Genomic DNA, 72,089 nt, shown 5'->3' on the forward strand with positions numbered 1-72,089 from the left:
TAAGAAACATACAAATATATATACAAAATGGGCAATTTCCCATTGAGATGCTATGTGCTAATTTTGTGGCGTCCGCCACGCCAGTGGGAGAAAGAAAAAAATAAGAGAAAGAAATGTGTTTTTATTATTACTATAAGTCAATTAAGACAAATTTTATGGATGTATGTATTACATGCTTGTGGACATGCGTGTGTTTATGTTAAATGTATTTGTGCGTGTGTTTTTGTGAGTGTGCGTCACGTGTTCATATGTCTGTGTGCACGTTTATGCGTGTGGGTTTAATACATACTGATTAGTTTGAAAATTGAAGAAAACCCATGTTCGTTTATTATAAAATGATCATATTTGATACAAAATCATTAAATGAATAATAAAATTAGGAATCAACTAAATAAGTCAAAATCTAAAAGAGAAAAAAAAAACTATTTCATCTCTTTTGATGTGCCTGATATTTGAAATAAGGTATTTCTTAAATGAATTTAGAGAGGAACATGACTTTAAATAATTGGGTAAAGCGTTCCATACATCTGGTCCGTGATGCCTGATTAATCTTTGAGCTAAAATAAGTTTGGGATTATTTAAATGTATAATCTGGAGAATGACGTGTCGGGTAGTTATGTATATTTGAATTAACATTACACATATATTGAAACAAAACCGGGAGTTGGTTGGACTTGTATTTAAACATAAATATACCTGTTTGTAAAAGATGAATGTCTTGTATTCTTAGAGTATTAAGATAATGGAATAATGGTTCTGTATAAGACAAATAATTTTTGTTAGTAATTAAACGAATCGCTCGTTTCTGAAGTAATAACAAGGAGTTTATGTTTGATGTACTGCAATTTCCCCAAACGATATTGCAATATGAAATATAAGACAAAACTAATGAATTATATAAAATCAAAAGAGATCGTTCAGTAAGAAGACCTTTCAACTTGTAAAGTATTCCAATATTTCTGGATACAGATCTATGTGTGTTAAATATATGCTCATTCCAGTTTAGATTACAATCAATGGTAAGACCAAGAAATTTTGTGCAATATTTTTCAGGCAGAGGATGTCCATCAATATACAATTTCCCGCGCGCTTGTTTACCGTTCTAAAATGAATATAACTTGCTTTATTAATATCAAGGGATAATTCATTTGATTAAAACCATTCGGAGCGTTTAACCAGTTCATAATTTAATTGGTTGGTCAAAGTTTCTAAGTTTTGGTGAGAATAAAAATTATTCGTGTCATCAGCAAAAACAAAAATTTCAAAAGTGTAGAAGACTTTATGCTATCATTGATATAAATGATGAATAATAATGGGCCTAAAATAGATCCTTGTGGTACACCAAATTGAATATCAAGTTTTTACGAGCTGTGGGACTGAAAGATTACATATTGCTGGCGGTTATGCAGATAATCTATAAACCATGATAATGCGTGTCCTCTAATACCATGTAATCTTAATTTGTATATTAATATACTATGATCAATTGTATCGAATGCTTTTGATAAATGCATGAATACCCCTATTATATGTTCTCTCTTTGAAAAAGCCTCAATTACATTATCATTCAGGCTTAAGATTGCATAATCTGTTGAGTGCTTTTTTCTAAAACCAAACTAATTAGGGATCAATAAATCATTGTTATTCAAAAATGCAATAAGACGTTTGTGAGTGATTCTTTCGAGGATTTTGGATATACTGGGTAAAATGGATATTGGTCTGTAGTTACTCAATAAGGAGGAATCATCCTTTTTTTATAAATGGAATAACTTTGGGTATTTTGAGGGAATTTGGGGATGTAAGTGATAAATTGAAAATATGAGTTAATTGAGTAGCAATATAATAGATGATTATGTTTCAATAAATATACACTAATATCGTCATATCCCTTTGATTTACTTAACTTAAATTGAGTTACTATATTATCAATTATTTCATAATCATTTGTTGGATTAAGAAACAACGAGTTTTCACATGGTGTGGGTAAAAATTCAGTAAAATGTGTACTACTGGGATCAATACTGGCTGCTAAATTTGAACCTACATTAGTGAAATAATCACTAAAAGCATTCGCTGTTCTATCTGGATCACTAATTTCTTTTTCATTCAGGTGAAACGCGTCAGTGATTTCTTTTCTTTCTTTCTTTCTTTTTTTGGCCAAAGCATACAATATGACAATTGCATTTAAACAAATTAAGTACAATGTAATTGTTGCATATTCAAATGAAATTCAAATGCACGTCATGTTTACATGAAACAATGAACATACTCTAGATGAAGAAATACATGGACAAAATACGACTGAATCATAACAAAGAAAGAGTCCGAAATGGAGAGGACTGTTAAAAAACCAAGCTTGTAGAATGCAGTCTCCTCGTGAGAAGTAAGATAAGATAAGTGTCATTACTCAGGTGACTAAGACAGAATTTGGTGTTTGAGGGAGGGGGGGGGGGAGAATAATAATGATAACCAAGCTACGGATTCCTCATCAGGAAATGACGCTGGTCAAGACGAACATAATAATTCATTCCAAAGTAAAAAGCAAGTAAAACAAATGTCAGTCACTCACTCGAGTTCACATTCTTCCATAAAGAACGTCATTATAATACATCACAATTAACATCCCTTCATCATTTCAAGGCTAAAATATTCATGGACAAATGGAGCCCTTTTTTACTGTACCAAATCCTTTGAAACTTTGTCAGTAGAATGCGATCAAATAGCAAATATTCTTGGTTAAATCAAACATTTTCTCACATTCAACATATATATGTATCAATGTGTAAGATACGAGTGATGTTACATAGACAAAACAAGGGAGAAGAACAATCGATCTACATTTCACTGTCTGTTGTCTAACTCAAGAATAGTATATGGAGGGGGCATTATGGATCTCGTGGAATTCCAATTCAGCCAATGAAATCATTGGTCTTTGCACAAATATACTATGATAAAGTTGTTTTATTTTACGGCACATGATAGTTTTATTGGAATACAGTTAAATCATCATAGCTTAAACTAATATAGCACAGAATGTACATAAACCGTCTTCGAGTAATTTAAAGCAACAATTGGAGCCGACGATCTTTTTCGCGGTGACATGAAATTTTAGCGAATTGTCGCTGGTGTTCAATGCATATGGGATAAGAACTGTCGCGTGCATTTAAATTTCACGATATTAAAATTGACTGATTTTTTTTTTTTTTTTTTGGGGGGGGGGATTGATTTTATTGGTTCCTGCATTATATCATTGCTCATGCAGATACATACACATATATTACATACATTGTAGCACTCGTACGTAATACATAACATATAGGAAAATAGGAGGGAGGGGTGACTTGCATAGAGATAGGATAGAAGAAAGGAGAGAGGAGAGATCTGTCTGCTTTCGCTAATACACAAAGTTAGATCACCTGGATCACTAAATAGTAAAGCATTGCAAAGTATTTTCTCACCAAGGTACAGGTGAACAGTTACAGGTCATGGTCGGTTACATAACATTACGCAATACATTCAGAACGGCGATATTTCCACGAGGGAATTTCATATACAATACAATTACAATGACATTATAAGCATATAAAATGTATGCGATCATTTTGGTTTTACAGTATATACACGATCAGTCCTCTGTGAAGGAAGTGATTAACGAGATAGCACATAAGTACATCCTTTAAAACAAACTTTAAATCCTTTTTATAAAACACAATGTCCATAATGTATTTCATAATCGTAACAGCTTTACACCCTTCGAGAGACGGGTAACCCTAATGGAAATAAAATTCACGGTATGCTGAACACATTATTTTAAAATCCCTTTACACATAGTATTGCGATGAATTATTAATAACTTTCCACAATTTTGAGTTGTCACCAATAAACTCATAACTTATATTAGGTAAAGTTTAAACCTTTAGATTTAATAAATGTATGGATATTTCCGAATCAGTGGATTTGATTTTTCAGATGCAATTATTTATGTGTGATTTATTTTTTATGTAGAATTGTATTTTGAAATTGAATAGTATTTGTTTTGATATAGTACTTCCTCTATGGATTCTCTTTATGCTTATTGTGAAGGATTATTGTACAATTTTGTATGTACATTTCCATCAATTGGACGCAATTCAGCATCTGGGCTGCTGTGTTCCATTCCTGCTTTGACGAAATAAACTGATATCTATGTTTGTTTGGGTTTTATTTTTCTTGAGAATTGTATTTCTGGTGACCTTTATGTTGCTATTGTCCGCCGTGTTGTAAATTTCGATTCCCTACGAGAAGCATCCGCTGCTCAGCGCTCCTGGAATATCACTTCGTAGGGCTTCGGGAGCAAACTTAAGGATCGGTGGCCGTAGCTAAAGTCAGCCTTGGCTCCCGGGGGAAGAGATACCTTGAACCGCTGCATGATGTTGGTGAAGAAGAGAAACATTTCCATCTTGGCCAGCTGCTCACCGAGACATTTGCGACGACCTGTCAATCAAAGACAAAAAAAATAGCAATCCATAACTATCATAATGATTATCACGATGAGAAACATTTCAATAATGATGATAATGAAGATGAAATGATATCAATAATGGTATGAAGTGATTAAAAATCGTATTTGTTGATGATAAAATCTAATGTACCTCCTTGTGACTCCCGATTTATAAATTTCTCTCAATAACAATCAACCGGGTAAAGGTCATGCTCACCTGCGCCGAAGGGCATGAACGCGTCGTGCTTCACAAAGCTCTTCCCATCTTTGGACAGAAAACGCTCAGGTCGGAACACTTCCGGGTCGCCCCACACTTTGGGGTCATGATGGATGTACAAGATGTTCATCCCGATGTTTGTTCCCTTTGGAATGTCGTAGTCCTTGATCTTCATATCAGCCGTGGCTCGATGCGGGACACCGATGGGAGCTATAGGCCGAAATCGCAGCGTTTCTGTCAGGACCCCTTGGGTGTACGGCATTGTCTTTTGATGCTCGTATGACGGCGCTGCGTCGAATCCGATCTCTCGTTGTATTTCAGCAACGACCTGTAAACGTTCCGTTAAGATGTCGATTACTATTATGAAAGTATTGATTCAAAGCTCAAAATACGTTCCGATTGGTTCGTCTATTGTCGTTTTCATGCAACTTGGAGGTTGAGCCAAAAATGGCGTTACTTTGCTCGAAAGTTCAGACAAACTTTAAAGTTAACCACCTATAGGGATAAATATGCTGGCCTCGGGTTTCTAGGTACCACTAGATCCTATCCAGTCAGCTAACCAACAACAAGAACAAAATTGAAGACAGCCGAGTCGAACGTTGCACTCATGTCTTTATTCAATCTTCCACCTTGTTGTGCATGCGCATGAGCCCAAGTGCGTGTGCGCATATGTGCAAATGAACGGTAAAACTGCAAATGAAACAATGAATGATACACTGTATGAATATATCAAACATACATTTCTTTGGATCACAATAAATTGAATGTATATGGATATAATGCTCCATTAACACACAAAAAGGTTTGCTTCTTCTGAACAAACAATAGTACACTGTCTTGTACTGCATCATTATACATACACATTTTGTATCCATGCATGAATTCACTACACATTATGAAATGGCAGCTTTATAATGTCATTATCCATCCACTGTCACACTGTATCAATGTTATTACACTTTGTAGGTGACACTGTAGCAATATTCATGTTCTATTGCAATGTCTACAACAAAAATAATACATGTATTTAGAGGCCGTGATATGCATGTAAAGACCCTATACCAGACTTACAGACTTGTGATCTTCCAAGCCTATAGAAGCTTAGCCCTTCTGGATGCATTCTGATTGCGATCCTGTCCCAAGCTGTGAAATAATACAGTAAGTTGCAAAGAATTGTATGGAAAATGCAAAATAACTTACATCACACATTATATGCCTACATATGTGGCACTACGCTTGCCTTCGTACATTTGAGCAAGGCAAATTATACTTTCCCTTAAGCCAGAGCTGCTTAAGATGCCTTAATAACGTACACTTCATATCACATGAAAATGTAAAAATATTTCAGCCTGTACGCTACCATACATCAAACCACATACGTGTACTTATGAGAATGTACTACGTAAAGCACGTATGTCAAAACACAAAAACACAAAAGACAGTCTTTTATTCATCCTGACGTCCAAATGCATTATTTAGACTGAAACTGTCCACACAGCAAAATTATCACTAATCTTCATCATTACTGATATCGAATCCAACCTCATGAAGTCATATCTACTTTTAAATCTTCACCTGGAAATGTTACTCAACAGAGTTGCTTAAATGTCAAATTCTGTCTTACAGAAGTTGTGAATTAATTCTGAATGTATTACTACCATATAAACCAAGTTCTGAATACTGCTCTACACAACATATCAGCTCACGGCCAAGTGATAACACAAAATCAATGCGAGTCTGCGGCGCTACAATTACTACAAAAACTCTTTACACGCAAAGTACAATACGCAGTGCGTAGCTGTCAATCCTACGCTATATCAATACGCACCGTACATAACCTACACTAGCGTTACTTACGCTAGACCGTCCATGAAATCCGGACACACAAAAGGCATTTAAATTCTCTTTTATCAAGAATTGTGAACAACGAAATAATCGTAAACTTACGCAGAACCATCAGATGCAAGACTTCCATCCGGGATTCTGTGATTATCGTAAGATAATCTTACAAAATTGTTGCATTTTTGCTAGAGTCACGAACGAGCAAACCGTCGGTTCGTGCGCCATCTTTCTAGCCCATTACGAAAGGCCGAAAATCACACTACTATATATTGCGCGCGCGCATACACTTTACACACAATCACTGCTACATTTGATGCGCTAACACTAGCCTACGTATGGGAAGCCGAAATTGCAAAAACAATTCAGCGCGAACAGCACACTCCCCCCCCCCCCAACGTCCGATGGACGTTAAAACTTTCAAAACTTAAAATGTTACCTAGGATGTCCACAACACATCTTCTAATGGTTGAATACAGACACACATAACTTATGGTACACATTACATGCGAAATGTAAACTCTAAAACTGAACAATTATCAACAAGTGGCCTTCAAACTGACCATGAACAGGCGTTTACTCCGCCTCAACCAACAAAATTAACTCCTGGATTGGCCTACAATAGGTTTTTCCAGTTGCAGGCAGACGTACTTCAACTTGACGGACTAAACCATCATCTCCAGAACCAACACTCTCAACGATCCCAAGAGGCCACTGGTTTCGTTTGACCTCCCTGTCTCTCAACAGGACTATGTCACCCTTCATGACATTCCTCTCCGTACTTGTCCATTTGCGCCTCTGCTGAAGGCTTTGCAAGTAGCGGAGTCTCCACTGTTTCCAAAACCTGTCGGCCAGGATTTGGACACGTTTCCACTGAGCAGTGTACATGTTACGCTTGCAATCCTCGACAAGCACTTCTTCTATGCTCCCATGTTTCTGAGTCAAGAGCACCGAAGGTGAGAGGAAAGATGTGTCCTCTGGATCAGAACTCAGAGGAACACGAGGTCTAGCATTCACGATGGCCATTGCTTCCATCATGAATGTGACCAAAGTCTCATGAGTGAAACTTTTCTCTTTAGCCTCGAGCAGATACCACTGAGAATTCTCTTGAATAGTCCTACCATTCTTTCCCAGGCTCCTCCCATGTGTGGGGCATGGGGTGGATTTAGCTTCCACTCTGTGTTGTTCCTCTCAAGAAAGGTGCGAAACACCTTGTCGTTCAAGTCTCCCACAAAATTTGATCCTCTATCGGACCAAAAGGTTTCCACTTTGCCTCGCACAGCCATGAATCGCCGCAGTGCATTGATACATGACGAAGTGCTCAGTTCCTCAAGAACTTTGATATGAAGAGCTCTGGAGGTCAAGCAGGAGAATATCATTCCCCACCTCTTGCTTTTGGCAGCACCTCCTCTGGTCTTCCTGGTGACCACTTCCCATGGTCCGAAGCAATCATCGCCAACCTGGGAAAAAGGAGGTCCGATCTTCAGACGCTCTTGAGGGAGGTCAGCCATGCGTTGGAGCACAGTCTTCCCTCTGAGTTTGCGGCAGATCACACAACGGTGGATAACGGCAGATATGACTCTCTTGCCCCCAATAATCCAAAACCCAGCATCACGCAGAGAACCTTCTGTCAACTGTCTGCCAGGGTGCCCATTATTGTGATAGTGCATCACAAGGAGCTTGGCAATGCAAATCAAACCATCTTGGTTCAGGATGGGTGCTAAGTCCCGTATTGAGGAGTTAGAAGGCAGAGGTACACCCTCTCTGAGACATTCATATTCCTCATGGAAGATCTGCTTCTGTACTTCCTTCACGATCATCATCTCTGCATGACGTACAGATTCAACATTTGTGTTGCTACATGTGTGCCAGCCATGGCAACCATTGCCACTCCTGGAGCTGAATGAGTGAGCAATGTGTATGAGCAGAAGGAACGCTCTGACTAAGCTTTTCCAGGTTGAGAACTTTTCAAACCTTGGAACAAGTCCTTGCAGTTCCACACTGGTTTTGGTGACCTGGATGTTCACTCCTTGCTTTATCTCTTCATCTAGGTCAGGATCTACAAGTGGAAATTCCGACACTGGATTCACTACTTCCCGAGTAGCTATCTTCTGAGGACCGGTAAGTCACGATGAGCCTTTCATCTCATGATGAACCTTACTCAAGGAGTATCCCATGAACTCCGTTGAGGAATCGAGGACTCCTCTGATTTTGCCTTTCTTTTTGGGATGATAAACCCCAACTAGCGGTAGGTAACAGCACTCTTCATGTGCATTAAGAGGTGGTGCCACCTCTGCCTGACCTTGGGAAATCATCCCTTCCATGAATGTCGACATGTGTTCTCTCTTGATTGGATCCCTCACCATATTAGTCTGGAGGATCTGAGCTCTTTTCAAAGCTTGTGAACGATTGTTGGGAAGGCGATCCCTTCGCTCTTTGAAGGGTAGTGGAGCTGTCCACTTGCCATTTTTCAGGCCTCCCTTCTCTACCATCAAACGGACAAACTGTTGTTCCTCGATTGACAGACTGATACTGTCATCTTCATTGTCAAAGAGGTGTTTCAACCTGAACTCGTTCGGACAGGGTTCAAGACATGTGGGCCGGCCCGTAGAAAGAATCTGAGTGCGCAAGGGGGAAATCCTTACTGTCTGTCCAGCACTTCGGTGGACCCCTTGAAGGCACACATCACCAATGATAACCCAGCCAAGGCATAACTTCTGTGCGAATGGAGAGTCAGGTGGTCCAATCTTTTGGTCTAGGACATGGTGCGCCTCAACTACATCCCTGCCTATCAACAGAGTTGCTGTGCAATTGTGATCAACTGGTGGGATCTCAACGCTCCTCAAATGATCATATACCTGGACTATCTCCGGAGTAGGAATCTCATCCTTGAAATCCGGAATGTATGAACACTCTGTGACTGTTGGCAACTCCAAACAGACAGTGCCATGGATATCCTCCACCACAAAATCATCAGCGCATCTACCGTGAGCAGACACTTCTCCACTGCATGTGCGTAGAGTGTAGCTAATCTCATCATAGGCAACATCGAACTTATCTAGGAGTGTAGATGTGGCTATGGTCTTATTACTTTGGTCATCTATGACTGCATACGTCTTGACCACATTGCTCTTATCCCTCTTTGATCTCACAAGTACTGGAACAATCTTTGCACAGGATTTGCCTCCTATGCATTTTGAACCCTTCATCTTGGAGCATGCACTTGTGATGTTGGTTCGAGGATTGTCTTTGGGAGGGTCTTCAGGTTTCTGCGTACTCTTCGCAGATTCGTTACTATTCTCCCAATGAAGAATCGTTAAGTGGCGTTGACTTCCACATGATTCGCATTTCACCCTTGCCTTGCACTCCCGGGCTGCATGTCCCGGGAGGCAGCACCTGAAACACAGCTGGTACTGCTTGAGAAGATTCTTCTTCTCAGGTACCGTTTTTGCAAGGAATACCTTGCACTCAACGATCGAATGTGGCTTCTTGTGGATAGGACAAAACTCCTTTGAAGCCGAAGGACGAACCTCCTTCACGTCAGTAGCCCTGACACTGACCGTTTTCTTTGCAACCTCCTGATGCTTCATGTCACGAGGCAACATGAAGCTGGGATCATTGCGAATCTTCGCGTGATAGCGAACAAACTCGCTGAACACCTTGAAAGGAGGGAAAGTCACCCGGTATCTTTCCTTGTACCGGGATCCCTCCATTACCCACTTCTCCTGGAGATTGTAGGGCAACTTCTGCACTAAGGCCTGCAACCCTCTGGCAGAATCCAGACGCAGCAATCCTGGGAAATCCCCATTCTCTTTAGCATACTCGATCTCCAGGAGCAAATGACCAAACTGCTCTAGTTTTTCGTTCTCCCTATGTGTTAATCTAGGGAAATCTTCAATCCTCTGTTGAAGATCGTGTTCTACTGCCTCTGGGGAGCCATACTTCCTGTCAAGGAGTTCCCACATTCTACTCACACCAACATTCGGTCGGTCAACATGAATGTCATGAATGGCAGAGACCAGTTGGGAAGATTCCTTACCCAACCACTTCATGATCAAACCCATCTCTTGGGATTGTGTCAGCTGGAGCTCTGTGATAACGCGTCCGAGCGTAGCTTTCCAGGATCTGTAACTGAATGCACGGTCATTGAATTTAACCAAGCCACTTGACACCAATTCCTTAAGCAATACATTACTTATGTCAGAAACTACGTTTACAGTGTCTAAGTTAGGTGGGATAGCAGCGCCTTCCCTACGATTAACATTCTTTGTCTCATTGTCACACTTGGACATCCCAACATACTGGGATGAATACACACCATCTTCAGGAGGTACACCAAGTTTTGTTTGTACTTGACCTTCCTGATTTTCTTTTACAAACTTAGGGGAGGGAATTGAACTCCCCTGGTTGATGTGATTTCCATCAACTGGAATCTTACCATCTACATCAAGTGAGGACAAATAATCCTCCACACGTTCATTGACATCTTTTTGCATAAGATTCAATTCAACACCTTTTACAGACTCTTCGCATTCGTTTAAGCCTGCTTCGAGGACAGAAACCTGCACTGCTGCTACAGCAGCATCTCTTTCTGCCTCTAACACTACACGTTCTGCATCCTGCTTCGCAAGATCTGCTTCCTGAGCAGCCCTTTGTTTTGCAAGATATGCTTCCTTTCTAGCAAATTCTAACCTAACTCTAGTTGCCTCTGCTTTTGCACGAGCTAATAAAGCCTCAGAGGCCACTGACGAATGTCTACTTGCATTAGACGGTCTCAAAGACACGCTCCCCGTCTCACGTCTGTCACCCTGCGTGGACAGCGACGGCATTTGCGGTGACTCCGTTCCTTGTTGTCGAGGTTCTGTTTTCGTTGACATGATGAAACCTTGCGTACGGTAAGCGATGTGAAATCTCTTCACTCTGCCTGACGATTCAGTCCTTTACTTCGCCTGAAGATAAGTCTCGTTACTCGGCCCGAAGAATAAGTCTTTTTACTCGGCCCGAAGAATAAGTCTTTTTACTATGCTGGCCTCGGGTTTCTAGGTACCACTAGATCCTATCCAGTCAGCTAACCAACAACAAGAACAAAATTGAAGACAGCCGAGTCGAACGTTGCACTCATGTCTTTATTCAATCTTCCACCTTGTTGTGCATGCGCATGAGCCCAAGTGCGTGTGCGCATACGTGCAAATGAACGGTAAAACTGCAAATGAAACAATGAATGATACACTGTATGAATATATCAAACATACATTTCTTTGGATCACAATAAATTGAATGTATATGGATATAATGCTCCATTAACACACAAAAAGGTTTGCTTCTTCTGAACAAACAATAGTACACTGTCTTGTACTGCATCATTATACATACACATTTTGCATCCATGCATGAATTCACTACACATTATGAAATGGCAGCTTTATAATGTCATTATCCATCCACTGTCACACTGTATCAATGTTATTACACTTTGTAGGTGACACTGTAGCAATATTCATGTTCTATTGCAATGTCTACAAAAAAAATAATACATGTATTTAGAGGCCGTGATATGCATGTAAAGACCCTATACCAGACTTACAGACTTGTGATCTTCCAAGCCTATAGAAGCTTAGCCCTTCTGGATGCATTCTGATTGCGATCCTGTCCCAAGCTGTGAAATAATACAGTAAGTTGCAAAGAATTGTATGGAAAATGCAAAATAACTTACATCACACATTATATGCCTACATATGTGGCACTACGCTTGCCTTCGTACATTTGAGCAAGGCAAATTATACTTTCCCTTAAGCCAGAGCTGCTTAAGATGCCTTAATAACGTACACTTCATATCACATGAAAATGTAAAAATATTTCAGCCTGTACGCTACCATACATCAAACCACATACGTGTACTTATGAGAATGTACTACGTAAAGCACGTATGTCAAAACACAAAAACACAAAAGACAGTCTTTTATTCATCCTGACGTCCAAATGCATTATTTAGACTGAAACTGTCCACACAGCAAAATTATCACTAATCTTCATCATTACTGATATCGAATCCAACCTCATGAAGTCATATCTACTTTTAAATCTTCACCTGGAAATGTTACTCAACAGAGTTGCTTAAATGTCAAATTCTGTCTTACAGAAGTTGTGAATTAATTCTGAATGTATTACTACCATATAAACCAAGTTCTGAATACTGCTCTACACAACATATCAGCTCACGGCCAAGTGATAACACAAAATCAATGCGAGTCTGCGGCGCTACAATTACTACAAAAACTCTTTACACGCAAAGTACAATACGCAGTGCGTAGCTGTCAATCCTACGCTATATCAATACGCACCGTACATAACCTACACTAGCGTTACTTACGCTAGACCGTCCATGAAATCCGGACACACAAAAGGCATTTAAATTCTCTTTTATCAAGAATTGTGAACAACGAAATAATCGTAAACTTACGCAGAACCATCAGATGCAAGACTTCCATCCGGGATTCTGTGATTATCGTAAGATAATCTTACAAAATTGTTGCATTTTTGCTAGAGTCACGAACGAGCAAACCGTCGGTTCGTGCGCCATCTTTCTAGCCCATTATGAAAGGCCGAAAATCACACTACTATATATTGCGCGCGCGCATACACTTTACACACAATCACTGCTACATTTGATGCGCTAACACTAGCCTACGTATGGGAAGCCGAAATTGCAAAAACAATTCAGCGCGAACAGCACAATAAATAATTAATTCTAATTAAGAAAGATAAGCAATTAGATATGTGCCAATGGTGCTCTCTTTATAGTTAGCGATGTTGACACAGCTTTCTTGCGTGTTATTTCATATTTGTGAGCAACAACTGATAGGACATAAGCAATTGCTGCTCCTACGTAGCATTATGCAATTCTTAGATTCAATTCAATTCAGTTCAATTTTATTTCATACTTCTCGTATATCATTGCATCAAAAGTAATAGCACAAGTTCTTATACCTTGTCAATAATGTACAAAACAAACAAAAAACAAAATACGATGTACATACATGGTATACACAGTAGTCATAATGATAACTGGTCGAAATCTCGGTACGGGTTGTACAGAGAGAAAAATGACGGGACCTACGGTACATTTAGCAAACTTAAAAACAATTCGTACATCATTATTCTGCCCACCAGGCACTGCAGATTTTCAGTAGTACATATCTTCAGTAACTATAGGGCTTTTTACACTTGTAATTTTTTGCTTAGTCCCGTACCAACGGTGGGGCTAAAGGGGGGGGGGGGGCTTAGCCCCACCGTTGGTACGGGACTATCCTTAGCCAACTTTCTGTTTACACTCGTTTTTGCCAAAGTGGGCTAGCCCCACCGATAGTCCGGTAATATCTGGCCCTGCCAAATAGCAGGGTTAGCACCGCAATTGCGGTGCCAAGCAAGACTTTAGTGAGTGTAAACAGAACGAAAAAATAATCCGGGGCTAAGCGACGGAGACGAAGTCCGACCCCCACTGACCAATCAGAAACGAGGTAATCAAGTGCTGCCGGTGCGTGCGTGTACGTGTACAGTGCACAGCGTAATCATGAATATTCATGTGCTTTGGAAAGTCCGGGGCTAAGAAATACGAGTGCAAAAAGGTCAGTTTTCTCCTTAGCTCCGGACAAGAGATAGTACGGGACTAATTGGCCAGTGTAAAAAGCTGAAAAAATTGGTACGGGACTAACGATAGTCCTGGGTCAGAGAAAGTCCGGGGTTAAGAAACACAAGTGTAAAAAGGGCTTGAAATGAAACACTGTATCATTATAACTGGCTGTCACCATTGGCAGGAGAATGGCTATTAGTTTAAAGGAGCACGTTTTTAGTAATTCGTGTGTCACCTTTTCCTGGATATCAGGATACGCAGCCATGAAAAGAATCACCCACGTCATTGTTGTTGATGTTGTTTCCGTCCCTGCGGCGAAGAAATCGAAAGCGATGGTCGTCGCCTTCTCCGAACTTAGTTCCGACTTTTGTCCAATCTTTTCCAACTCATGCACTTGGTTGATGTACATATCGATGACGTCTCTGATGTCATGTGGGTCAAAGGTGTTTTCGTGCTCCTTCACTGCCTTATTCAAAAATTCTCTGATGCGGACGAGTTTATTTCTCCTCCCGTTGCGAATAAAAGTAGGAAAATACCTGATAAGAGTTCCTTCCTCGGCAGCTATGTCATTCAGGTATTGCGTGATATTCTGGAATACTGGATCCGAATATTCAAACCTGTGTCCAAAGGTGATGGCGCATATGATATTTCCGACGGCCAACACGAAGTTGGCATGTGGGTCTAGGAGGGCACCACCCTTGCTTGCAAAGGCGTCTTTCAGCATGCGCGCTTCTTCGTTGATCCGACTTTCCAAGCTCCTCTTGCCCATGCCGAAATTGCGCAGAGCGTTTAGGCCGAATCGCCTATGTTCGACCCAATCTGCGCCCTCTGAGAAGACCACTCCACCTGAGAAAAGGTATACAGATGAGAGATGATCGAGCAATCCGTTGGAGAGATGAAGAGATGTATGCACTTGATAGATCGGAAACTAGCAGGCAGTGACTGGACAGATACACACCTGTACCTTGTTGAGAAAATATTTTACTATGCCTTGCTGCATTATGATCAGTGATCCAGGTATAACTTTTTGTTAACTTGTAGTGAAAGCAGACAGGCATTCTTTCCTTTTTCCTTCCTTCTATCCTATCTCTACAAAAGTCATCTCTATTTTTCGATATTCTTATGCAATTCAAGCCACGCTTAAGCTGTAGCCCTTCTGTGTTATTCTTTTTATTGCTGATACGTTTTGCTGTACATTGTAAAGGAAACGGAGAAATTATTCTTTGCTAACAACTTATGTTCATGCATACGTATGGCACAATAATTACATATACATGTATGTGCAGTCAGTGATAATACAGGAACCAATAAATCAAATCAAAATCAAATCAAACACACTACAAAGCCAGAAACGTTAACGCTGATGAATACACATGACAATGTTAACTGTAGTTTGAACAAAATACAATGTAGCAAGCTCAAATAAAGTTAAGTGCAAGCAGACTATGCCCTGTTAATATCATGTGATCTTCAGCACCTTGATGATGGAGAGACCTGATGTTAAAGAGACAGGTGGTGCTGATGAGGGAGAAACGATTGAAATGTAAAAGAGAGAAGGACACTCTGACCAGAAATATATTGGTCAAGTAAAGCTGAAGATGGATCCAGATAGGCTGACATAATATAAATGCATACTCAATGATGCCTCGCTCGGATGACTTCATTAGTTTGATCAACTTGCTACTTCTCTTAGCATTTATACCATAAGTTAATCATAAACATTATATACTATACTTTGTACATCCCGTAAACTTTGTAATATTCTCGATATCTTATATTTTGCATTTTACTTCACTTCTGACATTGCTATACTGTACTAAAACCCTATGTTTTATTTTTGGAGCCCACATTCTACAAGCCTTGCTTTTTAGTGGGTTCCTCATATTACACGTCAATTATAAATGTCCTTATATATTTGTGCATTATTGGTTCAAACTGACCATTGTGTGAAAAACATTTCTTCTTCAAATCAAATGGAATATAAAATTTGTATGAAATGTGGAATATGGAACATGAATGAAAAAGAAATATATATATATAGACATGAAAGGCACATAGATAATTGGGTAAGGAAAATAACTACTGTGATGCCAGACGATCTCTTACCATTGTATTTCACAAATGCCTTGAATTCTGGATCCGGTTCCCTTCCCGTTGTGACGTCAGCTTTCTTCACGAGAATTTCGTTCACCAGTTCGGGGTTGCCAAGAACACCATCTTTCTATCACCCAAGGTGAAGTACATAACGTCTCCATATCTATAAATGACAAGAAATGTCATAAAAAATGTGACGGTTTAGCATTAACAGTTGAATTTGAAATGGAAAAATAATATACTTTATTATAAAATGGGTTCAAGAATGTAGCCAATAGGAAGCGCTGAAATGAGTCACGTGTGCTTTGGTTATTCTAGTCCCATTGCACTGCGTGTTAAATCCTATTGCCGATCGTCTGTGCGCGCGGCGGCTCCTTTGAATTGCATGCATACGCGCTGTCAATCCTGTAAAAAACTTCTAGTTCGGGCTGCCGGCCGGCCGGCCTGTCTTCCCTTGTGCATGCATAACATGTGTGGCGTACGTATACGTACAGTACAGTAGACCAAGCGTTGTGGGACCGGACGCGTACATGGAGTCACTTTGAAGGGCAAATCCAACGATTTAGCAGGTTAATTCTCACGCCGTTTTCAAAGTATGTTGTCTAGTAGGCCTATATGAGGAGTCTATATCAAGTCTTTAAGGTAAAGGGTGCATATTCTATGTAAAATAAGTAAGTTTTCATGCGGGAACTTGAGTGTCCGGAAAGCCAACCCCCCATCATACTTGTGCGGGATATCCGAGTGCGACGTGCGTAAATGTTTGGGACGACCATCTTCGGACGTCTTGACTCACAAAGGTACGTGAAAAACGCTGAAAAATGCTTTTAGTTTTCGAATTTTCGACCCATTTTATAAAACAAATGATGCACAGGATTATTTCGTGGCGTTAGTGGAGGCGTATAGCTCACTCTCGGGTATTTACAATGTAGTGCATGTCTCGAGTACGCTATACGCCTCCACTAACGCACTCTATCCTGTGCATCATTTGTATATTATTACCCAGCAGTGCAGTATGTATTCATCTCAACATTTCCATTGCGTGCTCTCTGAGAGGGGTCCGAAATTTTTAACATCACTGCATGCTCTCACAACTGAAAATAAAACGAACCACCCCGACCCGCATCTCTTAGCTCGTATTAGATAAAGATTATGCATTAACTAATCCGGATATTAAAAGTCAGCAAAATCTTGTAATGAGCTTATTAGGCATGGTTGTCAAAGACTACCCCTTAAAATCACCTTATTCTTATGCTTTATTTTAAGTTTTTATTTCAACTTTACAGGGGGAATATTGCTTCAGTGATGATAATGAAAAAAAAATGAATATATTGATCTTCAGTTCAAAGCCATGTCTTTCCTTCAGAACCTCTCAGCGGAGTTTGAGAAGAAAAACAAAACAAAACCATGCATATTTCAGGAGTGCAGTGAAAGAAATTGATCAAGTTGAATGTGTGACGCGAATGATACAAAACAGTGCGTGTATTTCATATTACTTTTAATGTTCTTTATTTCAAACATTATGGGTCAATCCAGAGGAAGCATTTTTTCACCTTTTTTACGTAAAACCGGCAGTGTTTACTGAAAAGACCAGGTATTCGTTTTCTTTTCTGCTGCAAGTCAGGAAATGAAAGCTAGAAGATAACGTCGCATCGTCACATCTCCATTTCTCACTTTCTTGACGTGTCGAGAAGAGGAGATTTCATATCTCGAGCTCTCATCTTCTTGAACAGATCTCAAAACTTTCCTTGTCGCCTTCTCGCTGACCCGTAAAGATCGTCCTTCGTAAAGATCGTAAGGACGATCTTATCTCATATTATGCCGTTGGACTAACTCGGACCAGAGTATTCTCAAAGGCGAACAAAATTATCCAGTCTTCTCGGCGGTAGTTAGGCTTATACGCTTTCGTACAAAATCATTGATTAATTCCATTCACATGGCCCTTCGCCTAAAATTAGGGGACCTTGGAACGCAACTATCATCAAAGTTAGCTAACTACGTTAAGTCCGCATGACCGTAACTTAAATTTGAAAGTTAAGGAGGAAAGAAGAGAACGATGGTGGGCGCTATCTTCTCACCTTTTGGAGAGGTCGTAGATGACTAAAATTGGATTCTTGAAGGTACTAGAGAACGCAAAGAAGTAGTTCTGCGGCCAGGGGAGGCTGGTAGGCCCTGGTGGAAGATTGTAGCGTCTACGACCCTTGGTACTCCTCAGCACCCAACTCAAGCCGAGACAAAACACAACACCAAGTAGAACACCGGTCTGCCCGACTTCGGAGAACGCGTTGATCACGAGGTTGATCATGATGATGACGTCGACGAGAACTGCGTCTGGGAAAAAAAAAGAAAATGTTTTAAAAAATGTTACAGAACTTAGTTTGTGAAATCATATTATTGCTAGGTGCCTAGTTAATTTTCATATGTCGCCACGAAGAAGTTTGTATATGTACGAATATTCAAGCAGAAAGACATAAAACATATTTGGGAGGGAGCATATCGTCCTCCTACACCATACCTGCATAATCACAACTATAAGTCAAATACCTAAACTCTGGTAAGCAATGGATCCAGTAAACCAAGTCAGCAAGTTGGGCAATTTCCCTACCAAACGGGGCAAGCATGTTTATGAAAGATTAGTATTCCAATTACTGGGTTTACCTTTAAATCTAATATGACAAAACTTTAACATTATAGGAGGGGGTGTCTTCGGGCAATGTAACCGTTCTACGGCTTTACTTCTCTCACACAACCATCCGATAAGATAATAACAAATAGAACCTCTACAACATACCTTCTTAAAAAGAATATGTATATATATATATATATATATATATTTTTTTTTTTTTTTTTTTTTTTACATTTCCCTATCAAACACATTCGATTTTTCCACATCTGTTGGCTCTGTATAAAATGACCAAAACGCAAATACATGTAGCTTGAATAGGTTCTCTGCGTTTCGATTCGAATTGATTGTAAAAGAGAAAATAAATTTCAAACTGAGACTATGTTTTAAATTGGAAGGTGGAGATTAAAAAAAAAAAAAACAACCACAACGTATCAGAACTGGAATAAAGACAGATTATGTCTTGACAGAGCTTTGAAGAAATTGGCCATTCGAGAAGAAATGCTTGTAAAACAAAGAACACCAGTAAAAACATGCTTATTCGACTTTTCAAGTAAAGAAAAAATTTTACATAACGTCCTGTAAGCATTATTTTCTTCATCAGCACTTAAGCGCTCAGTAATTCCATGTTCCCGTTCACGTACCCTGGTTTACAATGCATCGACACCTGATAGCCAGTAGTCCATTCTCATGTATACATATCATTGCTATCAAACAGAAAAAGAATTAGATAAAGGTATACTTACTTTGATTCTACAATGAAAAAATCAATTCTTGCACCGGAGTCTTGAGACTGGTCTTATTGAGACCAGCTACCTAATAATGAATAACTTCACCAGCCTGCATACAGCCATTTATATCCCCAAAAGAAAAACATTGTTCGAGGAAGCATAAGAAACCACGTGATCAAAGCCCACCATTAGAAAGACAACCTGTCTACGAGTGATAGGACTATGCCCTATACATGCAAATAATCATAGCTGAGCGCCTGGATAGAATTTCTTTTATCAAATCAAACCATTTCCACAACTGTATTTGACCCTATCTTAATAAGAACTTCAAAGACAACGGATGTAAAGTGTTTAGACAGGTGTTTGGGCCAGGAAAATGACGATGAACAAAGCATTCGTGTGTCAGAGACAGGTTAGGTAAATGCCCTCGAAAATTGAGGCAAGTATGAAAAAAAAAAAGGTCTCGCGAACCATTTGATTCCCCCCCCCCCCCCGAAAAAAAAGGTCGCGCGACCTCCTAATCATCTATACTGCAAGTAGTTGGACTGAAAAGTCATTTTCATTTTTATTAGGTTTTACTGTCCAATGTCGTAAAATTGTCCTTGATTTTCATTTCATTCCATTCAAACTCGTATGTTTGAAGCGGTGAAGTGACTTTGGTCAAACGATTTCACTTCTGTGCTTTCAAATTCGTTTTTTTTTTTTTAAGCGCCAAATTAAATGAGGGGCGCAAGTTGATATTCTGATGTATGGCATTCAATTTCGAGCTTAATTGGGCATGGATTCCAAGTTTATATATTCAATTAGTTATAATATGGACTCGATAAGCACTTGAAAGCATTTTCAATTTCGTTTTTGAGCAAACGATTTTCAAAATTGAGCATTCAATTCCATAATCCATTTATGTCCACTTGATCATTGAATGTGACTCTCATATTTACCTTAAAATTCATCATCGCGATCAATATTTGTTTATTTGAACATCCAGATTTTTTAGCTTATGATTGTTTGTTGGTTTGTTTTGTTGGTTTGTTCATTTCCGACTAAGAAGATGGCTGGATAGTCCATATTCAGCTATGCCAAGCTGGTCTTTCATGGGGTCCAGTTGGATGTGAGGTGGGACCTTCACCGGGTTAAACACTCTGCTCTTTGCGATGAATGAATGAAGCGGGATCTTTCACGTGCATGAGTTGTGACTCTCTCATACACGGGACCTCCATTGTATGTCCTATCCGAGGGACATAGTGTTTTGCCTCTTGCTAGAAGAACCCGGGCCCTTTATAGGATCGTCAGGCAGACGCGCTCCCGACTGAGCCAACACACCGCCCAAATTACCATTATGTAAACTTCAATAGAAATTATAGAATCCTCATTTCGTCATGTATATATGGCTTTCTTTGATTATCTCAAATTTACATCTTTATTTAATAAGATCATCAAATCGTCGGTTGAGAATGATAAGGGCGTTAAGTTGCCGCTAAACCCATAGTGTTCTTGACAACTTAACGCCCTTCTCATTCTCAACAGACGAAATTATGTTTGTAGCTATCACTTGACATCTTAATTTCAGTTATGATCATCATAATGATTTGTGATCGTTATTATAGTTTGTATACTTATTTGCATCATGTGTGATCTGGATGTAGACGTTCTTAAAATTCAATTGTAAATGCAGTATATAAGTTATGCATTTTTAATGACAATAGACTTTCTGATTTGAATGCTCCTGTTATGAACGTGTTAGCCTATTAGCGAATTTGAATACCTGGAAAGAGCTGGCGACGGGGGGAATCGGAATTGAAAAAAAAAAACACACACACACAAACGAAGAGTTTACCATAACAGCAATGCCAGGGAGCTTGTAGCCACATGGTATTACTATATTGTATGGAGAAAAACGCAGGGGTCGCGCGACCTTTTGTTACCATAAAAAGGGGTCACGCAACCTTTTTCTGCGACAAACTCCTACTGACGACATTGAATGAAGGTTCGGTTTTTTCGTGACGTTGACTTTACGATAATTGTCCCTCGTGCAATCTGTGCAACGATAATATGATAATGCACTCTATATACTCGAAGACATTACCAGATAAACATCGTCATGATTGTGTACATGGCTTATTTCAGCATTACTTACGAAAGGCCTTTATTCATGGATCTTACACGTAACACGTCTTTTCGTGGGTTTATGCCTTAAAACCTACTTGAGTGAATGTGATCCTTTGGACTAAGTGATAAAAAGGAAAAAGGCTGTGAAGAATGTGTGAAAAAAAAAAGGAAAGCAGACAAAGACAGAACGAAAGAATAAATGCTACAAGTATCAAAAAGAACAGAAAGGAAAGAAACACAAAAACTAGAAAAGCACTCCGAGGGAACACACCTCCTGAGAGCAGCCATGATTTCATAGGCAGTATACATCACAGTATATACACAAACATAAAGGCAGATAGGGTAGATACAATACATTAGGTAAAAATCTGATCATTCGGTGTTGGGTTGCTACGAGACGAAGCTTATTCTATTTCCTGGTATGACACCCTAATGCAGTTTGATTTTTGCCCTCGCATCCTCATGACACCTAATTTAATTGACTCTTTATTACTTCAAATATGAACACATTCTGCATGTTCAGTGTAAATCAGTTCATTCTGTTCTCGTGTTATTTTGTACACCAACAGACAGACAGACAAATAGACAGATAGACTGACGGACAGACAAACAAACGGAACCGAAAAAATGCCCCCTCCCCCCCCCCCCCCCCCGCGGCTGCAGGTTTCACCTTCTAGCGGAGATATATAAAAAGGAAGACAGATGTTGTGGACACGTGGTACATGACGATAGCGATGACGGCACAAAGCTTTATCCAAAATTCTAAAAGTTCATAACATCTAAACGGATGGTCCGATTTTCTATTACACACCAATAACACAATTATAAACACACAAATAAAGATATAAATTACTTTGATTGATTTTTTATAGTTGTAATTACATTATTCCAGTCAATGTCGGACACCTGTGTGATTTTTAATTTGTCGAGACATGTGATGAATATAAGACCACACACACACACACACACACACACACACACATATATATATATATATATATATATATATATATATATATATATATAATATTACATATATATGATATAATAAATAAATATATATGTGTATATATATATATATATATATATCATAAAATATACAAAAGATCAGGGCCCCATTTCATAAAAGGTTGATACGATGTCAACTCTTGCTGGAATGGCAATTGTCATGGTAACGACAAGAATCCAGCTTCCTGATTGGCTGTTGCTATTGGAAGTTGCCATTCCAGCAAGAGTTGCCGTCCTTACATCTTTTATGAAATGGGGCCCTGGCGAGTGTGAGCAACGAGTGCGACATAAATGGGGGCTTATCTGGAAATGCGAGTCTTCATTTCCGCTTGTATTTCTATTTAGACATCACATTCACATTGCAAGAGCACTGGAATTCATCAACACCATATATATATATATATATATATATATATATATATATATATATATATATACAAAAGATCTGGCGAGTGTGAGCAACGAGTGCGACATAAATGGAGGTTTATCTGGAAATGCGAGTCTTCAATTCTACTTTTATTTCAATTTAGACATCACATTCACGTTGCGAGAGCGCTGGAATTCATCAACAAAAACTCTACAATTCGTTAACGACATAGATATGTGTGTTGCCCCTCACATCAGACTAAAAGAATTTGATGTTTTGCTAAAAAAAAAAAAGAATCAAGCTATGGAATTCAGATCAGCAAATGTCGCTATTCAACAGTAGTATATACATGTACCCGTTCGCACCCCGTGGAGCAGTGGAGCTGTGGAGCGGTGGAGCTCCACAGCTAATGAATATTAATGAGCTCATGAATAGTAATGATCATGAATATGTATGAATATGTATTTATGTAAATAGACATGCATTATGTATGAGTGTGAGATATAATAGTCTGTGAATGGGTGTGGCAAAAGCAATAATGAATTGTGGAGCAGTGGAGCTCTCTGACCTAGCATATCAAATTAGTGAGCTTAAGCCATGAATATGTATGATTATGCATTTATGTTAACATTGTATAAACTATGCGTACGCTGTAGAGCTATGGAGCTTTGGAGCTGTAGAGCTGTGGAGCGGGAGTGACTCTCTTGCAACATCATGGCTAGTGTGGAGTGTGAGATGTTGTGGAGTCTTTTATTTTTGCACGTAAAGTTGATGCGAATACAATATATTATGCAAATGCGTATGACAGTAAGGTGCGAAGAAATGTACATGATCAATAATGAATTGTGGAGCTGTGGAGCTTCAAGATGACCTAACATATGAATATTAATGAGCTTAAACCATGAATATGTATGATTATGTATTTATGTAAATATGATTTGTTTATGCGTGTGGAGGTGTGGAGGGTGACTCATTGCAACCGATGGTATCGCTTGTGTGGAGTGTTTGTTGTGGAGTCGTATGATTTTACACGATGAATATTATGAAAGGGTAAATTATATCAGCATATGCAAAGATTAAATGTATGACACAGATATGTTTACCTTGTGAATGGGCGTGACAGTAACGCGTGTGGGCTTAAGTTTATTTGATACTTGATTGTGGAGCTGTTGAGACTTTCATTTTTTTTTTTTTGGCAACGGATTGTATGGCTTACAGTGTGGAGTGTATATTGTGGAGTCGTGGTTTTTTTTTTTTTTTTTTGCTACGTTTTTTATGTTTGTTTGTTTGTTTTGTCGCACGATGATACGAAAGGTTGATACGAATATATATGCAAGTGCGTATACCGGTAACGTATGAAGGATTAAGCATCATCTATAGTGAATTGTGGAGTAGTGGAACTCCAAGATGACTAATATATGAATATTGATAAGCTTTATTCATGAATATGTATGAATATGTATTTATGTTAATATATGAATTATGTTTGGGCTAAGGAGCTGTGGAGCCATGGAGCTGTGAGGGGGTCTCTCTTTTTCAATTGATTGTATGGTTGGTGTTGAGTGTATGTTGTGGAGTCGTATGATTTTGCGCGATGATACGAAAGATTGATATGAATAGAACTATGCAAATTCGTATAACAGTAACGTATGTAGGATAAGTCATCACCAATAGCGAATTGTGAAGCAGCGGAGCTCCAACAAGATGACCTAGCATATGAATATTAATGTATGCAAATGAGTATCAATTATGTATGATTGTAAGATTAAGCACGCTCAGGTGAGACTTGTGGAGCTGTGGAGAGCGAGACTCTTAAAATGATTTCTATGGTTATTGCGAAGTTAGGTTGTAGAGTCGCATGCTTGCACGATAATACATACAGAACATTTCATATCATTACAGATATTCGTGTAAATGTGTAAACACGACGTAGGATCATAAGATAGGCCCATGATCACGTACCCGCTGAGCAGCGGAGTCGTGAAGCAGTGAAGTTCCAAGATAATGCAAAATGTATGAATATTCATGAGTTGAGGGTTAAATGTGGAGTTAATGGTGTGATGGGGTTGTGCGCATTTATATGATGGAAATCTTATGTGACTTTACTTGACGTAATATCATTACGGTGTGAGTACTTGGCATCGAAAGTGAGAATGAATGAGAACAATAATATCTTTTCACCATTCCATCATTTCATCGTTTCATCATTTCATCGTTTCATCATTTCATCGTTTCATCATTTCATCGTTTCATCATTTCGTCGTTTCATCATTTCGTTTGAATAGTTCATCACGTTCATCATTTTATCGTATTGTTAAAGAGACTTAAGTCAGTTTTCTACACAATGTTGGGAAAGCAAACATGTAGACACACAAACTTGTATATAGTGTTTACAAGTGCGAAGTAACAGATTATAGCGTTTTGTACGATAATTGCGGAGTCGTATGTTTACCCGATAATACGGAAATGTGATATCATTCCAGGTATAATCATGTGTAAATATGAACACAAGATTTTCGCAAGATAACGATCGAGTTCCCACTGAGCAGTGGAGTTCCAACATGGCGGATGACGCATGAAAGAGTGCTCATAGATGCAATTGAGACATGGGTTCTTTGTCATGGTCACAACAACGTACAGTGACCCAATGAGGTCTATATGCATGGTGTGATCAATAACTTATGTGTTTCGTAATATAACGAATAGGGGCTCAAACAACTCGAAGTCTTTCAAATATTATATTCGGGAAAGAATACGCGGAAAAAAAAAATCACAAGAAAAAAATGAGTGATTGATGTAATCGACGTTTTGATATTCCCAATGTTCATGATACATCTTTTACTCTACTACAAGTCGCACCTAGCTTCAATAGTTTACAAAAATGTATCTTGTAATATCGTGTTATGTATAGTTGAACTTTAAAAAAAAATCAGCAAACCACACGATCATTAACATGTAATCATGTTCCGAGATGTCAGCATATCAGACGTTACACAATGATATTGAAGTTGTAAAGTATCGCGACTATCATGTCGTCGTTTATTTGTTAATTTTGTTTAAGAATGTGTTGTACAACATTTTATTTTTTTTTGTTGTTCGGTTTCGTTAAAGTTCAGCGATTTGAATAAACAACAACAAAAACAACAACAACAGAAGTCGCACATAGTACATATATTTAAACAAAATGCCGAAATGACAAAATGGCGAAATGATGAAACGGCGAAACGGCGAAACGGCGAGTATGAGTACAATTATTCTTGCCTTTAGAGGACCACGATTGAATTTTACTCTTTTAATCGTTCATACACGCATACTCTACACAGCTACGCAAGGAGAAAGAAATACATATTTAGTTTTTCGGTATTATATACACAGTAAACGCTTTAATAAACAAAAAAAAAAGTTAATACAAACTATTTACATATTGAATAGTAGAAATGTTGAAATGAAGAATATTGATAAATAAGTAACATATAACGATGTTATACATACATATAAACAACCATCGAAGCTGTGCATACTGTAACTAAAGAACCCCCAAGGGAAAAGAAATACGCAAAACATAGTCATGAAACGGTAACACGAAAATATTAGTCTGGTGTTGCGTAGCATTATCGAATATTTGAATCGAGACCATGACCATGAACCGACAGATTTCACCTGTTGAGACTCGTCTGCATGAGTCATAACTCTTACGTAAGAAAGGCCAATGCGGAATCCCCCAGTCGAATGACGTCATTGTTAATTTAAGTATCGTTGGCAGGTGGTGAGCAATAGCTTGTGTTATTCGAGCATACTATTCTTTGACAACAACAAAAAAATGTATAGTGAATTAACTATGTTGAGTAGACCAATAGTCAGAAACAATCGCGTCCAACGGACTTGTTTTGTTTTGTTTTGTTATTCATCTTGTCATTTTCTTGTTTTGTTCTGTTGTTGTTGTTTTTTTTCGCTGCTGAGACTGCGATTTTGCACGTAATCTAGTGTTGTGTAATAAAACGATATTTCATCACATCGAATGGAAAACAAATGACAAAAGCGATTGATATGTTACAGAAACATCCAAAAATTTAAGGTACATTGTATACTCGTTCAAGTTTAAATATAAACTCACAACATTTGCCCATTCTCCGTCAAGGACTTTCAGTGTACACAATGGCAAATGAAGTATAGTGCATTGTGTTCAATCGAAATGAGGTTTAACACAGTCTTCTTTTACAATGGAATCACCTTTTCGTATCTTTTTTTTTAAAGCTAACAACATCCCCTCTGTTTCCACGTCTATATAGCACGATAGAAATTACAATGGACGTACTTACGTATTTTGAAATATCCCAATGATAATCTGTAACATTGCATAGAAATAAAAGAACAGTAAAAGCAATTCTCAGTTTAGAATTATATTATACATAACTCAAATCAAATTATTATACATGAACAAATGACTATACACAAAATAGGAAGTGTTCGTTAACACGATGATACGGACACGAATAGGAGTCATGAAACGGCGAAAAATAATATATACAGATATACTAGTTTGGTTTGCGCATCAGCATCGAATATCAGAAGCGAGGCCGTGACCGTGAACCGACAAACAGATTTCACCTTTCGGGACTTGTCTCTATGAGTCATAACTCTTGCGTAATACGAGTGAACAATGGCGAAATGCCCTGGTCCAATGACGTCATTGTTAATTTAAGCATAATTGGCGGGTGATTTAAATGAGCGCAAATTGGACTTCGAGCTCAGTCAGGTGCTAATCTTTTACGGCGTACACAATAAACCATCTCTCGTCTCTCGTCTTAGCGAGACTCTACAGGCTCTCAAGTTAGGCCTACCCATGCATACTATCTTTTGAAGTTAAGATGGAAAGTTCGATAAGATATACCTGTGAGCTGTGCTGTGCAAAGTTATCAGCTAGGAGAAATCTTAGGCGTCATCATCGCATACATCATCAGGATCAGCAAGTATTGCACGCATGTAAGGTGTGTGGTCAAACTTTCAAACGAACCGACAGCTTGAAGCGCCATGAGAAATCCCGACACCATCATCGAAATGTCAGAGGACAGGAGGATAAAACGACGGCCGGAGCTAGGAAATACAGTTGTCTGACGTGTAATGCAGAGTTTTCAGTGAGGAGAAACTTAACCCGTCATCATCGCACATTTCATCAGGATCAGCGAGTTTTGTATGTTTGCAATACGTGTGGGAAGGCGTTTGGTCGACTCGATAGTTTAAGACGACATGAGAAGACACAACATCTTTCCAAATGTCATTCGGATGAGGAAAGTCAACGATTGGTTTGTTCAGAATGTAATGCTCATTTTACCGAGATCAGAGATCTTGAAGATCATAAGAAAACTCATTATCCAAAAGAAACTTATCTCTGTCACACTTGCGGACGAATATACAATGAATGCAGAAAATTTGTGAAACACATTAAAAGTCATGGGAAACAATCTTCGTCAACACCAACGTGTAAGCGGAAGTCTCCACGAGAGAATCAGTCAACAAGGCGAAAGAAACGTAAGTATTCTTGTTTGAATTTTCTGCTGTTGAATCAATTCTTTATAATCTCATAATTAAGGTTACAGTAAAGATTTAGTGTTTATCAACGAAATTACCTTCATCTCCGTTAATGATGCACTCTAGAGAACACACACTCTCTCTCTTTCTCTCTCTTCCTGTTTAAGAAGTAAATAGATAACTTAAATTGGAGGGACATCTTTTTAGCCGTCGCCTCCATTTCCGACTCTTTCTCTGTTATGATCTAGTCAGTTACATTTTTATCCACACATTTCTTCGTCTAGTATGTGTATTGTCTCATTGTAAACAAATGACGTGCATTTAAATCTCATTCTGATATGTAAAAGTCACGTTGTACTTTATTTCGTTATATGCAATTGTCATATTGTATACTTTCGTCGGAAATGAAATGAAATAAAATGAATGAATAATAAATGCGCATTTTTTTGGTAATTAGATCATAATATTGATAGTATGTAGTTTTCATTTGAATGCTATAATAATAAATGTCAATATAATCATCGACTCTACAGTCTCTCAGGCACGAATTAAGACCATTGTTTGTTTGTTTGTTTCTAGCACGGTGCCCTCAGTCTGACCAACAGTCTGACTTCAGTATGGATATCAAGCTACCCCCACACGTGGACCCAGAGGGATGCGTCGCCAGAATGTACAAGGAACACTGGTACAATATCAAGGACAGGCAATCACAAGGACGAGTACATAGATGGTACAATTTTCACCTCCAATCACTCGACAACACCATCTTGAAAGAAAAGGCTCGAAAAGTGTTTGAACTGCAGTCCACTGCCTTTAAAATTAACGCTTCGTATGGATTTGTTTTGTTTAACAACGAAACGAAAGAGTGTAGGTACTATTACGCGAGTAGAAACACGAAGATTTTCAACGAACCATACGTTATCACAAATCACGCTTCGTTTGAAGGTTTCATTAACACATTCATTCATGAAGATGTTCTTGAATATGCCAGGTCCCTGCGCCCAGATTCCAAATGGGTGGTTCAACATATCACGAACGTCACGTTCTACGTATTTTCTCTCATTGATCATCCCATCGGTAGGGGAATTGAGCTCCCACTGTACGTGCTAGATAACAAAGCGATCATTTCATTGGTCAAGAACCGAAAGACTGGTAAAACGTACGACGACAATTTGTGCCTCTTTCGATGTATCGCCCTTCTTCGTGGTAACAGTTCAAAATGTCTAGAAACAACAACGAAAGAATTGTTACAGAGCTACAAACCAAATGAAGATATAAACAAATTCCCAGGTGTTAAACTCAGCGAACTAAGTGACATCGAAGAATTCTTTCAAATTAATATTATTGTTTATCAGTTAGTGCCTGTAGGTGACGAATCAATAGGTGGAGATTGTGGACAGGAAGTCAACGATGTTTGTACCGCTACTGTTAGTTTGACTGAAACTGAAAAAGATCTATTCAACAGTGAACAGACAGTAGCTGCTACACTCATTCGTCGAGGTCTGGATAAGTTTGCCGAGACACTGTACGTTAATCTTCACGACAGTCACTTCAGTTATATCATTGACATCGAGAGGTATTGCCGTAACTATCAATGTAGACAATGCAACAAATTGTGGAAATCTCGAAAATCGCTTCACCGACATGAAAAACTCTGCAGCGCAACAGCCACCAAACACGTTTTTCCTAAGGGGCTTGCAACATTTCACAACTCAGCCACAATATGGGAGGAACTGGAGGCTGAGGGAATTTTCGTTGAGGAAAGTAGGAGATTTTTCCCATATTTTGCTACATTTGACATAGAGAGCTATCTTGAAAAATCTAATGAAAGTGAATGTAAATCTAATGGCAACCTACAATATACATCTCGACACATACCTTTGAGTGTTAGCGTGAACTCAAATGTACCAGGTTACAACGAGGCTTATTGCATGGTGTCGGATGGAAATCCCCAGACATTAATCGACACTATGGTGGCGTACTTACTAGAAGTCAGCCAACGATCTTTTCAACTTCTGGAACCACTTTATCAAGACGTCCTGGACGAGATTGACGTCAAAACTGAGGAGATACGAAGTAGATTCTTGACTGATGGGGAAATATCTCCTGTACCCAAATACTTAACGAGACTGCGACAAAAAGTCTTAAATTATTTACAAGAGTTGCCAGTTGTCGGATTTAACTCGGGTAAATACGACATTAATGTCATTAAGGAGTTTCTATACCCAACCCTTCTCAAAATGGATCCTATCAACTACCTAGTAAAGAGAAACCACAACCACATGGCTATCAAAACTCAGCACCTACAATTCGTCGACATTTTGAACTTTCTTGCCCCAGGATTCTCTTTAGCTTCATTCATGAAGGCCTACATGTACCCGTTCGCACCCCGTGGAGCAGTGGAGCTGTGGAGCGGTGGAGCTCCACAGCTAATGAATATTAATGAGCTCATGAATAGTAATGATCATGAATATGTATGAATATGTATTTATGTAAATAGACATGCATTATGTATGAGTGTGAGATATAATAGTCTGTGAATGGGTGTGACAAAAGCAATAATGAATTGTGGAGCAGTGGAGCTCTCTGACCTAGCATATCAAATTAGTGAGCTTAAGCCATGAATATGTATGATTATGCATTTATGTTAACATTGTATAAACTATGCGTACGCTGTAGAGCTATGGAGCTTTGGAGCTGTAGAGCTGTGGAGCGGGAGTGACTCTCTTGCAACATCATGGCTAGTGTGGAGTGTGAGATGTTGTGGAGTCTTTTATTTTTGCACGTAAAGTTGATGCGAATACAATATATTATGCAAATGCGTATGACAGTAAGGTGCGAAGAAATGTACATGATCAATAATGAATTGTGGAGCTGTGGAGCTTCAAGATGACCTAACATATGAATATTAATGAGCTTAAACCATGAATATGTATGATTATGTATTTATGTAAATATGATTTGTTTATGCGTGTGGAGGTGTGGAGGGTGACTCATTGCAACCGATGGTATCGCTTGTGTGGAGTGTTTGTTGTGGAGTCGTATGATTTTACACGATGAATATTATGAAAGGGTAAATTATATCAGCATATGCAAAGATTAAATGTATGACACAGATATGTTTACCTTGTGAATGGGCGTGACAGTAACGCGTGTGGGCTTAAGTTTATTTGATACTTGATTGTGGAGCTGTTGAGACTTTCATTTTTTTTTTTTTTGGCAACGGATTGTATGGCTTACAGTGTGGAGTGTATATTGTGGAGTCGTGGTTTTTTTTTTTTTTTTTGCTACGTTTTTTATGTTTGTTTGTTTGTTTTGTCGCACGATGATACGAAAGGTTGATACGAATATATATGCAAGTGCGTATACCGGTAACGTATGAAGGATTAAGCATCATCTATAGTGAATTGTGGAGTAGTGGAACTCCAAGATGACTAATATATGAATATTGATAAGCTTTATTCATGAATATGTATGAATATGTATTTATGTTAATATATGAATTATGTTTGGGCTAAGGAGCTGTGGAGCCATGGAGCTGTGAGGGGGTCTCTCTTTTTCAATTGATTGTATGGTTGGTGTTGAGTGTATGTTGTGGAGTCGTATGATTTTGCGCGATGATACGAAAGATTGATATGAATAGAACTATGCAAATTCGTATAACAGTAACGTATGTAGGATAAGTCATCACCAATAGCGAATTGTGAAGCAGCGGAGCTCCAACAAGATGACCTAGCATATGAATATTAATGTATGCAAATGAGTATCAATTATGTTTGATTGTAAGATTAAGCACGCTCAGGTGAGACTTGTGGAGCTGTGGAGAGCGAGACTCTTAAAATGATTTCTATGGTTATTGCGAAGTTAGGTTGTAGAGTCGCATGCTTGCACGATAATACATACAGAACATTTCATATCATTACAGATATTCGTGTAAATGTGTAAACACGACGTAGGATCATAAGATAGGCCCATGATCACGTACCCGCTGAGCAGCGGAGTCGTGAAGCAGTGAAGTTCCAAGATAATGCAAAATGTATGAATATTCATGAGTTGAGGGTTAAATGTGGAGTTAATGTTGTGATGGGGTTGTGCGCATTTATATGATGGAAATCTTATGTGACTTTACTTGACGTAATATCATTACGGTGTGAGTACTTGGCATCGAAAGTGAGAATGAATGAGAACAATAATATCTTTTCACCATTCCATCATTTCATCGTTTCATCATTTCATCGTTTCATCATTTCATCGTTTCATCATTTCATCGTTTCATCATTTCGTCGTTTCATCATTTCGTTTGAATAGTTCATCATGTCCATCGTTTCATCTCATTTGCATTATCTACAAGTGCGAAGTAACAGATTGTAGCGTTTTGTACGATAATTGCGGAGTCTTATGCTTTGCACAATAGTATACGGAAAGGTGATATTGCATTCCAGGCATAATTATGTGTAAATGTGTAAACAAGTTGATCGTAAGGTAATGACCGAGTACCCAATGAGCAATAGAGAGTTCCAAGGTGTTGCATGATGCATGAATGAGTGCTCATTACAGATATGACTAAGATGTGTGAGTTCTCTGTCATGGTCACGGCGTTTTACATAACATGAATGAATCATGCATGGTATGGAAATTTAACCTTATGCGGCACTTTCGGATGGTACGGACATCTATAAGAACTAATAGCATTTAAAACAGAATACGCAAAAAACAAAATCAACATCAAGAAAGTGAAGAATTGGTATAATCTACGTTTCCATATTTTCCGTGTTCATGATACATATTTTACTCTACTACAAGTCGCACCTATCTTGAATAGTTTACAAAAATGTATCTTGTAATATCGTGTAATGTATAGTTGAACTTATTGATGAACAAAAAGATATTTCACTACAGCATTTACATCGCAGTGTTTTCTCTCATGCATAACAAGCTGGTACTTGTATCTTGTACAATTTTCTCTCTCCCTCTCTTGTTGTCTTTCTCTCAAAAAATCGGCAAACCACACGATCATTAACATGTAATCATGTTCCGAGATGTCAGCATATCAGACGTTACACAATGATATTGAAGTTGTAAAGTATCGCGACTATCATGTCGCCGTTTATTTGTTAACTTGTATAAGAATGTGTTGTACAACATTTTAACATGTTTTTTCCGTTTCGATAAAGTTAAGCGTTTTGAATAAACAACAACAATGACAGATAGATTCAAAAGAAGAAGAAGAAGAAGAAAAAGAAGAAGAAGAAGAAAAAGTATGTCCCGAAGACGAAATCGTACTGAATTTTTGGGCAAAATATTAATGGGAGAAAGGAAGTGAGATAGGGAGAGGCGGAAAGAGGAGGATTATAAAGTCCCATTGCGCGTGTACATTGATTGACTGACAGTGTGGGTCACGGGAACAGGAGAAGAGAGACAAGAATCATTGGAGCATGAAGTATAATCAATGCGAAACGGCGAAACGGCGAGTTGACGAATATGAGTACAATTATTCTTGCCTATAGGGAACCACGATTGTACTCATATTCGTCAACTCGCCGTTTCGCCGTTTCGCATTGATTATACTTCATGCTCCAATGATTCTTGTCTCTCTTCTCCTGTTCCCGTGACCCACACTGTCAGTCAATCAATGTACACGCGCAATGGGACTTTATAATCCTCCTCTTTCCGCCTCTCCCTATCTCACTTCCTTTCTCCCATTAATATTTTGCCCAAAAATTCAGTACGATTTCGTCTTCGGGACATACTTTTTCTTCTTCTTCTTCTTTTTCTTCTTCTTCTTCTTCTTTTGAATCTATCTGTCATTGTTGTTGTTTATTCAAAACGCTTAACTTTATCGAAACGGAAAAAACATGTTAAAATGTTGTACAACACATTCTTATACAAGTTAACAAATAAACGGCGACATGATAGTCGCGATACTTTACAACTTCAATATCATTGTGTAACGTCTGATATGCTGACATCTCGGAACATGATTACATGTTAATGATCGTGTGGTTTGCCGATTTTTTGAGAGAAAGACAACAAGAGAGGGAGAGAGAAAATTGTACAAGATACAAGTACCAGCTTGTTATGCATGAGAGAAAACACTGCGATGTAAATGCTGTAGTGAAATATCTTTTTGTTCATCAATAAGTTCAACTATACATTACACGATATTACAAGATACATTTTTGTAAACTATTCAAGATAGGTGCGACTTGTAGTAGAGTAAAATATGTATCATGAACACGGAAAATATGGAAACGTAGATTATACCAATTCTTCACTTTCTTGATGTTGATTTTGTTTTTTGCGTATTCTGTTTTAAATGCTATTAGTTCTTATAGATGTCCGTACCATCCGAAAGTGCCGCATAAGGTTAAATTTCCATACCATGCATGATTCATTCATGTTATGTAAAACGCCGTGACCATGACAGAGAACTCACACATCTTAGTCATATCTGTAATGAGCACTCATTCATGCATCATGCAACACCTTGGAACTCTCTATTGCTCATTGGGTACTCGGTCATTACCTTACGATCAACTTGTTTACACATTTACACATAATTATGCCTGGAATGCAATATCACCTTTCCGTATACTATTGTGCAAAGCATAAGACTCCGCAATTATCGTACAAAACGCTACAATCTGTTACTTCGCACTTGTAGATAATGCAAATGAGATGAAACGATGGACATGATGAACTATTCAAACGAAATGATGAAACGACGAAATGATGAAACGATGAAATGATGAAACGATGAAATGATGAAACGATGAAATGATGAAACGATGAAATGATGGAATGGTGAAAAGATATTATTGTTCTCATTCATTCTCACTTTCGATGCCAAGTACTCACACCGTAATGATATTACGTCAAGTAAAGTCACATAAGATTTCCATCATATAAATGCGCACAACCCCATCACAACATTAACTCCACATTTAACCCTCAACTCATGAATATTCATACATTTTGCATTATCTTGGAACTTCACTGCTTCACGACTCCGCTGCTCAGCGGGTACGTGATCATGGGCCTATCTTATGATCCTACGTCGTGTTTACACATTTACACGAATATCTGTAATGATATGAAATGTTCTGTATGTATTATCGTGCAAGCATGCGACTCTACAACCTAACTTCGCAATAACCATAGAAATCATTTTAAGAGTCTCGCTCTCCACAGCTCCACAAGTCTCACCTGAGCGTGCTTAATCTTACAATCAAACATAATTGATACTCATTTGCATACATTAATATTCATATGCTAGGTCATCTTGTTGGAGCTCCGCTGCTTCACAATTCGCTATTGGTGATGACTTATCCTACATACGTTACTGTTATACGAATTTGCATAGTTCTATTCATATCAATCTTTCGTATCATCGCGCAAAATCATACGACTCCACAACATACACTCAACACCAACCATACAATCAATTGAAAAAGAGAGACCCCCTCACAGCTCCATGGCTCCACAGCTCCTTAGCCCAAACATAATTCATATATTAACATAAATACATATTCATACATATTCATGAATAAAGCTTATCAATATTCATATATTAGTCATCTTGGAGTTCCACTACTCCACAATTCACTATAGATGATGCTTAATCCTTCATACGTTACCGGTATACGCACTTGCATATATATTCGTATCAACCTTTCGTATCATCGTGCGACAAAACAAACAAACAAACATAAAAAACGTAGCAAAAAAAAAAAAAAAAACCACGACTCCACAATATACACTCCACACTGTAAGCCATACAATCCGTTGCAAAAAAAAAAAAAAAAAATGAAAGTCTCAACAGCTCCACAATCAAGTATCAAATAAACTTAAGCCCACACGCGTTACTGTCACGCCCATTCACAAGGTAAACATATCTGTGTCATACATTTAATCTTTGCATATGCTGATATAATTTACCCTTTCATAATATTCATCGTGTAAAATCATACGACTCCACAACAAACACTCCACACAAGCGATACCATCGGTTGCAATGAGTCACCCTCCACACCTCCACACGCATAAACAAATCATATTTACATAAATACATAATCATACATATTCATGGTTTAAGCTCATTAATATTCATATGTTAGGTCATCTTGAAGCTCCACAGCTCCACAATTCATTATTGATCATGTACATTTCTTCGCACCTTACTGTCATACGCATTTGCATAATATATTGTATTCGCATCAACTTTACGTGCAAAAATAAAAGACTCCACAACATCTCACACTCCACACTAGCCATGATGTTGCAAGAGAGTCACTCCCGCTCCACAGCTCTACAGCTCCAAAGCTCCATAGCTCTACAGCGTACGCATAGTTTATACAATGTTAACATAAATGCATAATCATACATATTCATGGCTTAAGCTCACTAATTTGATATGCTAGGTCAGAGAGCTCCACTGCTCCACAATTCATTATTGCTTTTGTCACACCCATTCACAGACTATTATATCTCACACTCATACATAATGCATGTCTATTTACATAAATACATATTCATACATATTCATGATCATTACTATTCATGAGCTCATTAATATTCATTAGCTGTGGAGCTCCACCGCTCCACAGCTCCACTGCTCCACGGGGTGCGAACGGGTACATGTATATACTACTTTCAACATGTTCAAGACGAACATATTTTCCCTCAAAATACAGCAAGTATGAAAGAGAAAACCAAAGAGATACTCACTCTATGTACATCTTTTCCACGAGAAAACCAATGCAATATAATACAACAACCATCTCCATGATTTCAATGTTATATAATCGGCAAGTGGATTGATTACAACGTACAGAATCCTGTGAAACATAATCAATTCTTGATTAAATCAACCATCTTGTCACTTTTAGCAAAATTTATCAACGCGTATGATACCGATGTGTTGGCTCAGTGAGTAGAGCGGCTGCCCTCACAATTGGAAGGTCGTCATGGTCGTGGGTTCAAACCCCGGCCGCGTCATACCAAAAGACGTTAAAAGATGGGAGTTGCTGCTACCTTGTTTGCCGTTCAACAGTTGAAAAGGTTAGAGCAACGTCGATCTGGCGCTGCTCAGTGGCTGCCGGGTCCACGATCAATTGGGCAAAAAGAATTTCCATTCTTGGACAATAAAATTTGGAGTTTATATCCAAAACAATTATTATTATGATTATTATGATACAGGTAGACCAAAAAAAAAAAAAAAAGGAGAGAAAAACAAAGGCTCTACATTTCACTGTCTGTTGTCTATTAAACAAGAGAATAGTAACGTGGCATTCTGAATCTCATGGACTTTCAATTGAGCCTATCAAAACATTAGTCATTGTCCATATTTAAGCTATGATATGACACATGACAGTTTTATGGAAATTCCGTTAATCCGTAAACAAATATAACATCGCATGTATATGACCCATTTTACGAGTACTGTAATGCAAGGCATTTTGGCGTCGAATTAGGGCCGACGGTCATTTTTGCGGCATAAAATTTTCACCGGCATTTAATGCATTTGGTGTAGACGAGAAGTATCGACTACATTTTGATTTTGCGAAATTAAAATGCAGCGGAATATTTCTGGTTTTACGGTATTTGTATATACACTAGTATTCCTTTGAGAAGTGATTATATCCCTAGCTATAAAACCTACTGTGCGTGAATAATACATTTTGTGTAACGTTTCTGTTCATAATTATGCGTAAGTCATGTATGCTGGACGTCCTAGTCAAGCTTTAAATATCTTATGGCGATCCACACAAAATGTATCTGATATAGGCCTATTCCATGTTCAAACTATTCATATATTTGTGCATAATGTATGTACAGCTCTATATGCATTTTGTGACTAAATCACATCAAATCAAATCGATTCAAAATGAATCACACACGTACATCTATTGACACAAACTTTTAATCCTTCCAATAAAGGCACAATGTCCATAATGTATTTCATAACCGTAACATCTTTACAAATGAGAAAGGAGAAAGTGACCCTCTGACTATTACATGGAAACCAAAACTGACGGTATGTTGAACGCAATTTCAAAGCAATAAGGCACTCTTATTTCTTCTTTCTTGAGGATAGTATTTCTGGTAACCATCTTGTTGCTGTTGTCCGTCGTTTTGATTCCTTACGGGGGGCATCCGTTCCTTAGCGCTCCTGGCATATCACCTTATAGGGCTTCGGGAGCAAACTTAAGGATCGGTGGCCGTAGGTAAAGTCAGCCTTGGCTCCCGGGGGAAGAGATACCTTGAACCGCTGCATGATGTTGGTAAAGAAGAGAAACATTTCCATCTTGGCCAGCTGCTCACCGAGACATTTGCGACGACCTGTCAATCAAAGAAAAAAAAAAGTAGAAATCAATAACTATCATAATGATTATCATGATGAGAAACATCTTTGTAACGACGATAATAAAGATGAATTGATATCAATAATGTTATGAAATTATTAACAATCATATTGTTGACAAAAAATTGTAATGCACCTGCTTGTGTCTTCCAAGTAAATTTGTCTCACTAACAATCTACACGATGAAGGTCATCCTTACCTGCGCCGAATGGCATGAACGCGTCGTGCTTCACAAAGCTTTTCCCATCTTTGGACAGGAAACGCTCAGGTCGGAACACTTCCGGGTCGCCCCACACCTTGGGGTCATGATGGATGTACAAGATGTTCATCCCGATGTTTGTTCCCTTTGGAATGTCGTAGTCCTTGATCTTCATATCAGCCGTGGCTCGATGCGGGACACCGATAGGAACAATGGGTCGAAATCGCAGCGCTTCTGTGAGGACCCCTTGGGTGTAAGGCATTGCCTTTTGATGCTCGTATGACGGCGCTGTGTCCAGTCCGATCTCTCGTTGTATTTCAGCAACAACCTGTAAACGTTCCGTTTATATGTCGATTAGTTTACTCTATGTCAAGTTTGGAAAGTAATCATTTAAAGCTCAAAATACGCTCGTGTTGGTTTGTCTATTGTCGTGTTCATGAAACTTGGAGGTTGAGCCAAAAATGGCTTATATTGCTGGAAAGTTCACGCAAACTTTAAAGTTATACCATCTATAGAGATGAAAGTAATTCTGATTAAGAAAGATTAGCAATTGAATGTGCGCCAATAGTGCTCTCTTTATAGTTGGCGATGTTGACAAAGCTTTTTTGTGTGTTATTTCACGTTTATAAGCAAAAACTAATAGTGCCCAAACAACTGCTACTCCTACGTAGCATTATGCAATTCTTGAAAAACCATTCGTATATTATTTTTCTGTCCGGCACACGGTCGATTTTCATGATTACATGGTGGTTTTTTTTAATGATATTTCATGATAGATAGCTGTTACCATTGGCAGGAGCATGGTAGTAGTTTAAAGGAGTATTTTTAGTAATTCGTGGGTCACCTTTTCTTGGATTTCAGGATACGCAGCCATGAAAAGAATCACCCACGTCATTGTTGTTGATGTCGTTTCGGTCCCTCCAATGAAAAAATCAAAAGCGATGGTTGTCGCCTTCTCTAAACTTAGCTCCGACCTTTGACCAGCTTTTTCCAACTCGTGCACTTGGTTGATGTACATATCGATCACGTCTCTGATGTCATTTGGGTCAAAGTTTTTTTTGTGCTCCTTCACTGCCTTATCTAAAAATTCTCTGACGCGGACCATTTTATTTCTCCTTCCGTTGCGAATAAAAGTAGGAAAGTACCTGATTAGAGTTCCTTCCTCGGCAGTTATGTCATTCAGGTATTGCGTGAGTTTCTGGAATAGTGGATCCGAATATTCAAACCTGTGTCCAAAGGTGATGGCGCATATGATATTTGAGACGGCCCACATGAAGTTTGCATGTGGGTCTAGTGCGGTACCACCCTTGCTTGCAAAGGCATCTGTCAGCATGCGCGCTTCCTCGTTGATGCGACTTTCCAAGCTCCTCTTGCCCATGCCGAAATTGCGCAGAGCGTTTAGACCGAATCGCCGATGGTCGACCCATTCTGCGCCCTCCGAGAGGGCCACCCCTCCTGAGGAGTGGTAGGAGAATACAGATGAGAGATAATCAAACAATCGCAGGGGTGAATCCAGGAATTCTTTAAGGGGGGGCGCAACTAATTATTCTGGTGTCACTTCCGGGTTTCATTTTATTTTTTTTCTTTGTATTTCTTTTGTTTTTAACGAAAATTAAAGGGGGACGTGCGCCCCCTCTGGATCCGCCAATGAGCAGTCGGTTGGAGAGATGCATACTAGTAGATGTAAGATGCAATGCATTTGATAGATCGGGAACTAGCAAGCTAACTTTGACAGATACACACCTGTACCTGGGTGCTAAAAATATTTTGCCATGCCTCGCTGATCAGTGATCCAGGTAACTTTTTGTAAACCCTTTCTTCTATCCTTTCTCTACGCAAGCCATCCCTCCCTCCTATTTTTTTTTTTCAATATGCTTAGGTACGAGGGCTGCGTGCAATTCAAGTTATACTCTTCAGCTGCAGCCCTTCTATATTATTCTTTGTATTATTGATACGTTTTTATATTCATTGTAAAGGAAATTAAGAAAATATTCTTTGTTAACAGCTTATGTTTATAAATACATATGGCACCAAAAGTTACATGTATACATAATATGTGCATATTCAATAATACTACAAGGACCAATAAATCAAATGAAGCAACCTAAAAAGTCAGAAATATTAACGCTGATGAACACAGCAATGTTAACCGCAGTTTGAACAAAATACAATGTACAAGCTCAAACTTGTCAAATATGAATAGTCAGACATGGGGTTATACATTATCCAAGGGGCTAAGCTATAGGTGATTCTTCTCTTGCGTTTGTTCAACAAGGTTTAGTGCAAGCAGACTGTGCCCTATTGATATCACGTGACTTTCAGCACTTGATGATGGGGAGACCTGATACTAAGAGACAAGTGGTGCTGATGAGGGGGAAACGGTGGAAATGTAAAAGAGAAACGGACAGACTGACCCCCCCAAAAAATACATTGGTAGAGAACAAAGAACGATATAAACATAAAGATAGACCGACATGATGTACATGGACATGAAATAAATACACACAGGTCATCGGGTGAGGAAAATAACAGCACTGCTATATAGCTGACGATCTCTTACCGTTGTATTTCACAAATGTCTTGAACTCTGGGTCCGGTTCCCTTCCCGTTGTGACGTCAGCTTTCTTAATTAGAATTTCGTTCACCAGTTCGTGGGTGGCCAAGTAAACCATCTTTCTGTCACCCAAGGTGAAGTACATAACGTCTCCATATCTATAAATGACAAGAAATGTCATAACAAATGTGACGGTTTAGCAATAACATTTGAATTTGAAATGGAAAAATAACATGCTTCATTGTTACCCGCAGCAGTGTAACTATGTATTCACCTCAACTTCCACTGTATGCTCTCTGGGAGGGGTCCGAATTATTTAACACCTCTGTTTTCACAACTGAAAGTAAAACGTACCACACCGACCCCCATCACTTATTTCGTACTAAACAAAGGTTATGCAATAACTAATCCGAATATCATATGTCGGCAGATGTAATGAACTTATAGTAATCATGGTTGTTAAAGACTACCCCTCTACAAAAATCGCTTTGTTCTACTGCTGGATAGGTTTTTATTTCAAATCTTCAAGGGGATTATCGCTTCAACTTCGATTATGAAAAAAAAAGACTTTAATATATGTTATCAATTTTTCAGTTGAAAGCCGTGTCTTTTCTTTCAGGACCTCTCACCAGAGTTTGAGAAAAACAAAACAAAACAAAACCGTGCATGTTTCAGGAGTACAGTCAATAAATAGTACTGATCAACTTGAATGTATAAAACTAATAACACAAAACTGGGCATGTATTTCATATAACTTTGCCATGTTCTTTACTTTAAACATTGTTGGTCAATCCAGAGGAAGCATTTTTTCACCTTTTTGTGTGAAACAGGCAGTGTTTACTGAAAAGACCAGGTATTGGTTTTCTTTTCGGCTTCAAGTAAGGAAATGAAAGCTAGTAGATAACAACGCATCGTCACATCTCCATTTCTCACTTTCTTGACGTGTCGAGAAGAGGAGATTTTCATCTCTCGACTGCGCCTTCTTGAAGGCGAGGTTGGAAGATGAGATCTCAAAACTTTCCTTGTCGTCTTCTCGCTGACCCCTAAAGATCGTGAGGACGATCTTATCTCATATCACGCTGTTGGACTAACACGGATCCGAGGCGAACAGAATTATCCAGCCTTCTCGGCGGTAGTTAGGCCTATACGCTTCCGTACAAATTGATATTAATCATTGATTGATTCCATTCACATGGCCCTTCGCCTGAAATAAAGGACCTTGGAACGCAACTTTCATCAAAGTTAGCTAATTACATTAAGTCCGCGTGAACGTAACTTATGTGAAGGTTAAGGAGGAAAGAAAAGAATAGTGGGCGCTATTTTCTCACCTCTTCGAGAGGTCATAAATGACCAAAATCGGATTCTTGAAGATACTAGAGAAGGCGAAGAAGTAGCTTTGGGGCCATGGAAGGCTGGTGGGCCCTGGTGGAAGATTGTAGCGTCTGCGGCCCTTGGTACTCCTCAGCACCCAACTCAGGCCGAGACAAAACACAACGCCAAGTAGAACACCGGTCTGTCCGACTTCGGACAAAGCGTTGATCACGAGGTTGATCATGATGATGACCTCCACGAGAACTACGTCTGGAAAAAAAACACAAATAATGTTTGAATAATGTTACAGAACTTAGTTCGTGAAATCACGTTATTGCTTGGTGCCTAGTGATTTTTTTTTTTATATATCCCCAAGAAGAAGTTTGTATATGCACGAAATGTCAAGTAGAAAGACATAATCAAACATAATTGGTACGGATTCTTCATCACGAAAGTGAGCACATCGTCATCCTACACTATACAGGCATAATCATAAATATAAGACAAAACCTATTAACTCTAGTAAGCTCCAGTAGACCAGGTTGAAGAATTTCCTGATCAACTCGGGCAAGCATTTTTCTTAGGAAGATTATAATATATTCATATTACAGTATTCATCGCATAATCGGGACAAGTTGGGAGTAGCAAACACGGCCCCTTTAAGCGAGGTGCCCGATTTCGCGATGAGTACTCACCATACGCTAACGGCATACGACATGTACATGTAGTGCACACACACACACACACACACACACACATGCATACTGACGTACTGTACATGTACATGAATACACAACACGCTACCCCTCGGCGCGACCCTCCAGCTCTCCCTGCATTCTCGCAATGATGTAGAGTAATCGCAACCGGGTTCGATTCTTCTGTCAAACACGCGTGTACACGTAATCAATGTCAGCTCATAGTCTAGATTCATAAAACGTTACGCATTCGCACATACATTGAACCCTTCTCATCTTTCACGCTCTCCCTCCCACTCTCTCCCCCATTTCACTGAATACGTAACTGTTTATAGCCCTCATTTCAATCACGTAACTTTTGCCCAGTCACAACTGAGGAAGATTGTGACGTACACACAGATCACAGTGTACAGCTGTATTGAAAGTTGAAACCAAAGACAGTAGATAACAAGATACGAAGGCGCGCGATAACAATGGACTTTGCCCTCAGAGTGTATGACTGAGATTAAACAACGCACACAGCCTGGGCTGTATGAGCGAGGCATGTTTTTTATTGGATGTGAGTCGAGTAGGAATTGCAAGCGAGCACATGGCTTTGCTTATGTAGGGGAGAAGAATGTTCGCGAAGGCATGTGCTTTGCAATGGCATGGATACTTATACACGGCGCTTTCGTGGCTATGCATGTACATGTACTGGATGGACGGAGGTCAAAACACACCAATCCGAAGCTTGCTTTGTAAGTTTGTTGTAAACGACAACTGATACGGAATCTTTGAAATATTGTTGTGGTACTTTGGTATATTTTTTGTGTAAAATATTAACAAAATCAAAGATCGCTTGAAGAAAAATTGTCCCGTTTATCAGAGGTCCCCGCCCGATTATCCAGTGAAAATAACGTGCGTTGGAAATGTTTCTGGGAAGCGTATATCATTTAAGCGAGGATCCCGATTATCAGATGCCCGATTATGCGATGAATACTGTACTGGGTTTACCTTTAATTATATGAGATAACAAAATTCTAACATAAGCAAAGGATGTCTTCCGCCAATGTCCTGTTACCGTGTTCCACGCCTTTACTTCTCTTACAAGTAGAACCTCTACTACTCACCTTTAAAAAAAAGAATAGGAATCTTATACCATTTCCGACGAAATACATTCGGCAGTTACAGCTGTTGGCTCTCTTAGATAACCAAAACACAAATGTTTGTAGTTTCAATAGGTTCTCTGCGCTTCGATCCGAGCGGATTGTAGAAGAGAAAATGAATGTTAAACTTGGACGATATTCTGAATGGGACAGTAGAGATTTAAAAAAAAACCACCACACAACGGATCAGAACTGGAATAAAGACAGATGTCTTGACAAAGCTTTGAAAAAAAATGACATTCTTGAAGAAGCGCTTGTAAAGCAAAGAACACCAGAAAAAACAAACAGGCATATTTAACTTTTCAAGTAAAGAAAAAAAAAGTCGTTACATGATATGTTTAAGCATTTCGTCACCAGCACATAAACGCTCAGTAATTCCATGTTCCCGCTTCGCGTACCTTGTTTACAAACAGTATACCTTGCCAGTATAGCCCATTCCCATCTATACACATTATTGCAATCACACAGAAGACGAATTACATAAAAAGGTATGATATACTTACTTTGATTCAACAATGAAGATAACAATTTCTAATTGTCACGGAGTCTGGAGACTGATCCTTTTGAGACCAAGTTCCTGATGGTGAATGTCTTAACATGCCTACTATAGCAGCTTATATCCAGAAAAGCAAGACACTGTTCGGAGGAAGCATAAGAACCCCCGCCGGGCGATAAGAAACCACGTGATCAAAGTCCACCAATAAAAAGACGTCCAGTTAATGAGGGATAGGACTATGCCCTGTCGGTAATCATAACTTCGTCTAGTCGACCTGCGCGTATGATATGGACAAACGATATCATTTCTTTTATCAAATCAAATCCTTCTCACAACTGTGCAAACACACCGCATGTCAAGTGCATTAGAAATGTGTTTGGGCCAGGAAAATGACGATGAACAAAACATTCGTGTGTCAGGGACAGGTTAGGTAAATGCTCTCGAATATTGAGGCCAATGGGAAAAAAAAAAAGGTCTCGTGAACCACCTGATCCCCCCCCCCCCCGACAAAAAAAAAGGTTACGTGACCTCCTAATCTGCAAGTAGTTTAACTGAAAAGTCATTTTCATTTTTATTAGGTTTTACCGTCCAATGTCGTGAAATTGTCCTTCATTTTAATTTCATTTTATATCCATTCAAATTCGTGAGTTTGAATCGGTGAAGTGACATTGGTCAAACGATTTCTCTTCTGATGATTTCATATTCATTATTTAAGCGCCCTTTTAAATGAGGGGAACGAGTTCAAATTCTGATATAAGCATTCAATCTCGTGCTTGGGATTCCAAGGTTGTATATCCAGATTAGTATTGTGGACTCGATAAACTCTTGAAAGCATTTTCAATATTTTGCTTTGGAACAAACAATTTCAGAATTAATCATTCAATTTCATAATGTTTATCAACGTTTATTTATATATATATTAGAGTGATTATGTCCACTTAATGATTGAATGTGACTCTAATATTTACTTTAAATGTCATCACCATAACCTATATTTGTTTATTTGAACATCCAGATATTCTTTTAGCTTATCATAACCAGTATGTAAAGTTCAACAGATATTATGAAGTCCTTATTTATTTATCTATTTATTTATTTATATGTTTTATTTTCACAGGGTGGCTCCATCAGTGGGTTAAACACTGTTGTTCTTGGAGGCCCTGCATGAACACATACATACAAATAAACACATGATAATCATACAATACCAACATCAAAATCAAATTTGCAGTATCAAATCTGTATATATCTTAATATACTGTATATACTGATATCTATTAAACTCAAAATTTAACAAATATTATACAACACATTACATCCTCATATCCTTAAATTTCCCCTACCTCAGAAAGAAATTTCATCGTGCCATCACATGGTTTTGTTGAATTATCTCAAATTTTCATCTTAATTTGATAAGATCATCAAATCATGTTCGTAGCTATGACTTGACATGTTAATTTCAATTGAAATCATCATAACGATTTGCCATCTTTATATGGGTGTTTGCATACTTATTTACATAACTGTGTGTGGTCCGGATGTAGACGTCATTACAGTTAAATTTAAGACATTGTAAGATGCGGTACACTTTTTAATCTGAATGCTCCTTTTATGAACAGGTTAGCCAATATGCAAATCTAACTACCTGGAAAGAGATGGCGACAGGGGGAATCGGAATTGAAAAAAGGAAAAAGACCGTGGTCGAAAATGTATGCGCATTCAATAATTAAGAATGCGCAAAATGTACAATGTAAATGGGAAATCGGTTACCGACTTTGCCAATTTGAACGAAGAAAAAATTATTAAGAATGACGATATTTCGATGCCTAAGCAAATTTTACGAAAATACATGCTTCCAAAGTGAAATTCAGTGACAACAGAATAAAATCAGCAGAGAAAACCTTTATTGTTGAGTTCGAATCTAGCACGAGGACTTTGTTACATCACTCGACTTAAGAGATAACAAAATAGTCTTCAAAGTGTTTCCATTTTACTCAAAAAGGACTATGTTGGAATTAAGCTGAAAATTCAGAGGCCAATCCAGTGTAACTGGAAGTTCGGACACTTGTTTCATCTAAACAACTTTCTTGTACAATTTAATCATAGATGAATGTTAATGAAGGTCACTTACAAAGTGACTAATTTGTAATATATGAAATGATGGAATCTCTTGAAAACAGCATGAATATCATGTCTACAATGTAATGGCTGGTTGTATGATGCTGTTAATGCATACATCATTTTTTTCATAACTCAGTTTATCGATAAGGCAGTTTCTTCAAGCTTTAATAACGATAATAGATGGAATTGATAGGCATACAATAGTAATACCATGCAGCTTGTTGCAGTAGACCCATGGTATTACTCTTGAATGGAGAAACACGCAAAGGTCGCGTGACCTTTTGTTACCATAAAAAGGGGTCACGCAACCTTTTTCTGCGACATGTTTACAAAATCCCACTGACGACATTGAGTGGAAGGTTCGGTTTTCTCGTGACGTTGACTTTACGATAACTGTCCCTCGTGCAGTCTGTGCAACGATAATATGATAATGCACTCTATATACTCGAAGACATTACCAGATAAACATCGTCATGATTGTGTACATGGCTTATTTCAGCATTACTTAGGTAAGGCCTTTATTCATGGATCTTACACGTAACACGTCTTTTCGTGGGTTTATGCCTTAAAACCTACTTGAGTGAATGTGATCCTTTGGACTAAGTGATAAAAAGGAAAAAGGCTGTGAAGAATGTGTGAAAAAAAAAGGAAAGCAGACAAAGACAGAACGAAAGAATAAATGCTACAAGTATCAAAAAGAAGAGAAAGGAAAGAAACACAAAAACAAGAAAAGCACTCCGAGGGAACACACCTCCTGAGAGCAGCCATGATTTCATAGGCAGTATACATTACAGTGATACACAAACATAAAGGTAGATAGGGTAGATACAATACATTTGGTAAAAATCTGATCATTCGGTGTTGGGTTGCTATGAGACGAAGCTTATTCTATTTCCTGGTATGACGCCCTAATGCAGTTTGATTTTTGCCCTCGCATCCTCATGACACCTAATTTAATTGACTCTTTATTACTTCATTATTAACACAATCTGCGTGTTCGGTGAAAATCCGTTCATTCTGTTCTCGAGTTATTTTGTTCACCTGCAGACAGACAGACAAACAGACAGATAGACTGGCGGACAGACAAACATAGGGAACCAAAAAAAAAAAAATTCCCCCCCCCCGGCTGCAGGTTTCACCTTCTAGCGGAGGTATATTAAAAGGAAGTCAGATGTTCTAGATACATGGTACATGACGACAGCGATGACGGCACAAAGCTTTATCCAAAATTCCAAAAGTTTATAACATCTAAACGGATGGTCCGATTTTCTATTACACACCAATCACAATCATAAAGACACAAATAAAGATATAAATTAGTTTAATTAATTTTATATAGTTGTAGTTACATTATTCCAGTCAATGTCGGACACCTGTGTGATTTTTAATTTGTCGAGACATGTGATGAATGTAAGACCACACAGACACACACACACACACACATATATAATATATATACATACATATATATATATTTATATATATATATATATGATATAATAAATAGATAAATGAATATATATGTATATATCTATAATATATATATATATATTGTATATATATATATATATATACAATATATATATATATATATATATATATATATATATATATATCATAGACTATACAAAAGACCTGGCGAGTGTGAGCAACGGGTGCGACATAAATGGGGGTTTATCTGGAAATGCGAGTCTTCAATTCTTCTTTTATTTCAATTTAGACATCATATTCACATTGCGAGAGCACTGGAATTCATCAACACCATATATATATATATATATATATATATATATATATATCATAAACTATACAAAAGATCTGGCGAGTGTGAACAACGAGTGCGACATAAATGGGGGTCTATCTGGAAATGCGAGTCTTCAATTCTACTTTTATTTCAATTTAGACATCACATTCACATTTCGAGAGCACTGGAATTCATCAACACCATATATATATATATATATATATATATATATATACCATTAACTATACAAAAGATCTGGCGAGTGTGAACAACGAGTGCGACATAAATGGGGGTCTATCTGGAAATGCAAATCTTCAATTCTACTTTTATTTCAATTTAGACATCACATTCACATTGCGAGAGCGCTGGAATTCATCAACACCAACTCTACAATTCGTTACCGACATAGATATGTGTGTTGCCCCTCACATCAGACTAAAAGAATTTGATGTTTTGCTTAAAAAGAAAAGAATCAAGCATGGAATTCAGATTAGGAAATGTCGCTATTCATCATGTTCAAGACGAACATATTTTTCCCTCAAAATACAGCAAGTATGAAAAAGAAAACCAGAGAGATACTCACTCTATGTACATCTTTTCCAGAAGAAAACCAATGCAATATAATACCACAACCATCTCCATGATTTCAATGTTATATAATTATCAAGAGGATTGATTACAACGTACAGAATCTTGTGAAATAGTATCAATTCTTGATCAAATCAACAATCTTGTCACTTTTAACAAAATTTATCTATGGGTATGATCCAAATTATGTTTTATACAGGTAGACAAAAAAGGAGAGAAAAACAAACGCTTTACATTTCACTGTCTGTTGTCTATTAAACAAGTTCATGCTTTTCTTGTGAATTCCTCTTTTCCATGTAGAGTTATAAACTAAGATTGTTTTGCTTACTTGTTTATTTATCCAAACCTGAGTTGATATCATTATAATAATTGTATTCATGTTTTGTTTCGTTTACGTGATCCAAAGTTCCTTTGAATATCATGAACTCATGTCAGCCTTATTTATATTACTTTGTATTACTTTATATGGAAATAAAATCATTTTGAATTCAATTCAATTCAATTCAATTGAATCAAAAGAATAGTAAAGTGGCATTCGGAATCTCATGGACTTTCAATTCAGCTATCAAAACATTAGTCATTGTCCATATTTAAGCTATGATAATTGTTTATTACGTCACATGACAGTTTTATGGAAATACCGTTAATCCATAAACAAATATAACATCGTATGTATATGACCCATTTTACGAGTACTGTAAAGCAAAGTATTTTGGCGGCATCAAAATTGCGCGAACTGGAGCCGACGGTCTCTTTCGCGGCATTATATTGTCACTGGCATTTTATTTTAATGCATTTAGTGTGGACGAGAAGTATCTCGTACATACTAATTTTGCGAAATTAAAATGCAGCGGAATATTTCTGGTTTTACAGTAACTATATATATACAGAATTATTCCTCTGAGAAGTGATTATATCCCTAGCTATAAAAACTACTGAGCGTGAATAATATATTTTGTGTAACGTTTCTGTCCATAATTGTGCGTAAGTCATGTATGCTGGACGTCCTAGTCAAGGTTTAAATTTCTTATGGCGATCCACACAAAATGCATCTGATATAGGCCTATTCCATGTTCAAACTATTCATATATTGTGTATAATGTATGTACAGCTCTATATGCATTTTGTAACTAAATCACATCTAATCAAATCGATTCAAAATGAATCACACACGTACATCATATCTATTGACACAAACTTTTAATCCCTCCAATAAAGACACAATGCCCACAATGTATTTCATAACCGTAACATCTTTACAACTGAGAAAGAAGAAAGTGACCCTCTGGCTATTAAATGGAAACCAAAACTGACGTTATGTACACAACTTCAAAGCAATTAATAGGCACTCTTATTTCTTTTTTTCCCTTGTGAATTGTATTTCTTGTGACCTCCTTGTTGCTGTTGTCCGCCGTTATGGCCCGAATTCACGAAGGTGGTGTATACAATCTTGTCCATGATTTAAACCATGGACAAAGACTATGGGGCGCCAAGTGTCACACGCGCGGAATATTCGTTTCGAAATCAGTCATTTCGTTACAAAATAATCATTTCGTTGCTTAAATGACTGCTTTCGTCACGAAATATTCCATGCGACACTTGACACTCCATGGTCTTAAACTATGGACAAGATTGTACCACGGTACCTTCGTAAATTGGGCCTATAAGTTTGGGTTCCCTACAGGGAGTATCCGCTCCTTAGCGCTCCTGGCATATCACCTTATAGGGCTTCGGGAGCAGAGTGAAGGATCGGTGGCCGTAGCTAAAGTCAGCCTTGGCTCCCGGGGGAAGAGACACCTTGAACCGCTGCATGATGTTGGTGAAGAATAGAAACATTTCCATCTTGGCCAGCTGCTCACCAAGACACTTGCGACGGCCTGACAATCAAAGAAGAAAAAAAAAAGCAATCAATAACATATCAACATATTAATGATCATAACAATGAAGATGATAGTGATATCAATAATGATAAGTACATGTATTACGAATCACTATATCAGTACATTTAAATACACTTCACTGATCACTGGGAGCAGAAATTTAAAGAAATTTTCGAGTGTTTATCAAACTTGATGCATGTGTGTAAGTCAATTGTATAACAAAACACCCTACCATATAAAAATTACCCGACAGACCCTAATATATACAGGAGATATCGCTATTTTCCTCAATACACCATAATTATTGTGGACTGTTTATTCTATAGAAACAATTTAATCATAACTATTGTTCACGTTTTGTATATTCCGCAATACTTAACATTGATTTTTACCTTGATTGTTTCAATCACGAGCTCACATTTGAGAACTATTTTGTAGCACTAAAGCTGGGTTTTCTTTCATCTGGAAATGGTTAATATAGCCTTTCAACAAGAACCATATTCAGTGGGTCAAATATTTTATTTTGTGGAATGGAGCAAAATAAGTTTTGTTCTGATATCATTTTCAATTTGTAATTCAATGCAAGTAAAGCTGTGTAACGAACTTGCTTGTGTCTTCCAAGATTTCACCATTTTCGGTGGACACTTCTTTTCCAGTTGTTATGAATATTCAAATCAACAAGTTGATGATGTCATGCCATCACAATTTCTTATTCTTATCATATACAGAACAGATTCCCAAAATGAAAATCACATTTCAGCTGTATGAATATAGAACTGGCCTTGTAACCACCCAGAATAGATGAAAACTAAACTATGAAAACTTTGGTATGGGACTAACGTATGCTTTTACGTGTGTTAGGAAAATTTTCCTAAATTTCTTATAAAACCTACATAAAAAAATTGTGAGGACATGACATCACGTCCAACTCACTCATTTGAATATTCAAGGAAGGAATGATCAAGAAATGTTTTCCGATAAATGTGAAATTTGAAAAAAGTCATATCTTTCTTCATTTTTATCCAATTTTTGTCATTTTTTGCAACGTTCTGTCGGATTTGTTTCTTTCTTTCTTTTAAAGTTCATTGGGTTTTTTTTTAGATGGGTTCCCTCTCTAGTTTTCTCTCAATAACGATCACCCGAGCAAAGGTCATGCTCACCTGCGCCGAAGGGCATGTACGCGTCGTGCTTCACAAAGCTCTTCCCATCTTTCGACAGGAAACGTTCAGGTCGGAACACTTCCGGGTCGCCCCACACCTTTGGGTCATGATGGATGTACAAGATGTTCATCCCGATGTTTGTTCCCTTAGGAATGTCGTAGTCCTTGATCTTAATATCAGCCGTGGCTCGATGTGGAAGACCGATGGGAGCTATAGGCCGAAATCGCAGCGCTTCTGTCAGGACTGCCTGAGTGTACGGCATTACCTTCTGATGCTCGTATGACGGCACTGAGTCGAATCCGATCTCTCGTTGAATTTCAGCAACGACCTGAAACGGTTCCGTTTAGATGACGATTATTTTCCTCTTTTAAAACACAAAATAAACATCAGATATAAGCACGCGTGTAGGTTCGTTTATTTTTGTCCTCAACAAGGAAACTGTGCAAAAAAGTGATGAAATATTGCTGGAAAGTTTAGGCAAATTTAATGCAAAGAATCTAAAGGTCGATAACCCTTGACATTAAGATACATAAACAATGATAATATGCACATATAGTGCGATGCTGACAAGTTTGTCTTTTCCTCTGTTGGTATTCCAAGTTAATAAGCATCAACCAGGACCCGAGCAATCTCTACCTGCCTATATAGTACAATGCTATTTCGAAAGCGTCTCCCATTAGATTCATTTTTAGTCTGGCTGAAAAGCACACTCGAGTTTTCCAGTGCTGTTAACACTCTGTATAACGAATAGCAGTCATCTGTGACCGGTGACAGGAAATGGCAACAGTTTAAATTGTATGTTTTTAAGTGCTTATATTCTCACCTTTTTCTGAATATCAGGATACGCAGCCATGAAAAGCACCACCCACGCCATTATTGTTGATGTCGTTTCCGTCCCTCCGACGAAAAAATCAAAAGCGACGGTCGTCGCCTTCTCCAAACTTAGTTCCGACCTTTGACCAGTTTTTTCCAACTCATGTACTTGGTTGATGTACATATCGATGACGTCTCTGATGTCATTTGGGTCAAAGGTCTTTTTGTGCTCCTTCACTGCATTACTCAAAAATTCTCTGACGCCGACCATTTTATTTCTCCTCCCGTTGCGAATAAAAGTAGGAAAATACCTGATGATAGTTGGTTCTTCAGCAAATATGTCGTTCAGGTATTTCGTCATATTCTGGAAGACTGGATCCGAATATTCAAACCTGTGTCCAAAGGTGATGGCACATATGATATTTGAGACGGCCCACATGAAGTTAGAATGTGGGTCTAGCGGGGCGCCACCCTTGCTTGCAAAGTCGTCAGTCAGCATTCGCGCTTCCTCGTTGATGCGACTTTCCAAGCTCCTTTTCCCCATGCCGAAATTGCGCAGAGCGTTTAGACCGAATCGCCGATGATCGACCCATTCTGCGCCTTCTGAGAAGACCACTCCACCTGAGAGATGTAGGAGAAGATGGGGGTCGAGTGTTGCATGAATATTTCGTCAGTTCGGTTCGAAAATGTAGCCATTTTGTGGAAGAAATTTTAATTTCTTTACAAAATGACTTTATTTCGTAACGAAATCAACATTGAAGAGTTTTATTGGAAAATGAGCTAAGTGCCATATTTTCATCCGTAATACCTCACTAATTACATAACAAAATTATTCTAGAAGTTATAGATGTAAGTTATAGAACTGTATTTGCTAACTATTTTCTTTGGTTTTTAGCAGATTTAATCACAAATATCTAAACTTAATAAGAATGGAGTTAATTCGTTTTGCGATAAAACGCTTCATTTCGTAAGGAAGTGAACATTTCGTCGACGATACGACCGATTTCGTTAGGAAAAAGACCGTGCGACACTTGGCGCCCCATAGGAGATGATCAAGTAATCGGTTTGAGAGATGGATAGAAAAATAAATGCATTGAATAGATCGGAAGCTAGCTTTTATACTGACCAGGCTGATATATATTCTACAACAAAGTCAGAGACATAAACGCTGATGAATACAACATTGTTGAATTTTGTTTGAACAAAATGCAAATATATACCATCACAAATATGAAGAGTCAAACAAGGGGCATTTTATAATCAAAGTTAGCCAAGGGTGATTCTTCTCTCATGTTTGTTTAAACATGGACCCTAGCTCTTACGTTTGTTCAAACATGGACCCTATAGGATCCATGGTTCAAATAAGATTAAGTACACCAAGACCATCGCACTGTTGATATCATAATGATTTTCAACGCTTGACGAGAACGGAACCCTGGTGATAGTAAACAAAGGGTGAGGGGAAATGACTTGAAGTGTAAAAGAGAGACGGACAGACTGACAAACAGTACATTGGAAAAGTAAAAAGGAAGATAGTAAGCAAATAATCAAAGTTGGTGAAGGTGATGGGATAAACTATCACTTCCGAGGCGACCTGGATGTAGCTATCTTTCCGAAGCGCAGCTGAGGAAAGATAGCGTACACATTCAGATCGCCGAGGAAGTGATAGTTTGTCTCATTGCCTGAAACTAAAAGGTGATTATTTGCTTTATATTCCACATCTAGGGTCCTAGAAATTTCCATTTTATTCCACATCTGAAACCGTTTTAGCTGTCTTTAGGTATCATTAGGGCTTAGGCTACGTGTGTGCGTAGATTGACAAAACAATGAATTTGCTGCGCGCACCGCGCGGCACCAAAGTGAAAGTGCATTGCACTGTGTACTATCAAGTGACCTAGGTCACATGATAGTCCACACTTTTATTTTTATACTCATCTTGCGTTAGGACTGTGTGGACTGTGTGGAGATCAGCGAAACAAAAGGGACAATCAACATAGAGTGTAACGAACTTTTCTTCTCAGGTGATGTGATGGGTAAAACTACGCTTCATCACGTGATCAGCTCTGGACCAATCCTATTGCAACATTCTTAGTACGTGGAGTATAAAAACATACAGATAGGCTGACATGATAGATATACACATGAAATGTGCACAGATAACTGGGTAAGGAAAAAACTACTGCATGTGATGACAGACGATCTCTTACCGTTGTACTTAACAAATGCCTTGAATTCTGGATCCGGCTCCCTTCCCGTTGTGACGTCAGCTTTCTTCACGAGAATTTCGTTCACCAGTTCGTGAGATGCCAAGAATACCAACTTTCTGTCACCCAAGTTGAAGTACATTACGTCTCCGTATCTATAAATGACAAGAAATGTCATAACAAATGTGATGATTAGAGCAGTGGTGACGGTATACCAATAACAATTGAATCTGAAAAGGATAGACAGCATGCTTTATCAATTAGTGTATTCACCTCAACATCGCATTGCATGCTCTCTGAGATGGCTCCGGAGTTATTGACATTACAGGTCTCACCAACTGAAAATAGAATCGAACAGCCCGAGCTCCATAACTTTTCCGTATTAAATACAGATATGTAAGTATCTTATTACACATGGTTAAATTGTTAAGGGTTATACCCCTCTGCAAAAAAAAAAAAAAAAAAAAAAATCGTGTTAGCAGTTAGCAGTGTTCTGAAAGACAAGATATTTGAGATCTCACAACTTTCCCTTTCGCCTTCTCGGACCCCGAAAGATCGAAATGACGATATCTCAAAGGTATGTGATGCTACTCGCCTAACTTGGGTCCCAGTGTTCTCAAAGGCGAATAACATCCAGTTTTCTCGGTTATAGTTAGGCCTATTCGGTATTGTATAAATTGGTTTTTAATCATTAATAAATTCAATTCGCATGGTCCGTCGGCAAAAATAAGAGGCCCTTAATTGGAACTCCACTCTCATCGAAGACAGCTATCTACATTGAAGTCCGGGTGAAAACAATTTATGTGAAGGAAAAAAAAAAGAAAGGAAAGGAACGGTGGTGTGCCCTGGGTTATTTTTCTCACTTCTTCGAGAGGTCGTAGATGACGAAAATCGGATTCTTGAAGATACTGGAGAACGCAAAGAAGTAGTTTTGCGGCCATGGGAGGCTAGTGGGCCCTGGTGGAAGATTGTAGCGTCTACGACCCTTGGTACTCCTCAGCACCCAACTCAGGCCGAGACAAAAGACGACACCAAGTAGAATACCGGTTCGTCCGACTTCCGACAACGCATTGAGCACGAGGTCGATCATGATGACGACGATGACGAGAGCTGCGTCCTAAAAAAAAGAAAATGTTTTAGAAGTGTTTACTTTCTAGTAGTTTATGAAATCATACCATGCAATTCAATTCAATTCAATTAATTTATTTCCAACAGAATATAACACAGAATCAGTAATTACAAACGTATCACAAACATTGACAAACGTACGCATTATTGCGCTGTGCCTACAGTTGTTTTATTATATCACGAGGAAGAAGTGTATAATACACGAAATTTCAAGCAAAAAGATATAAGGTTATTGAACATAATTGGAGGGAATTCCGCATCACGAAATTAAGCATGATTTGCACCCTACTAAACTACTATACAGAAAAAAATAACTACTAGGTCAAAACTTAGATTTTAGTAAGCAATGGATCCCGTATATACCAAGTTAAATTATTTCCTTACCAACTGGGGAAGCATTTTCTTAAAGACTAAAACTCAGATTACTGAGTTTACCTGAAATAAGATGACCAAACTCAATTAGGAAGGGATGTCTTCCGGCGATGTCTCTTAGCTGTTGTACGCTTTTTGCTTCTCTCAAATCCCCATCCGGTAAGACGATTTAAAGTACAACACACCTTCTTAACATTTGCTTAAAGCAGTGGAAACCTTATACATTCCCTCTACCAAACACATTCAGTTCTTCCAGCTGTTGGCTCTATAAACATGAATGCATTTTACAGTAGGACTATAGGTTCTCTACGTGATAATTCAAAGGGATTATCAAGGGAAATTGATTTTCAAATTTCCAAAGGGCAAATGCAAATCAAACACACACAACGAATAAGCCCTGCTGCAAAGAGCAGAGTGTCCCACAGTGTGTTCACAATGTGTTCACATTTTCGGACATGTGAAAACGCTCAAATTTAACATTGTGAAGATAATTTCACACCATGATGTGGTTTTTCACAGAGCGTTCACATAGCAATATTCTGTTTCGTACTGTGAATAGATGATTCACAATGTGTTCATAGTGTTAAAACTCTCGAATTTAACAGTGTGAAGAGATTTCACACTGTAATTACAATGTGCTCACACTGTGTTTCACGCAGTGTTACACACTGTGGGACACTGCATATGTTTTTTGTTTTGTTTTGTTTTTTTCCAGCGGGAAGGTCAGGAAAGAGGACTCCATATCTTAACAGAGAGTTGAAGAAAATAGACATTCGAGAAGATACGCTTGTAAAGCAAAGAAAAAGTCTCTATCAAGTATTTCATCATTTCTATGTGATCAGCACTCAAATTCTCAATAATTCCATGTTCCTGTTTCACCTATACACTGGTTTACAAAAGAACAATACCTACCCTGGGGGCTCATTCTCATCTAGATATACGAGATAGTATTGCGATCGAACAGAAGATAATTAGATACTACTACTACTGATGATAATAATAATAATGATAATAATGATAATAATGATAATAATTTCAGGGTTTCAGCCTATATGCCAACTCGAGTTCCATAAACGAAGTTGCACCTCCAAATCGTTCTATCTAACATGACTGTCATCAATTCATGAATAAGATAAAGGTATACTTACTTTGATGCGACAATGAAGAAATCAATTTCTTACTCCGGAGTCTTGAGATCGGTCCTATTGAGACCAATTACTTGACGATGAATAATTTTACGCACCTACAACAGCCTCTTATATCCAGAAAAGAAAAAGCAGTGTTCGATGGAGTATAAACAACTCCCTCTCGTCGATAAGAAATCACGTGATCACAGTCAACCAATAAAAAGACGACGAGTTTCTGATAGATAAGAACATGACCTGCAAATGATCATGCCCTCGTCAAGTCGAGCTAGACAAACACGAAGAAAGAAATGTCTTATTCGATTTCATTTATTTCATCAAACTGTGTTTGCACCCATGTACTTCAAACGCGATTGAAGTTAAGTGTATATCAAGCCCTTTGTACAAAAGTGTTTGCTCTTGAAAAGAATTGAAAAGTGTTTGATCTTGAAAAATGACAATGCATGAAAAATTAGGTGTGTCAGCGACAGATTAAATAAACGCCCTGGGAAATTTCAGACAGATAGGAAAAAACCCCTCTAATGCCGGAATGCCCCCACCCCACCCCTCAAAATAGAAAAAAAAATCGGGGAAAAGGGTCTAGATCACGTCACCTTCCAATCATCTCTACTGTAAGTAGTTGGACTAACAAAAAAAAAATCAGTTACATTCAAAAATTTGGCACTTTTGATTTTCACAAGCAGAATCCGTCATTCTTTCTTCTTCTTGTTCTTTTTCTTCCTTTATGGTATTTTCAGTTTTGATTTGTTTTGTTCTGTTGTTTTTTGTTTGTTTGTTTGTTTGTTTTTGTGGGGATTTTTTGGTGTTTTTTTTTTTTTTTTTTTTGGGGGGGGGTTGGTTTTGGTTTTTTGCTTCGGTGTAAAAAGCCTTGAGCATTTAACCAGAATTGAAAATGACGATATAGTAATTGTATGTATTATCATTATTACTGAGTGTAAATCTAGCACGGTGACATTCTTACATCACTCGACTTGAAAGAACAGAAGAGTTCTCAAAGTGTTTCCATTTTACCAGAGTGGGACTAATGATGAATTGGAACATGGTTGACATAAAGCTGAAAATTCGAAGGCCTTTCAAAAGTAACTGACAGCACGGAAACTTGTTCCATCTAAACAGCTATCTTGTCATTTTAGATGAAAGTTTGATGAAGACCATTTAGGAAACAACGATTTTGTTACGATCAATGAAAAGTTGGAATCTGTTGAAAACAACATGAATAACGCGTGTATACTACTGTGACCAGTTGTATGACGTTATCAAGTACATCCATCATCTTGCATAACCCAAATTTCATCGATTAATCTCGTCTACAAGAGTTGATAACGATAGATGTATAGTCATACAATAGTATTAGCATGGAACGTTTAGCTTAAATAATACTTTGCATGGAGAGGTCGTGCGACCTTTTGTGAATACAAAATAGGGGTCACGCAACCTTTTTCTACGACATGTTTACAAAATCCCACTGACGACATTGAGTGGAAGGTACGGTTTTCTCGTGACGTTGACTTTACGATAACTGCCCCTCGTGTAGATAATCTATGCAACGATAATATGAGAATGCACTCTTTACATTCTAAGACATTACCAGATAAACATCGTCATGATTGTGTACATGGCTTATTTCAACATTGATATTAAACGAACCTACGACCTCCTGCTCACCGGACAGGCGTCATCTCCACTAGACCACCGAGCTTTCGCCCGACAGCAATCAGTGTTGGTTCTAATCCTTATAGCATGCAGCGGTAACTGCATAATTATTCAATTTTTTGTTATCATGGCTACTACTAAAACACTGATAAATTCAGTGCTTATTTACGTCAATGTAGGGCAATTTATCAATCAGATGCAGTGAAAACATCTCGACAAAAGACTTTCATGAATTTGAATAATTACGCAGTACCCGCTGCATGCTATAAGGATTAGAACCAACACTTGCTATCGGGCGAAAGCTCGGTGGTCTCGTGGAGATGACGCCTGTCCGGTGATGAGGAGGTCGTAGGTTCAAATCCTGCTCGAGCATGTACGCCCATGATTTTTTTAATCATATCTACTACTAAAACACTGATCTATATTCAGTGCTTATTTACGTCGATGTAGGGCAAATTGTCAATCAGTTGCAATTGATAGGAAAGGTCTCTATTCATGGATCATAATCTTAACACGTCCCTTCCTGAGATTATGCCTCAGAACTTTGTGAGTATATTGATCCTATGGACTAGGTGATGAAAAGGGGAACACGAAGAATAATTTTTGATAAAAAAGAAAGCAAACAAAGACAGGACAAGAAAGAAAATTGTAAAAAAATGTAAAAAAGAAAAGAAAGGAGAGAAACAAAGAAAGTAGAGGAGCACGACCAAGAGCAGCACAGTAAACCTTCTTCCAAACAGCCATTATTTCATAGGCAGTATAATATCATAGTAATATACACAAACGTAGATATGTAGGGTAGTCTACAAGATTTTTTTGGTAAAAAAAAAATGATACTTTGATTGGTCCTAAAGTGCCCTTTTAATTCACGTGCCGTCTTCTTGATACGAAGGCTACATATTTCGTTCTTCTCCTATACGACACTACATGCAGTAACTTACCGAAAACTTTAAACATTCATTTATCAAGATCGCTGACGGATAACAAGAACAACATCTACAACAACAAAATAACAGCGGTCCTCTCCGCTTGTAAGGCGTTCATTGCAGTGCTACGATTCTCCAAGACCGCTCACCCTCCCTCCTCAACCCATAGAATACGTTCAGCTATTAAAGGCCATGAGCGTCAAAAGTCTCATAACGTTGATAATGCTATGTGCAATATCTAGACCCTCCCCTATGATCTTGTACTGTGAAAACTGGAACCGTGATAGTGATAGTTGACTGTTTCATACCCTCCCCCCTCAAAAAAAAAAAAAAATGGAGCGACACAATAAAAGTATGAAGCTACGTTACTAGGGCAGTCGAATCACAAAATCAGAGTCAATGTGTAACAGGCGTGTATGCGATATTGGCAAAATGTGTATCGAATGTAGATCACATAAAATTACGCGAGCGCGCGCGCGCATACACACACACACACACACACACACATAATATATATATATATATATATATATATATATATATGAAGAGTTTGTTTGCAAAAACCAATAAGTCTATTTTTGAAGATTTTGAAGTACGGTCTCTGTCATAAAGTACAAAATGATACCTTTTAAATGACATATTGGTCACTACATAATCGGATAAAGGTACATTTTTGAAGTTATGGTCAAAAGAAGCAAAAGTTTTCTTATTATTATTCTTGTTTTTCTTGACCTTTAATAGCAAATATCTCTATTTGGCAAATATATCGGTTTTTGCGAACAAACTCTTCATATATATATACACTGTATATACATATATTATGATAAACGCATTAAATGTATAATTCTAGATACATACGTATATCATATCGTAAATAATACCGAGTGTGACATTTATAGGGGGCTATTCCGGGAATTTGATGCTATTGCACAGTTATTTTGTTTCTATAGAGATCACAATCAAATTAAATGATGCTTGGAAGTCATTGCCAACTCAACCACAACTCTTTGTCAACGTCGTACATTTGAATATGACACACACACAGGCACTACACACAAACACACACACACACACCCACACACACGTTATATATATATATATATATATATATATATATATATATAAAGAGAGAGAGAGAGAGAGCATATCACACTTATATGATTTGATGGTCAGTATAATTATACAAGAAAATTCAATTTATGATGTTCCGACAAGGAAATAATGCTGGTCAAAACGAACGTGTATTTTTCAAGTGAAGCAAGTATGAAACCGTTAAACAGAAAGACATTCACTTTATATCAAATCTTCTCATAAGAAATTCAGTGGAATAGAAAAAATCGCTAACTCTCTTACATCATACTGAATCCAATAATATCTTTCGACAGATTTTTCCTTATTGTGTACACCGTTCTCTGGAACATTGTCACTTGAGTACAATCAAATAGTCGATATCACAATTTTTATTGAATCAACTATTGGTCATTTTTTAGCAAATATATCATTGTATGATAATTAAGATATCGAGACAAATAAAACACTGAAGTGAAAAAAAAAATCTACAATTTACTGCTTGCTCCCTATCTTTAAGAATAGTATTCCCCCGGCCCTGTCACAGGTCGACAAACTATTGCCGCCAAAGACCAGTCGGCCTGATGAGGCGTCCCGGAGAGGACGTAAAACGTCTCTACTCCAAAACTCAAGTAAATCCTTGACTAAATTTACTGATATAGTTTATGAACTACTTTATCTCGAGTACATCTGAGTAGATCTACAAACATGTACTGTACATACTACTTTGCCGGAAAGTATGAAATTAATTGGGGCTTGTATGGGAATGTCATACTACCGTGCTTTTGTTTCTCAGGTAAAAAATGACTATCAATGACAAAGAATACAAACCAAAGATTTGTTTTCAACAAATTAATTAATCGTTGTGTACTAAGTATTCTGCAACAATGTCCCTGTAATAAAATTAAAATTAGCAATATCATAATTCAAAACGAAATCGTCATCTCATTATTTCCAGCAAACGTCTCAATCTTAATAATATGATATAGTGAAAAAAAAAGAGGAGACAAATCCAAAGAAAATGCTCTTGATTTCACTACTTGTAGTCCCAGTGAAGAATAGTGCAGTTGCATTATGGATGTCATATACCGTTCCTATTCAGCCTATTTAACCATTATTCAAGGTGCATATAATCATAATCGTATAGATATCATACAAGGCATGACACTCTCATGGGAAATTGGTTGAACATAACATTAACAAACATAACATTACATTTAGAGGAACCATCTTTGAGTAAAATATTATACAGGGCCAGATCTGTGAAAGAAGTCATTTCAAATACATCATTCAAACACACATTCAAACCGTTCCATAAAAAAGCAACATTCACAATGTGTTGCACAATCGTAACATCATTAGAATTGCGCCGTTTACCATGTTTACCGAGACATATCACCTTCCGAATATTTCATCAAATTTTATATCATATTGAAGACACTTTTGAAGTATTAAGTACTGTTATTTTTTATTGTCTTTGCTGTTGACCGCGATCCTCTCTTCCTGTTGCTGTTGTCCACCGTGTGTTAAAGGTCTGTTCGCCCACTGGGAGAACCCGTTGCTCAGCGCTCCTCGCATAGGACTTTGTAGGGATTCGGGAGCAAAGTGACTGTCCGGTGACCGTAGCTTAAGTCTGCCTTGGCTCCGGGGGGAAGGGAAACCTTGAACCGCTGCATGATGTTGGTGAAGAAGAGGAACGATTCCATCTTGGCCAGTTGCTCGCCAAGACACTTGCGACGACCTGTCAATCAAAGACAGCAGTTCAGCAATCAACATTACAAACACAAGCATAATGATCATGATGGTAATAGAACTATCATTACTACGCTTCAAACGCGTCAAAGCTATACTACAAAAATATGATGTGATCTGGGGCGTTTCTTGAATGTATGCTACGGTATTGCCTCCGAGGGTCCATTAGTATCGCCTTAGCATCGGTTGTATCTTTTTTGAACGTTGGTCAAAAAACGCACTGATGCCTCGAATCTTACTATTGCATTTCTATATCTTGCTTCGGCACTGTATGCCACGCAGATCGAGTATCCACGAATATTTTTATGATATCTTACATACACTTACAGGAGAGACTAAAGAAGAAGCCTGTAAGACGGTATGGTATTTGACAAAAACAAGAGAGGGGGGGGGGGAATAATGACATTGTTTCATTCGTTTATCGCCCACAAATTGCAATTAAATGTAAAACAACAATGTCTTCAGAGATATCAATGCTACTCAATCACGTTCATCCTCATATATGGCAAAGTTCATGCTCACCTGCGCCGAAGGGCATGAACGCGTCGTGCTTCACAAAGTTCTTCCCATCTTTGGACAGGAAACGCTCAGGTCGAAACACTTCCGGGTCACCCCACACTTTGGGGTCATGGTGGATGTACAAGATGTTCATCCCGATGTTTGTTCCCTTTGGAATGTCGTAGTCTTTGATCTTCATATCAGCCGTAGCTCGATGCGGGACACCGATAGGAGCAATGGGTCGAAATCGCAGAATTTCTGTCAGAACTGCCTGAGTGTACGGCATTGTTTTCTGATGCTCGTACGACGGCGGTGAGTCGAATCCGATCTCTCGCTGGATTTCAGCAACGACCTGTAAATGTTCCATTCATATTCTGATTAAGCATCACACAGCTATAAGAGTGCATTTCTATGATGCTCATTTAGTAAAAAAAAATGCACGAATAATGCTGGAAAGCTGTAGAATATTTGAAATTGAAACTTTAGAGGTGCAATTAAGCCTTGACGTCTTCAAAGATGGAAACATAAAATATGCGCCCATAGCAGCCCCTTTGGAGTTAGCGATGTTAACAACTGTCATTTTGCACGGTTTAAACGTGCCTAAGCAACAAGTGCCATTGATTAGAACTGAAGCACAATCTCCATCTAAATAGCATTGTGCAATTGGGGGGAGGATCGTTCCTAGTTAATTATTTCATTTTGCAGTCTACCAAGCAAACATGATGTTTTGCCTGGCAGTGAAATTGGAGTGGTTTAAAAATGTACGTTTTCACACAGTTTATTTCTCACCTTTTTCTGGATATCAGGATACGCAGCCATGAAGATCATCGCCCAGGTCATCGTCGTTGATGTCGTTTCTGTCCCAGCAGTGAAGAAATCAAAGACGATGGTCCAAGCCTTCTCCATACTTAGCTCCGACCTTTGACCCGTCTTTTCCAACTCTCGTACTTGGCTGATGTACATATCGATCACGTCTCTGACATCATTCGGGTCAAAGGTCTTCTCGTGCTCCTTCACTTCTTTGTTCATGTAGTCTCGGATGGAGAGTAGTTTCCTTCTCCGCCCGTTGCGGATGAAAGCTGGAAAGTACTTGATAATACCTGGTTCCTCAGCAACAACGTCATTCATGTCCTTAGTGAGTTTCTGGAACATTGGATCTGAATATTCAAACCTGTGACCAAAGGTAATGGCGCAGATGATGTTCGAGACGGCCGTCACGAAGTTTGCATGTGGGTCGAGCGGGGCGCTACCTTTGCTTGCAAAGGCATCTGTCAGCATACGTGCTTCCTCGTTGATGCGACTTTCCAAGCTCCTCTTCCCCATGCCGAAATTGCGCAGCGCGGTTAGGCCGAATCGTCGATGGTCGACCCACTCTGCGTCCTCCGAGAACACCACCCCACCTGAGGAAAAAAGTACAGGTGAAGGAGGATGAAGTGATCTGGGTAGATGATAATAATATTATATCGCGAGTGTCGACACTAACTTTCCTGTCCGGTGGCCCCTTCGGGCAGAAAAAGATAAGTACCCGTTGTAAAAAAAAAAAAAAAAAAAAAAGTCGATCCCGGGACCGGTAATTTTCTTCCGCTATATCGAAATTTCTTCATAACCGAACAAATTGATATACAAACATAGAAATGATAATGTTGCGACATGAATTTTTATTTCGGAATCGGAATTTCGTTATAACCGCGTTCGGTATAACGGGAGTGCACTTTTGTGGGAAAAAAAAGAGAGCAAAATTATCAGTTCATTTTTAATCTTAGTATCCGATCGGACCATCAAAACATAAATTTGTTGGCCAGACACAAATTTTTAGTTGCCCTAGCTACAGGGCCACCGCTTGTGTTGCACTCTGCATGTAGATAATTAGGTAAATACATGGTGTAAGGTTATAGGGGTGTTAGTGACACAGTAAGAGGAAAACAAAAAATAAAAAAGATTCAAGGGGAGCGTAAACCTCGTGAAAAGAAATCAAGGAATCCACTTCAATGCCAGGAAAAAACAATATCTTACCATTGTAATTCAAGACTGACTGAAGTTCTGGATCAGGTTCTCTCCCCGTTGTGACGTCAGCTTTCTTAACGAGAATCTCGTTCACCAGTTCAGGGGTTGACAAGAAAACCAACTTCCTGTCACCCAAGCTGAAGTACACAACGTCTCCATACCTGCATGTGAGAGACAATACATTTCATTGAACGTTTCTTCATTTCTTTTAACTTTATAATGCTAACAACAAGATTAGATTCATTAAGTTGTGTATCATTACTTTACACTTGTTTGTGTGCCAAGAAGTAAGGAATGTTAATTGTGATCCCTACTTATTGTGATCATGAAGATAATAATTACAGTCCCAAATCTAGATTAATAATCCAGTTGGTTGTTATCATTATAATAATGATTATAACAACTACACTGACTTTGGTAATGATAACGATGATACTATATAGGCCTACATAACACGGAGGGAAAGGGGTTAAGTGTGTTTTAAGTAGTTTGAACTCTTACTTCTCGGAGAGGTTGTAGATGACTTTGATGGGATTCTTGAAGATGCTGGTGAAGGCGAAGAAGTAATTCTGCGGCCAGGGGAGGCTGGTAGGCCCTGGTGGCAGATTGTAGCGTCTACGACCCTTGGTACTCCTCAGCATCCAACTCAGGCCGAGACAAAACACAACACCAAGTAGAATACCGGTTCGTCCGACGTCGGACAACGCGTTGATCACGAGGTCTATCATGATGACGACGATAATGACGATTATTAGAACAATATTGTTTTTTCTATGATTTGCCCCTTAGTCTAGTTGTTATAAGCTTGCAGACAAAGCGATCTGTTTTCTTACCTGAGCTTGAGGCAGAGCTTTTGTGTTTGTCACCAACTTTGCATCTCACCTCTTATATGCTCACCCAATCCCACGCACGGACCGTGAAAGCAGTCACAAAATTCAGCGAGAAGGCACGTGATCACAGTCCACCAATAGGAAGAATCAAGCGACAATATCCTATAAACCCTACAACTCTATTGCTGAAATCACACCGAGGAAGACCAGAACCGAGAAGAATATCTTACCGGGTTTTTTTTTTTCCACTATTTTTGTTTTGTTGTGCCTGAGCCAAGAGTGATTTAGCTCAAATACACCACGTCAGTACAGGTCAAATCAATGTCTGTACGCCAGGCTACTTTCCCAGGAAATATTGTTACACAAAGACGAGTGTTAGCGGAAGACAACTCCCTCGAACAATATGCTGTTAACACTCAACAACACATGCGTCAGAAAAAAAAAAAAGAAATGGGCTTATAAAAAGGTCGCGTGACCTCTCAATCCAAAAGCACTGTTGTACATACACCTGTCTTTTTGTATTAAGAAGTATCGTAGTCATCGTTGAGTGCAATGGGTTTTTATCGAAAATCATTAAATATCACCCTCCATGAAATTGAATTTCGATTAGAGTCATATTCATGCTAATGTCATCCAAGTACCGGTGGGTGGTTGTAGTGGTAGTGGTAGCGTTATCTGTTAATTAATGGTTGTGATAGAGGCAATGACAATTTTATGTCGGTTGTGTTTATGAGAGAAGATGACAGATGCTGGTGCTGTTGGCTTAGTAACTGCATCTTTCAAATTGGATGAATCACAAATCTGGGAGGATCACAACAGTAGTGATTGATAATTGCAGATATCGGTGTCCATTAGTATTGATGTTTGTAGTGATATCAAGTCAATTGTGGTAGTTCAGATGGGTCATTTTCCCTGTAAAATAATGCTGCTATTGGCATTTTGATTTTTGCATTTTTGTTGTTATTATTGTTGCGGTGTAGGCACAACTTGTGATGTGCAAAGAGTTGCATAGTTGCTGTTGTTTGGGGGTGATGGTGGTGGATGTAATGATTCTGGTGGTCAGATTATAGCTGTGATAGTATTGTTGGTGCTTTGTTGTTGTTTTTGCCGTGAATGTTGTTTCCTTTGTCACCGTTACTGCAAATATTTTTTTTTTCGAGCAGAAAACTCATCCAATCGCCGTACAAGAAACTTTCAAAGTCGTCGAGGTGGTTGAAGCGTGCTACTTTCCCTATTTCAAAAGACTGAATTCCAATTTCGACGATCTTGTGAATTCTCAGTTTTATTTCATTTATTTTATCAATTCATCCTTTTGCGACATTGAGAAACGCTTCAAGGAAATTACGTCGCCAGACCGATGTATATGAGAATGTACCAGACATATAGGAACTAGGAAAGTCTTGCTGAAAGCAATGTATCATTTACATTCACTGCTTATGGGCAATACTTCCATTGCAACATTTATCTTGCTAAAAGAAAGCATTTCTGATGGAAGAAGATAATTTATCCTTTAACCTAAATCATGTAAATTGAGCAAATGTATGGCAATTTACAGAACTGCTGTGAAATATGAGGACTCCTTTTCATATTTTTCATCGGCAATATATGCATGTTATACATTGAAAATGTTGAGGAAATTGCTAACAGGCACTACTGGGCCTATATTATGTTGAAAATACGGTTCATTTATTGTCAAGATGGAGATGTGCGATGTGCAAAGATAGGAAATGCGATGAGAACAAAATATTTGGCAACCATATATTATGAAAGGAATATAAACCCTGTACAAGATTAACACTAATCATTATACCGCACATGTAGCAGTGATCAAAACTTCCACTGACAATGAGAATATTTCGTATAAACTAGCAGAAGTATAGGTCGGTACACAGTGGCATGAAGTTTTAGGAAGGAAAAAAAAAAGACCTCGGAGGTCGCGCGACCTTTTCTTCGGCAATAGGTTCACGCGACCTTTTTTTTTTTCAGACAATGGAGACGCCCCTTTATGTGCCAAGCTTGGATATTTATTTTGCTGGAGTTATGTTAGTTTAAAGTTTCGCCCTTCAAATGAAACTGTCCCATGTACTGATTAATCGCAAGAGACTGTAGCCTCAATAAAGAGCTAGAAATGTGCAATGAAAGAAAGAAAATGTTAGCCAGACTTCATGACAGACCATAAAATGTTCTTCTCGCAAGACTGAGTTGATATGTATATATACCGAGTTTTCTCAATACCGTGTGTCAACAAAACATGTGAAAATAGTCAATTGAACACAATCATATCGGCAATATTATAATTCTTGATGAATCAACTATCTCGTCATTTTTAGCAAATGTATTTATGATTGTATAATACATGTATCATATCAAGACAAATGAAACACTAAAGAGACCAAAAAAAAAAAAAAAACCAACAGCTAACAGCTTGCAGCTTCTCTTTAAGAATAGTAATCCCCCAAACCTGTCACGGGTCTGCAATATTGCAGCCAAAGACCGGGCGGTCTGATGAAGCGTCAGGGAGAGGACGTGAAACGTCGCCATTCCACAACTCAAGTAAGTCCAGTGATATAGATTCACTAATAGTTCATGAATACTTAACTTGCATGGCTGAATTACAAACATGTACTGCACATACTGCTTTACCGGCAAGTATGAAAAAAAAAAGGAGCTTGTCCGGGAATGCTTTGTTGTTTGGTCTTTTGTGTTCAATAGCATTGATCATAATTTGACTTATGATTATTTCATGAAAACTATCACTTCTAAAATTGATGAACATTCGTTTTGTGCAAGGAGAAGTAATCACAAAAGAACTTTAAGACCCCCCGTGGATAACCCAATCTCTTTTAAGATCGATATGAAATAGAAAAACAAAATTGTTTAAGCAACCCCACTGGTAAAAACAGACAAAAATATGTGAATTATAAGAACATGCAATACAAATATTATGAATACATCCAATGATGTATCTAGTAATTCAGAAGTACGATCGGATGGGGTAACACCTCAAGCAATATACCTGCTGAAAATTTTTACGATCTTATTTTTTTTTTATTATTGATCGGGAAAAATTTATCACAAAATATCCCTTTACCCAGTTAAGTGTTTCCTGACTTTTTAGAAATACCTAATCCCAAAAATATGTTTTTGACCCCACATATAATGAGGAACTTATCTTTTTTTAATAATTTGAAAGAAGTGAAAAGTCTAGATTGTGATGGAATCGATAATCATTTATTGACAAATATAATTGCCCAAACATTAATAATAGATCCTTTAGTACATGTATATACATTATTAATCTATCGCTTATGACTGGACTTGTACCAAATAAGATGAAGACTGCAAAAGCTATTCCTATACATAAGAAATGGGAGAAAAATGATGTCAATAACTACAGACCAATGTCGCTATTCACTTTCAGTTTCTAAAATTTTTGAAAGAATAGTGTACATCCGAACAGTGAATTTTTTTAACATGAGTAATATATTTACCAATTTCAACTTGGATTTAGAGAAAATCATAATACCACACACGTTTTACTTACCTTTGTGGAGAAGACAACGCATGCACTCGATACATTTTCGCATACAATTGGCAGCTTCCTGGACTTTTCCTATAGGCTTTTCATACGATTAATCATGGTATGCTTCTCTCTAAACTTATCCCAATACTGCATACGTGGAAAAGTCTTGCAATGGTTCACGAGTTATTTATCTAATAGATGTACAAAATGTACATGTTAACAGTTTTGATTCTTCAATAAAATAAAAAAAAAATGAATGCAGTGCTCAACAAGGATGTTTGTTATATAGACCCACTGTTTACATTAATAATTTTTATGGTCTTCAGATAAACTCTCGTTTATATCATAGGTTTTCCCGATCAATTATTTCATTTTTTGTCATTCAAGTTTCTTTTACAATCATTCGATTTCACGCATTCCACGCTCGCAGCACAGAATCAGCAATCAAATTCAAAATCCGAGCATTCAAATTCACTGTCGGAGCATTCAAATTCACTAACGGAGCATTCAAATTCATTTTCAGAGCATTCAAATTTAAGAGAGGAGCACGCATTTCATCAATGAGCATTCAAATTCATGTCAAGCTGGCGACGGAATCTCGTCGGTCATTCAAATTCGTGAATAGGCAACCATGTTCCAAATAACTGCATTCAATTTAAAAGAAGTCCTGAATTTAATTAGTTTTGGGACGTGTATATATGCATGTGTTTTTCATTTGGTTTTGAATATATTGGGATCCATGATGATTATCTATTTTGCAGTAGAGGTCCACCTATTCATAGAAAATTTTGAACTCGCGCTTAGCGAAAAGGAATATACAGGCACATGTCCCTCGGATTGGACATAAAATGGTGGTCCCATGTGTGAGAGAGTCACAACTCATGCACGTAAAAGATCCCACTTCATTTATTCATCGCAAAGAGCAGGGTGTTTAAGGCTTACATTCAACTGGACCCCATATGGATAACCAGCTATTGCAGCTGAATATGGACTATTCAGCCATCTTCTTTGATGGAAAATGAAACAAACAAACGAACATTAGTCATTGTATATAGGCCTACAGAAGAGCACGATATGGAGGGTTGGTTGACGTTGACACCTTCGAGAAAAAAAAAAAACAATTTCCACTATATTCCACTGATACATGAACATTTTATACGTCTTGTTTGTTGTGTGTTGCTGTCTTATTGGTTTACTTTTGCAGGACTATGTGAGATGATTGTGTCAGTTTGTCTTTGAATTGATGAATTGTCATTATGTGGTTGGTGTTGGGGCGTAGTCAGCATGCAGTAT

At 38.2% G+C, this 72,089-nt stretch overlaps 3 protein-coding genes and 1 pseudogene across 3 annotated transcripts; all 4 read right to left on the bottom strand.

Moving 5' to 3' along the window:
* Positions 1–4,279: 4,279 nt before the first annotated feature.
* LOC139714401 (cytochrome P450 2J2-like) lies at positions 4,280–36,898 on the bottom strand (annotated as a pseudogene).
* A 383-nt stretch (positions 36,899–37,281) lies between these two features.
* Positions 37,282–45,485, bottom strand: LOC139714406 (cytochrome P450 2J2-like). Its single transcript, XM_071626114.1, has 6 exons — positions 45,395–45,485; positions 43,069–43,321; positions 41,747–41,898; positions 40,031–40,641; positions 39,187–39,514; positions 37,282–38,965 (listed from the first exon to the last, which is right to left on the bottom strand). The coding sequence occupies exons 2-6, from the start codon at positions 43,293–43,295 to the stop codon at positions 38,787–38,789; spliced, it is 1,497 nt and encodes a 498-aa protein (XP_071482215.1). The 5' UTR covers positions 43,296–43,321; positions 45,395–45,485; the 3' UTR covers positions 37,282–38,786.
* A 4,951-nt stretch (positions 45,486–50,436) lies between these two features.
* Positions 50,437–57,008, bottom strand: LOC139714407 (cytochrome P450 2J2-like). Its single transcript, XM_071626115.1, has 5 exons — positions 56,761–57,008; positions 55,901–56,052; positions 53,704–54,314; positions 52,881–53,208; positions 50,437–51,717 (listed from the first exon to the last, which is right to left on the bottom strand). Exons 1-5 carry the CDS (start codon positions 56,985–56,987, stop codon positions 51,539–51,541), a joined length of 1,497 nt encoding a protein of 498 aa, XP_071482216.1. The 5' UTR covers positions 56,988–57,008; the 3' UTR covers positions 50,437–51,538.
* A 6,572-nt stretch (positions 57,009–63,580) lies between these two features.
* On the bottom strand, positions 63,581–66,630 carry LOC139714413 (cytochrome P450 2J2-like). Its single transcript, XM_071626122.1, has 4 exons — positions 66,453–66,630; positions 65,229–65,839; positions 64,464–64,791; positions 63,581–63,930 (listed from the first exon to the last, which is right to left on the bottom strand). Exons 2-4 carry the CDS (start codon positions 65,760–65,762, stop codon positions 63,752–63,754), a joined length of 1,041 nt encoding a protein of 346 aa, XP_071482223.1. The 5' UTR covers positions 65,763–65,839; positions 66,453–66,630; the 3' UTR covers positions 63,581–63,751.
* Between the last annotated feature and the right edge of the window lie 5,459 nt (positions 66,631–72,089).

The sequence above is a fragment of the Diadema antillarum genome, unplaced genomic scaffold, assembly GCF_040938485.1.
Source record: "Diadema antillarum isolate AM-2024a unplaced genomic scaffold, OU_Dant_1.0 seq00002265_RagTag, whole genome shotgun sequence".
Classification (NCBI taxonomy): domain Eukaryota; kingdom Metazoa; phylum Echinodermata; class Echinoidea; order Diadematoida; family Diadematidae; genus Diadema; species Diadema antillarum.

Bases quoted from the DNA above. Each gene is read 5' to 3' on its own strand.
- LOC139714413 (XM_071626122.1), bottom strand. From the start codon at position 65,762: ATGGGGAAGAGGAGCTTGGAAAGTCGCATCAACGAGGAAGCACGTATG. The intron at 64,792-65,228 runs GTGAGAAATAAA...GAACATTTACAG, and splicing joins ATCCTGATATCCAGAAAAAG to GTCGTTGCTGAAATCCAGCG. The intron at 63,931-64,463 runs GTGAGCATGAAC...TTTGATTGACAG, and splicing joins GTTCATGCCCTTCGGCGCAG to GTCGTCGCAAGTGTCTTGGC.
- LOC139714406 (XM_071626114.1), bottom strand. From the start codon at position 43,295: ATGATCAACCTCGTGATCAACGCTTTGTCCGAAGTCGGACAGACCGGT. The intron at 41,899-43,068 runs GTGAGAAAATAG...TGTCATTTATAG, and splicing joins ATTTATGACCTCTCGAAGAG to ATATGGAGACGTTATGTACT. The intron at 40,642-41,746 runs GTAAGAGATCGT...ACCACTCCTCAG, and splicing joins GACATTTGTGAAATACAACG to GAGGGGTGGCCCTCTCGGAG.
- LOC139714407 (XM_071626115.1), bottom strand. From the start codon at position 56,987: ATGATCGACCTCGTGCTCAATGCGTTGTCGGAAGTCGGACGAACCGGT. The intron at 56,053-56,760 runs GTGAGAAAAATA...TGTCATTTATAG, and splicing joins ATCTACGACCTCTCGAAGAA to ATACGGAGACGTAATGTACT. The intron at 51,718-52,880 runs GTGAGCATGACC...TTTGATTGTCAG, and splicing joins GTACATGCCCTTCGGCGCAG to GCCGTCGCAAGTGTCTTGGT.